General features: G+C 37.6%; 1 protein-coding gene across 1 annotated transcript; it reads left to right on the forward strand.

The window, feature by feature from the left end:
- The first annotated feature begins 26,462 nt into the window (after positions 1-26,462).
- Positions 26,463-58,356, forward strand: LOC134805720 (uncharacterized). Its single transcript, XM_063778966.1, has 2 exons — positions 26,463-26,678; positions 57,904-58,356. Exons 1-2 carry the CDS (start codon positions 26,463-26,465, stop codon positions 58,354-58,356), a joined length of 669 nt encoding a protein of 222 aa, XP_063635036.1.
- The last annotated feature ends 13,733 nt before the right edge of the window (positions 58,357-72,089 follow it).

The raw sequence follows: 72,089 nt of genomic DNA on the forward strand, positions 1-72,089 counted from the left end.
TGTCAAAATGATTATTTTTTGCGGGATTAAGTAATACCCTGCTAGTGTTCAATAAGGCCCACAATAGGACTTTTATAAAAGGTATATTTTCCAAGAGTATCGTAATATTTTTATAACTATTTTGGTATAATGAAGAAACTTCAAAAATAAGATACCTATTTGAGTGAGTTTTTCATACTTCATATCCTGTTTATTAAAAAAAAAACATTTTAATTTAACGTGGGCCGTATATAGGCATATACGGCCGACACGGAATATACAATAAGGTGAGGTCACTTACCTTATTGTATATTCAATATGTATACGTGTAATATTGAGCAGTTGGTTTATAATATACATAATATATTATGATATTGACGTTGAATAGGACAGGACATGACAATAGGAACCAGAAATAGGTATAGTCGGTCAAACCAATTTGTCAGTAAATAAAAACAAAAAACTATATTCATCCTGTTCTTTTGGGTGCTAGTACTAGTGTAAGTCAAAGATAGTATGATGATTCTCTCTATGTTTGAAATGAGACAGTCCTTTGACAAACTATGGTAAAAAATAGTTGTGAATATCATGTACATTTTTATTACAATTTCGAAATTCAAATGTTCTTCCTAATCAACTCGGCCACTAAACTAACTGATAACTTGGTATCCGATCCGCTAACTCGGCGAATGAATCGCCAATTCGCCAACTCTCCGAGCCGAGTCAACGCTATCACACTGCTACTAAGGCCATTCAAAAATAAACCTTAATTCGAGAGCCCGAAGTTTCTTATATGACAAACAATACATTATGACTTAAAACTTTATGGGAAACAAAGGGACCCCTTTAATTTCACGTAATGTCCGCATCTAATTTATATATGTCCACAGTAAACAAACAAATGAATGATAAGAAAAGACAGACAGTGCTGTGAGCGGCAGGTGGGGCGAGGCGAGGGGCGAGGTATAGGTAGGCTATGATAGGGTCTCGGGCGCCGCGCCGGCGACACTGACGGACCAGCGCGGCGTATGTATGAATTTCGCGCCTTTTTAAATATATTTTACTATTACAATGCAAGCTACACACCGAAATTTCTTATTTTCCATAATATGGCTGCGTATATTATTTTATAGTAATAGACTTATTTTTACAGACTCTAATTCAATATTAGATATTATAGGACAAAAAACGCATATTAATTCTAAAGCATATATCTTATTCTTCTAATTTTTTAGCTTGCCTATTAACTTAAGAATTTAGATATGTTGTTGTGGATTTATTAAACTTTAATTCAATATCGACAAAATAATAAGCTAATTTGTAGTTTGACTAAGAAGCACGTTAAAGAAATTTCTAATAATTTTACATTATAAAGCGTCATACATATTATAAACGATGGAACTTAAACATTGCACTTTAATTCAATATTAAAAAATCATTACTAAAAATATATAAATACCTAATTTATATCTAACGCTCGTTCTAACTTTTCGTCATATTTTACAAATATGCTTAAAAATATGTCCCATGTCAGATAAGTATCACTTTTTCATCTTTAGAATTATCAAAACTTTTAGTGCAAAAATCCGGTCCCACTATTGGTCTAATATGTGAAAAATAAAAACTTTTATGACAAAAAAAATCTGGACACAATTTAAGAATCACCCAATTGCGTCGAGGAATCATCTGTATTTTTGCTTGTTTCATTACCTCCTCGCTTCTTTTTTGTCCTTTGTATTCTGTAGCAATTTGTTAGATCTGAAAATAAAGATAACTTGCGTCGTCACGGATGTCGATTTATAGGTTTTAGGGAGTGCAGAATTCAAAAACGATGATCATTTTATAATCCAAGATGGCGGCTACGTATTTTGTCATAAAAGTCGTCATGAATATCGTTTTCTAGGTTTTAGGAAGTGCCGATTTCGAAAATGATGACCAGTTTGGAATCCAAGATAACTGCCGTGCACTTTGTCATAAAAGTCGTCATGGATATCGTTTTATAGGTTTTAGGGAGTGCAGAATTCGAAAATGATGACCATTTTGGATTCCAAGATGTCTGCCGTGCACTTTGCCATATAAGCCGTCATGGATGTTGATTTATAGGTGTTAGGAAGAGTAGAATTCGAAAATGATGACGTGCACGGCAGACATCTTAGATTCTAAAACGGTCATAATTTTCGAATTCTCCACTCCCTAATACCTATAAATCGAGATCCATGACGACTTTTATGACAAAGTGTACGGTAGACATCTTGGTTTCCAAAATGGTCATCATTTTCGAATTCTGCACACCCAAAAACCTATACATATAGTAGTTCGCCCCGAACTGTGAACTCGCGGTTCGCCAAACAGATCAATTGAATGCAGTGCTACTTAGTCTGAGATGGGCATTTCGTAATTGATTCCTGATTCCACGACTACTTGAAATTACTTTGTAATCTGATTACCGATTCCTAGATTACTTTGTAATCTAACAATACCGAATTACTAAGTACAATTCCATTTGAGGAATCAGGAATCAATTTTTCGAATACTACAATTACTAGTAATAGAAATCAATGTCGATTCTTCATTAGGTACAGGAATATATATTACTTGATTCCTTTCAGATTACATTGCGTACTACTACATAAGTACTATCAAAAGTACATTTCGATAGTAGATATAGATGTTGTTGACTTACTAGGATGCATCTACCGATACCTTATTTGAAACAGGTGTGCAGATTTCGAAATTGATGACCATGACCAATAAAACGACATCCATGACGACTTTTAACATAGTGCATGGCAGCCATCTTGGATTCCAAAATAGTTATTATTTTCGAAATCTGCGCTCCCTAAAACCTATAAAACGACAGCCATGACGACTTTTATGACATACTGCATGGCCGCCATTTTGGATTCCAAAATGGTCATCATTTTCGAAATCAGGGCCCCCTAAAACCTATAAAACGACACCCATGACGACTTTTATGACATAGTGCATGGCCGCCATCTTGGAATCCAAAATGGTCATCATTTTCGAAATCTGCGCCCCCTAAAACCTATAAAACGACACGCACGACGACTTTTATGACATAATGCATGGTCGCCATTTTGGAATCCAAAATGGTCATCATTTTCTAAATCTGCGCCCCCCAAAACCTATAAAACGACACCCGTGACGACTTTTATGACATAGTGCATGGCCGCCATTTTGGATTTCAAAATGGTTATCATTTTCTAAATCGGGGCCCCCTAAAACCTATAAAACGACATCCATGACGACTTTTATAACATAGTGCATGGCCGCCATCTTGGAATCCAAAATTGTCATCATTTTCTAAATCGGAGCCCCCTAAAACCTATAAAACGACATCAATGACGACTTGACATAGTGCATGGCCGCCATCTTGGAATCTAAAATGGTCATCATTTTCGAAATCTGCGCCCCCTAAAACCTATAAAACGACACCCATGACGACTTTTATGACATAGTGCATGGCCGCCATTTTGGAATCCAGAATGGTCATCATTTTCTAAATCTGCGCCCCCCAAAACCTATAAAACGACACCCATGACGACTTTTATGACATAGTGCATGGCCGCCATTTTGGATTTCACAATGGTCATCATTTTCTAAATCGGGGCCCCCTAAAACCTATAAAACGACATCCATGACGACTTTTATGACATAGTGCATGGCCGCCATCTTGGAATCCAAAATGGTCATCATTTTCGAAATCTGCGCCCCCTAAAACCTATAAAACGACACCCATGATGACTTTAATGACATAGTGCATGGCCGCCATTTTGGAATCCAAAATGGTCATCATTTTCTAAATCTGCGCCCCCCAAAACCTATAAAACGACACCCATGACGACGTTTATGACATAGTGCTTGGCCGCCATTTTGGATTTCAAAATGGTCATCATTTTCTAAATCGGGGCCCCCTATAACGTATAAAACGACACCCATGACGACTTTTATGACATAGTGCATGGCCGCCATTTTGGAATCCAAAATGGTTATCATTTTCTAAATCTGCGCCCCCCAAAACCTATAAAACGACACCCATGACGACTTTTATGACATAGTGCATGGCCGCCATTTTGGATTTCAAAATGGTCATCATTTTCTAAATCGGGGCCCCCTAAAACCTATAAAACGACATCCATGACGACTTTTATGACATAGTGCATGGCCGCCATCTTGGAATCCAAAATGGTCATCATTTTCGAAATCTGCGCCCCCTAAAACCTATAAAACGACACCCATGACGACTTTTATGGCATAGTGCATGGCCGCCATTTTGGATTGCAAAATGATCATCATTTTCAAAATTGGGGCCCCCTAAAACGTATAAAACGACATCCATGACGACTTTTATGACACAGTGCATGGCCGCCATTTCGGATTCCAAAATGGTCATTATTTTCGAAATCGGCACTCCCTAAAACCTATAAATCGACACCCATCTCGACTTTTATGACAAAGTGTTTTGCTACCATCTGCATGCAAGACATTTCTATTATTTTAACGTACAAAAATGGCCCCCTGTCAATGTTCAATCGAGATTTAATCCATAATTTATTCGATTAATATTGAGATTAATTCAATTTCAATCTATGTTAGGTCGACTAAACTAATCGCGATTAAAATTTGAGAATTAACTTTTTTTATTCCATTAATTAGTCGAATAAACAGTTAATCGATTAATGCCCATCTCTGACCACGGCATTTTTACACTTTGAGAATATCTGAAAACAAATCAACACAAGGAGCCATTTTGTAAATCCAGTAACATACCAGTAACTTTGTTATTACTTTTGACAGCGCGTGTCATGTGTCAACACAGAGTCGACACAAAGTCGAAACATTGCGACTACTTTGTGACTGCAATATTTCTCAGCCTTAAACCATATTTATACATCATAATTAACAAGTTTCGTAGTATGTAAAGCGTTATTTCTGTTATTTAAGTATAGTATACGCATCGAAGTACTAAAAATGCTTCAAATAATATAGTTATGAACACAGGCACTGAGAAGTAAACAATTTCATTTCCGGCTAAACTAAAACAATGTGGTGGCGCGTTGATTATATTACACTTTGTTTATCAAATCACTCGAGCATTTTCAAAATCAAAAATCAAAAATCAAAATATTTTATTGATACAGTGAAACTTATGATTAAACAAGGTCAGGTAAACTTATTCTAGTTAAACACTGCTAAAGTTCTTGCAAGATATGAAAATTGCCCGTGACACCTGCACTAGGCTATGCCTGTCTCGCAGGATGGCACTTTTCCTAGTTTGCCAGTTTTTATTGATTACATTAGGCGCTAAAGAATTCACTACTATCAGCTAAATTAACAAAATGCATGCTACCTTACAGTCTACTACTAAGAGTACTAATTATATTATACTACAATTTTTGTGTCTACTATGACACCAACTTTAATAAAATTAAAATTAAAAACTTAAAGCTAATAAACTACAAGAACTAGGCAAGGAAGGAGGAGATACTTATGAGTCGTGTGTGTGTGTGTGTGTTTGTGTGTAAGTGTGTGTGTGTGTGTCAGAGTGTGTGTGAGTCTATTAGTATGTTAATATTTTTTCTGTTTCACTATAATTCAAAGTACTTAACCATATTTTGACTTTATATTGAGCCTCTTTTACCGAACAGGTTTTAATGTCGCAATTTTTGTTCACAACCTTGTATACAGCTAAATGCTTGTATAAATCAAATGTTTTAGCAAAGTGTGACTTAAGTGTAGGTAAGGGAAAGACAAAGTTGCGCTTTTTCAGTGATTGTTCATAATTTGGCATACAAAGTATATGTTTGTGTGCTATAATGGAACTACGCAATTAAAAATGAGATAAAAAAATATGGTTTTATGAATTATAACTCCTATAAGTACCTACCTAGCAATAAAAATAAAAGTACCTAATCTTCGTTTTAACGTTATCAACATACTTCAATAATGTCATGTAAAAAACACGTAGGTACGACTAAAAATAAGTACATACGTTTATGATCAATGCAACTACACCATTGCTGGTTGATAAGAAAATATTGGTACTCTCACCAGAAACCAAGTTCATAACATAAATAAAATGTGTGTATCTCATTGTACCTATATAAAAATACAAAGTTTCGTACGTTTGAGAAGTCTGCTGGAGACGCTTGCGTCCTGGCGACAATTAGGTAATTTAACTAGCCATGGCTAACTCAATCAACGTTAAAAACTGCAGTACAATTTTTTTTAGGCGTCTTTTTTGCTAAAAAGTATGTATTTACGTGAATTTTCTTTAATTAAATTTTGGGGTTGCTGGGGAGATGCTCTACAGCAAGTCCGAATTGAGTTAATTGTACTCTCGATCTATTGAGGTACAATTTTTTTTAAGTATGTACTAATTCAGTACATATTGTGTACATCAGCATTACGTTTCAATAAATCACAAAACAGACAGTGGGGTTTCCAGGGAGCATGACGTTGGGAATCATGATGTTTTGACTTTTCGCAGTAAATCAACGTAGAAATTTCTGTAGCGAGTATAAATGGTTCTTGCAGTGAGATCATTAGGATTGCACCTTGATTTAACATGCAGAAGGTCTCGGTGTCTAGAGCAGCGTAAAAGGCCTGGAGTCATCCAAGGCTGGATTGTGAATTTAGACCGACTAACAGTGATACTCTGCGAGTGAACTTCTATAATTTTAGTTAATATTCCATTAAACTCATCGACAGCTTCATTTACCAGCTTTTTGGAAGTAACGGTTGACCAGTCAATCTTCTTCAGATCACTTTCGATTGCATGGTAGTTAAATGTTTTCATAATACGTGATTTTTTGATGGGTTTCGGTTGATTTAAATGAATACCGGCAAGAACAAGATCATGGTCTGTAATATCTGATTTAAATCCTTAGATTCAGAATAATATTTAGAGGTGATATTAATGTGATCAAGACACGTATCTTTTCTCGTTGGCTTGGTTACTGTGGGGGACAAGTTAAGTTCTGCCAGTAAGCAAAGGTAACGAGCACTATTATCCTGTTTACTATCAGGGCATATATTAATGTTAATATCTCCCGCGACTATCTTACACTGATTATTGCCGGTGCGTTTGAGGTTATTTTCGAGAGAATCGATGAATGGATCAATATTAGTGAAAGAGGGAGACCGGTATATAGCGTACAGAACAACCTGTTTATTCAGGTTTACACAAAGACAGTTGGCGTCAGTGAAGTCAGGCTCTTTTACCTCGCACTCCCATCGATCGTTGACATACACCACGACGCCACCAGCTTGGTTGATAAACTTAGTTGTTCTATAAGAAGTGTAACTGTCTATTTGTGGGATTACAGAATCATCGTGTATCCAACACTCAGTAAGAACGATTACGTCTAAATTAATATTTAACCTAGCTAAAAGTACGAGGAAAGCGTTAAAATTTTTGTTTAGACTTCGTATATTTAAAGTAAGCACTTTGAAGGAGAATTTGTCAATTATGTTCAGACAGTTTTCAGGTAAGTCAGTTGAGTGGCATGGAATTTCAGCCTGATCAATTTCATTCAGAATGTGTACAGATGTTCCCGTTATAATATGTTAGAACTGCAAGCATGAGTATATTCAGTATGATTTTTGAAAATCCTGCCACGCAACATGCATCGTTGTAAATAGACATAGTGTACAATAGTGTATTAGTGTGAGATTTTGTATAAGTGAGCGGTGAATGTACCTCATCAGACCAAGACATACAGCATAATATAGATATGAAGCAAAAAATACTAAGCGTCAGGTGCAGAAGCTTCTCCGAGTGCAAGTGTTGATTCTGGCTGCTCCGGATCTCTGACAGCGTCCACTCCCAATAACTGATCAAGGTCGTCTGAAGTTTTAATGGGGATTGTTTCGCATCCTGGTCCTCTGCCTTCACGCTTCCGTATGTAGATTGTCCCTCCGTGGGTCCAGCAGTGTTTAAAATTAGCTTCGGACGCCCGGGCTCTACTTTCGCGAAACAAGGCTCTATTCTCTCGAGTGAGACGTTCGTTGAAGTAGATTTTGGCAGCAGGGCCGTTAATGTCGACATCATTGGTGTTGAGGCGTCTTGATCTTGCCTCTTTATAAAATTTGTCTCTCGTCCGCCTCGTGGTGAAGCGAACGACGAGGGGTCTTGAACTAGTACCTTCTCTACGCCGGCCAGCTCGGGAGGCATATTCAACGTCCGTTTCAGTAATGCTAAGGCCGATTTTTGCAGCTGTGACCATAACAATGTGCTGCGGGTTCTCGTTCTGGTTCTCCGGGATGCCAACAATTTCGACCTCGTTCCTTAGAAATTGTTGAGCCTGGTGGTTGAGCTGGTGCTCCAGTTCAAATACTTTGTTCTTGAGAATCAAAACTTCCGCAGCTTTTTCTTCGGCCGCCTCTAGCCGCCCCTCGAAATCGGTAAGTTTTGACGTTACCTGCTGTAATTGATTTTCGCACCGACTAATCGCTAGGATCGCGTTATCTAGCTTCGTCTTCATACAGGTGACGTCTTGCCGCAGTAGCTGAATTTCGGTGGTAAGTGCGGTGAGCGGGTCACTCACGGGCGCAGGCTCCTCCACTGCCGCTGGAACGCTGGTGTCCTTCTTTCTTCGAGTCACGTTATCCACCGTCAGGTTACTTCGTACGGGCGTAGCGGTGTTGTCCCCTCCCTTCTTCTCACTGTTGCGGCACTCAGGGCAAATCCATTTGTCTCTGGCGTCTTTGCTTAAGGAAGCAAGATTAATACACTGGTTACAATAGAGTTTCTTACAAGTAACTGAGCTACAGATGATGGAAAGTTTATCAGTAACTTTGACGTTACACCCGGCACAAGTTTTTCCGCTTTTTCCGCTCATTTCAATGTCCTCTGTACCACGAGATTTTACTTAAAGTTGAAACTGTCGTTATTCTATCGTTAAGCTATCGCTGGTATCGAGGTACGGGGGCGCGCGGCAACCGAGTCGTGTGAGCGGCGGGGATGACTCACCGCACGAGTAACTTGCGCGCACGGTAAACGATTGGATTTTTAACAAAAAGAATATCGATATAGTCGTTTAACAAATCCACTTAGAGACGCACTGTTTACAACACTTTGGTCTTTGGATGTTTAAATATCACAATGAGTGTTTTTTATGTCGATAATATCGGTTACATATCAGAATACCGAAAGTTGATTTACCTAATGTCGAATCACCTATGCTCGATTCACCTATTTTTTTAAACACCTAATGTTTTATTAACCTAAGCTCATAACACCTAATGAACGAATTACCTAATGCACGTTTCACCTATATTTTTTTTACCTAAGCTCAGAATGCCTATGGTCGATCTACCTAAACTTGATACATCTAATGCTTGAAATACCTAAAACCGATTTACCTAATACATGAAACACCTAAAGCTGACATACCTAATGGACGATCCACCTAAAGCTGATATACCTAATGAACGATATACCTAAAGTTGATTTACCTAATGGATAAAATACCTAAAACTGTTATACCTAACGAACGAAATACCTAAAGTCGATATACCTAAAGGACGGAATACCTAAAGTCGATATACCTAATCCACGTAATACCGAAAGTCGATATACCTAATGTCCGATATCCCTAAAGTTGATTTACCTATTGAACGAAATACCTAAAGTTAAAATACCTAATGCACGTAACACATAAAGTTGATATACCTATTAGGTACTGTTAACTGTAAAAATATGGGTGCACAAATCATCTCAAAAATATGTCCCATAGCTCTTATGTCAGCGAATTAAGAACTATGGGACATATTTTTGAATAAGTTGGCTACACCCATTGACGTATAATACAGTAGCGTAGCGCGCGTAATGCGAACTCATCAACCAATCGCGCGCGTGATGCGAACTCATCAACCAATCGCGTTGTAGCGGTTTCACACCGCTATACTGGCCCCTGTCATGCCTCATTATTATTGCCCGTAAAGCCAGTCCCTAGATATCTATGTCAATGGCTACACCGATATTTTTACTGTTGACTGTATGTAATGAACGAAATACCTAAATTCGTTATAAAAAATCATTTACTGCAGATAATGTAAGTAAGTACCTAAATATAACATTAATAATAAAAAAAAAAAAAAAATGACGCTGTCAACGTCAGTCGTGTTTTTATAAATTTTCTCAAATTATTTTCTAGATTTTGTATTTACATGTTGCTTTCTACATTATTTTTATGAAAAATATAACCCAAGACTGCTGCGTACTATTACATATATATAAGGGTTATAATTGGCCATAGAATATGATGTCCTAACATGTACGACAAAACTTCCTAAGTAAAAGAAAATGCAAACGAGAAGCAAAACACGAGCTCAACTAGCGTCTCCACGAAACGCACGCCCACCACCCCCGTCCGCATCATCCGTCTCCTCGCAATCGTCGTCGGGCGATGAATTCGCCACCGCGCCCGACACCAGCGAGTCGAGCGATGAGTGCGGGCCGCCGCCACCGCCGTCACGACCACCTGCGCGGCGCGGGCGGCCACCGCTGTCGGCACGCTTGGGGCCTGCGGGACATCCTGCCCCGCCCACGGCTCCCGCTGCCGGTGGTGTAGTGCGTCGCATGCGATGGTCTCAAACCATTAATGAGAACGTCATGCGCGCCTACTATGGGGCTACAGAGGGGGGAACCAACTTATGCGCGTACCGTGTCCGAATGCTTCCACTGTTTCAGGCCCTCGAACCGACCATCGACGTGACTGCGCAACGACTATCGGATCAGGTGCGAGTCATCCAGCGGCAAAAGCGGTTGGATGACTCGACACTTGATCGGCTTCGCCTGGAGGCTCTCTCTGCTCGCGCAGCTTCTACCTCGGCGCGGGATCCGCCCGCCACGTCGCCGGATCCGGTGCCGGCACCCGACCAGGCACCGGGGGCGCCGCGGGTAGATCTCAGTGCCGACGAGGAGGAGTTCGCGCAGAGTGTGGGTAGTACAGCCAATGAGCAACTGAGGAGGACTCTGGACGAGGCGATTACGCGGTACCGCTCCACACCCGATACTAGGCCACGATTACCACGTTTGCCTATGAATAGACACAATCTAGCGCTAATGGGAGCCCTAAACGCTTTACTAGAGCCATATTTGCGGACTTGTAAAGATTTAGGTGATACGCACGCGATCATGTATTGCGGAGCCATCGCGGCGTGCCATGTTGCACTAGTCAAAAGCCACCGAAGTCTTCAGTAGTGCCATCAACATGGAGTTTGGTGTCGATAAATGTGCGGTTATGCATGTACAGCGGGGGAAGGTTGTAAATTCAACAAATTTACAACTTTCTGAGACAATGTCTTTCAGGTCTATCTCTGAATCAGAGACCTATAAATACCTTGGTATGTCACAGTCGTTGGGTATTGAGGACGAGGGTATTGGACGGTCGGTGAAGGAGCGCTTTTTCAGTCGGCTCACAAAAGTCCTTAACAGTCATTTGTCAGGAAGGAACAAAGTGCGCGCCTTCAACGCCTGGGTAATGCCTCTTCTCACATACTCCTTTGGCATACTAAGGTGGACTCAGACCGAGCTGGACGCCCTGGATCGGAGGGTCCGGTCACTGCTCACCACACATCGCATGCTACACCCACGCTCGTCAGGGTTACATATCAGAATACCGAAAATCGATTTACCTAATGTTGAATCACCTATGCTCGTTTCACCTATTTTTTTAAATACCTAATGACCAATTAACCTAAGCTCATAACACCTAATGAACGAATTACCTATTGCACGTTTCACCTACAATTGGTTTACCTAAGCTCAGAATACCTATGCTCGATTTACCTAAAGTTGAAACACCTAATACTCGAAATATCTAAAGCTAATATACCTAATACATGAAACACCTAATGTTGATATACCTAATGCACGAAATACCTAAACTCGGTATTCCTAATGATCGAATTGCCTAAAGTTAACATACCTACTGCACGAATTACCTAAAGTCGGTATACCTAATGATCAAATGACCTAAAGTTAACATACCTAATGAACGAAATACCTAAATTCGATACACCTAATGCACGAAATACCTGAACTCGATGCACTTAGTGAACAAAATATGTACCTAAAATCAAAAATATAATTATTGTTTAGTAGAATATTATTAGGACATACTTACAACATTTGGTATATTTTTTTTAGCCAAATCATTCAATTGACTTACTATTTTTTATTATAATATAAGGTCTAGTCATTTGCCAGAGTCGAGATAGGTGCGACGACGAGCAAAGCGAGGAGGAGCGTGTTAGGTTAACTGCGACCAAACAGTACCAAAACCGACTTTTATTTCATCGTCATGATGCTAACTTACAAAAATTAAGATTTTGATAAGATAAGATAACTAATTTTGTATTAGACTTCAGAAATCATTCTACTACCTAAAAAGAAGCGTTTCAAAAATTGTATTTTTAAGTTGTTATCCAAACAAACAGTTTCTACTGTAAGGTTGGGAAATCATACGATTTATTGGGTGGAGTTGCGACTTGATCATTCGGCAAAATGATATGAATTTTGTACTAGGTATATAGACTTTAGGTATTCCGTGCATTAGGCATATCGACATTAGGTAATGCGTGCAGGAAGTATATCAACTTTAGGTATTTCGTGCGATAGGTTTAACAGTTTTTGGTATTTCGTCCATTAGATAAATCAAATTTAGGTACATCGTTCATTAGGTATATCAGCTTTAGGTGTATCGTCCATTAGGTACATCAGCTATAGGTGATTCGTGCATTAGGTACAATAGCTTTAGGTGAAACGTGCAGTAGGTAAAACGTGCATTAGGTATATCGTGCATTAGGTATTTCGTCCATTAGGTTATTTAAGCTTAGGTATTATAAACTTAGGTCAGTCAATGTTTAGGTAAAATGATTGATAGGTAATTTAAAAATAGGTGAATCAAGCATAGGTGATTCAACATTAGGTAAATCAGTTTTCGGTATTCTGATATGTAACCCTCGTCAGTTATGAGATTGTACATCCCACGGAAGTGTGGAGGCCGAGGCTTCCTAAACGCCAAGGATCTCCACAACCGCGAGGTGTACAATCTCAGGAATTATTTCCTTAACAACGAGTGTGGGATGCATCGTGATGTGGTGGCAGTAGACAGGAACCTCACACCGCTCTCCTTGGCAAACGAGAACTGGCGCAAACCTGTGGTACTAAGTACTGCGGATCGCAAGGCGGCATGGGAGAGTAAGGCGCTACACGGGCGGTTCTACAAGGCCCTCACGGGACCCGATGTGGACCTGCTCGCGTCGGTGAACTGGTTACGATTCGGGGACCTCTTCGGAGAAACCGAGGGTTTTGCCTGTGCAATTGCGGACGAAGTGATGATGACGAACAACTATCGGAAATATATCCTGAAGGACGGTACGGTCGACATTTGTCGGGCATGCCGCCGTCCCGGAGAGTCACTCAGGCATATCATTTCCGGTTGTTCTCATCTTGCTAACGGTGAGTACTTGCACAGACATAATCTCGTAGCCAGGATTATTCACCAGCAACTTGCTCTTCTATACGGCCTTGTGGACCGCGAAGTACCGTACTACAAATACTTACCTGCGCACGGTGGTCTGGCCCTAGGCCATAATTCAAAATATGTTATGTGTTATTTTTAAGTGTCAAATGCATTAGTATTATTCACTAATAAATGTACTTTAAGGAGGTATAAATAGATCCTGGATAACTCATTATTTTCATTCTCTAATTAACGTCGAAAGTGAACTGAACTCCCGGTTGTACGCGCTCTCTTATCGGCAACTAATTAAGTGATCGGTCATTAGTGGTGAATTTCTGCTGAATTTGTGTATTTACTGATTATTATGAATATGGAGCTTCAAGAATCAGGTATGTAGTTTTGTTTATCACCCTAACTTTCACTCTTTTTAGAAAAACATAATAATAATAAAGGGTCTACGCCATGACAAATTGTAATGAGATTTGTTTTAAATGTTATTTCTTTACTTGGAGTTTTAGTTATTTTATTAATCCAACGTAATGACAAGATTTATACCAGTTTAAAGCTTATTTTTTCTAGATTTATAATCATGAAAGTCTTGCTGCGTAAACTTGCGTATTTAGTTTTTAAAAGCCTGCTACGCCTGCGTAGCCGGCTTCGTAGCAGTGCTACAAAAATAATACGTAACGAAATTCACTATTATTTTTTTATTTTCAGATGATAAGTACGTGGGATCCTTTACAAGAGGCTTCATATTTGAACTCTGGCTATCTTTCAGTGGTTCGGACAAAGATAAACGTCTTCAAATTATACAACATGTGATAGAAATGATACCAGATGCTGAAAACGTGGACACCAACAATTTGGATAACATCATAAAGTATATTTGTGAACGAATTACAGTTATTTGGAAATCCGCTTCGCGAAATAAGTCTGCGGTTCTCAAGAAACATTCTGAGTGGCTTAATAAAAAGCAAAGTGTTAATATGCCAAAAATAAAATTGGGGGCCGATAAGTCCTCAACTGTTCAATTCGTTCAAGAATCATCATCGCCGGGAACCTCATCTGCAGTTGGACGACCTAAAAAAGAGTTTACTGCTTGTAGCAAGCGGTCAAAACGCAGAAGATTAGCAGCACTAGCTGATCTTGATGGATCAGCGGTCAGCGATTTAACGAAGGCATCAGACAACGAGACCAAAGAAATAAACCCTGACGACGTGCTTTCCCTTCTGACAGGCGCTAAGCTCACCAAGCATCAATATTTGTTACTGCGTGAGTTTATCAACTCGCGAAAAAATCCTGTTTTACCTTCATATGAAAAAGTTCTTAAAGCAAAGAAGAAATGTTATCCAGAAATCATCAGAGTTACGGAATCAGCAGGCGAAGTGGAATTGCAGAGTTTATTGAATCATACTGCATCTCGCGTAGAACTACAAAACGAAGTTTTAAGTACTATACCAGAGGAATCGATGGGTGATGTTACGTTAATAGGAAAGTGGGGTTTTGATGGAAGCACTGGCCATAGTGAATATAAGCAAAACTTCGCCAGTTCAGATATGACCGGAGACGGAAGCCTATTCGTAACATCGTATGTACCTCTTCGATTGATTTCAACCACTTCATCATCGGATGACGCCGTGCTGCTTTGGAAAAACCCGCGCCCATCGTCGACTAGATACTGCCGGCCAATTCGATTTCAGTTTATTAAAGAAACTAAAGATTAGACTGTTAACGAACAAACATACTTTCAAGAAAAAATTGAGCAGCTTGTGCCTACGATAGTGAAGTACGGAGACGGCAAAGAAATAAACATAAATCACTGTTTGCAACTCACCATGCTTGATGGGAAAATATGTGCCGCACTCAGTGGCACTTCCAATGCAACGTGCACCCTTTGTAAAGCTGTGCCAACTCAAATGAGAGACGTTCCTTCTAGCATAGAAAGGCCTATTGATTTTAGTAAATTGGAATTTGGACTCTCGCCGTTGCATGCGTGGATTCGGTTTTATGAATATTTTATTCATTTATCGTACAAACTTGAAACAAAAAGATGGTACGCTACATCAGAGGAGGATAAAAAGCACATAGCTTTGAGAAAGAAAAAAATCCAGGATGAGTTTCGGCAGAAGTTGGGTCTAATTGTAGACAAAGCACGAAGTGGAGGGAGTGGCACATCCAACGATGGAAATACTGCGAGGAAATTTTTTAAGCACTCTGATGTGTCTGCTGAAATCACAGGTATCCAGCAAAGCCTTATTGAACATTGTGGAACTATTTTGGAGTGCATATCGTCTGGTTATACAATCAATGTAAGAAAATTTGAAGAATATGCCACAAAAACGGCTGGCCAACTCATGGATGCATATGGCTGGTATCCTTTGCCTTCATCAGTACACAAAGTGCTTATACATGGTGCCATCATTATAGAAAACGCTCTAGTTCCTATTGGAGAGCTGTCCGAAGAGGCAGCTGAGTCAACAAATAAAAATATAAAGATGTTCAGGCGAGACCATACCAGAAAAATGTCACGAACCCACACCAACGAAGACCTTATTCACAGGCTTCTTTTAAACTCGGATCCATTAATAACCTCCAAGAGGAAATTGCCGCGTAAAAAAAAAACTACACTTTCTTGTAACGTATTAAGCTTATTAACTAGTACTGAATAGAATTTAATGCTTCACTTATTGTTTTCGTTTGCTTTACTGTTATCTTTTCTATAGAAGTATACTCTATCTTTATGATTGATTTTTCCATTTAGTATTTAATTTTTTTTGCCCGCGGACAGCGAATCGGGGCAATTTTTAGGTTAGGTATTTATTTGTATTAGTTTAGTTATTTTGTTTTAGTGTTTCTTATGCATTTTTAGTATGTATTAATAGTTAAAACTAACAAAGACTTCAGGTTTTTTATGATGTGATTTTTAATGGAGAAAAGTTTAATATACTTATCATGTTATATACTGAAACAAGTGTTTTATTTTATTAAAAACAATATTCGTTACATCATATACTCATTCCCGAAAAAAAACTACGATAATTAACATTTTTTTTAATTATGGCCGCCTTTACAAGGCGCGCCGACCACCGTGCTGCGCCTGTTCTCGAGAATGGTCGTGCCACGCTCTATTGGGATCGATCTATCATCACTGACAGGACTATTGTCGCCAATAAGCCTGACATCGTGCTGATAGACCGATCGCAGCGCCGGGCCGTGCTCGCTGACGTCACCATCCCCCATGATGAGAATCTCGTGAAGGCCGAGAAGGACAAGTCCAGCAAGTACCTAGACTTAGCTCACGAGATTACCGCCATGTGGGATGTTGACTCGACGATCATTGTTCCGATAGTTGTGTCAGCGAACGGTCTCATAGCGAAGAGTCTCGACCATCACCTAGAGAGACTCTCGCTGGGTGGTTGGATCAAGGGTCAGATGCAGAAGGCGGTAATATTGGACACGGCGCGTATAGTACGTCGGTTCCTCACTCTGCGGCCCTGACCACCGGCAGCTTGGGCCAAGCCCCGCTGCCGGCGGCACCCTAGGTTAGGTTTTTTATAATGTGTTTATATGTATTTTTTATTGTTTTGTAAGTGTTTTTATATTTTACTTTTATATTCATATTATAACAAACCTAACTTAAGACGAAAAATAAATAAAGAGAATAATAAAAATAATATTATATCTAATTAATAGATACCTATAATAAAATTATTAAATTAAAAATGATAAAATTCATACATTTATTGATTAAATTCAGATTAAAATTAAAAACTCTAAAACAAAAAGCAAAAAATAGTTTAAATCATATAATGTTTATGCGCAGTCAAAAATAAATTAGAATGTGAAACTTAAAACAGGCAGTAAGAAAAAACGCCTCTTCTTTGACAGGCGTTTCGACAGCTATTCCGTTCCATTCAGACAACTTATTAAGAACGGTTTTTCAATATTCAATATTAAAGAAATAAACGTGTTATAATGATGAAGAGGTAAGTAATAAAATATGAAATATGTATATTTTATTACATTAACAGTAGGTTTTTATGTTGATTACGACGTTTAAAGGAAACTAATATTAACACTCATCAATAAGTAGTCATGAATTGGACAAGTATAAATTAAAAAAAAATGGAAATGTGAAAAGCACTAGTTCGCGAAAACCAACTTTCCGCACGCTTAACAGCTACGTAAAGTAGCACTTTTTGAGCTGTATATAACTGTATTAAAAATATTTATTTTAATTACATGTAAACTTATTTTTTTATCGGGTTCTAAAAAAACTATGGCCTACTACCCTGGAATTACCCTAACTACAACATTTATGGCCACAAGTTCAAACCCTTAATAAAGCAATAAACTATTAATACCAATTTTCTTTTTGCTGATTTTTTCATCACTTTATGAAAACATTTTCCTTAAAACTCCGGCATTCAATAATAGTCACACCTGATTGAAGATATTCGAGTTTATTATGGCCCAAATTTTGGAATGTAGGTACCTACATTTATGGTACCTACAATAATGTAGGTACCCTACCTGTTTGAAGGTAGTTAGGCATAATCTTAGATAAAATTAGCTATAGGTATTTCGTTCATTAAAACATATACCAGCCATATAGGTATTTCGTGCATTAGGTATATCGACTTTAGGTGTTACGTGCGTTAGGTATATTAGCTCTAGGTATTTCGTTCAATAAGTAAATCAACTTTAGGCATATCGTCCATTAGGTATATCGACTTTCGGTATAACATGCATTAGGTATATCGATTTTAGGTATTCCGTCCTTTAGGTATATCGACTTTAGGTATTTCGTTCGTTAGGTATAACAGTTTTAGGTATTTTATCCATTAGGTAAATCAACTTTAAGTATATCGTTCATTAGGTATATCAGCTTTAGGTGGATCGTCCATTAGGTATGTCAGCTTTAGGTGTTTCATGCATTAGGTATAATAGCTTTATGTAAAGCGTGCGTTAGGTAAAATGTGCATTAGGTAAAACGTTCATTAGGTGTTTCATCCATTAGGTTAATTGAGTTTAGGTATTATAAACTTAGGTCATTCAATGTTTAGTTAAAATGATCGTTAGGTAATTAAAAAATAGGTGAATCGAGCATAGGTGATTCGACATTAGGTAAATGAATTTTCGGTATTCTGATATGTAACCATAATATCACTATTACTAGACTTTTTGATTTAAAACGGGGAGCGACAGTAAAACGATGTTGATTCTTTAGCGCGCGCCGCCTACCCTCCTAATAATTTTTTAATTCCCCATAATAATTTAAGTCCTATCGTCGCAAACTCGTAACAATGTGTGCACACGGCGACCACACTTTATGTCACTTTGTGTCATGTGTCGACCCTTCCCCATTTCTGGTAACTGTGTCGACACGGCGACGACTCTGCGACTGGAATTGTGACCGAAACAGACGGTGTCGACACAAGATGTGTCTACACCGCGTCGTAACGGCGACTGGAAATGGTTGTATGGGATCCTTCCACGATAATATGAAAGTCACAGTAGTCTCTTATATCAAAGTCAACATTTTAAAATCATTTAATTGTAATGCTGCTACATTAACTCAATAATAAACTCAATGATTCAACAATTCAATAAGTCAATGATTAAAATAATGCAATAATTCAATGACTCAACAATTTGAACACTCAATAATTCGATAACTCAATAACTCGATAACTCAATAATTCGATAAATCAATAAGGGAATAACTCAACAAGTGAATAACTCACCAATTAAATAACTCACCAATTGAATAACTCACCAATTGAATAACTCACCCATCCAACAATCCGATAATTCAACGGCCCGATAATTCAATAGCTTGATACTCGATATTCGATACTTCAAGTCTTCAATCAATAAATAAATCAATAAATCTTTAAATCAACAAATCAATTAATTCACAGGAAATGTATCGTTAATGAGCTAAGTATTGGATACTTTCCTACTAGTCAAATCAGCTTCTTTTTTTAGAACTGTCAAAACGATTTGCTAATATGGAATTTATATGAACACGTGTGTAGTGACGTCACAGTCAACTCACCTACTTTTTATACTTCCATCCGATATTAAATATAAATTGTGTTTAAAAATAACTGATATCTATGTTTTTCTAATAATGATCTGGTGCTTTAGTTATTCCGTTCACGGTGTGAAATAATTTATTTTAAGTAGAGGAAAGTACCCAATTGTCCATTTTGTTTTTTATCGCCAACAATCGACTTCATCGTCCTATCTATTATTCCGTAAGATACATAAGATGAAATCTATACGCGTTACTCTATTTTATCGTACTGATTCATTTACGAAAATTTTCTCATGATTGGTACATACCTATGACCTATAGTCTGTCAAGCTGGATATGTTAGTAGCAATGTAACGCAACTAAAGTATGGTATCCCTAGGAACCGAACAAAAAGCAGTAATGTACATCGAACAACGATGAAATGTAACCATAGATATAATATACTTAAAGACGAAGTCTAAGCGAGCTGTCACTGTTACCACTTTTGTTTAGTGTACTATTAACAATGTGAATCCACCTTGCTGTAGCTATGTCGATAAAGTCATATCGATAAACTATCGACATTTCTTGCAATTTTAATTTTACTTCAAAGGTTTAACGATTACCAAAAAACAACAAAAACGCTTTTATTCTTTATTGTGGTAATCAGATCACAATTTTATCGTCACGCCGCAGCAGGAACGAAGGGAAAGTTCAGATATTTAATTAAAATACATAAATACCTACTAACATATGTTCCGCAATAATTGAATTATTTTATTATATTACGATATATTCATTATCCATTAGCATTTCAATTATGTTTATGTTTAACGAAAATATTGAAACTTCAATTATGTAATCGCTATTTCGTTCCGCTGTGTAGCGTTTATCGATATATAACATGATTAAAATCGGTTTTTCACATCCCTAAAAGAGCACACATACGTTTTTACGCACATATACACAACTTGACACCACCTAAAACGGTAACACCTTGATTTGAAGTCCATCTTGTCAACAGTATGGTTGTTCCTTTTTTGACAAACGGCATTTTTAAAAGAGCGAGGAGAGAGAAATGATACCTACTAGTTGCTGCGCCGTCAAAGAGATCAGACAACGTTGGGGCCTTGAATAACAAAACAGTTCCACAGATAAGATATAAATGACACGCGATTTTCGAACAATTCAAACGTAGTGTTGCTAACCCGCGATTTTTCAAATTTACCGCCCTTTTTTTTTCTGATAATATTTGCTCGACCAACTATAGGTAATAGTTTTCTATCAGTTCAACAGATTTACTTTTTCTCTTTAACTCATCTTCAACTTAAAAAAAAATATTCTTATACTTATGGTATATGTGCTAGATGTCGATGATTGAGATGAAGTCTCAGTTTTAAAGCAATTTACGGCAACCATCACCTATTAACATATCAAATCATTCATCACTTTTTTTTTCATAAAGTAAAAATAGGTGTACATGACCTGATGTCCAGTGGTGCGTGACCATTACAACAGAACTCTGCTTCGCTCTAGATTCCTTTTCACTGCCGCGGCAATTCCAGCTACATTCCCTTTCGCGAAGGCGGAGACTTCTGGTGTTCGCAAGCGCCGTTGATCATCATGAGACATCGTCAGCCATATTTTCCAACAACTCGGCATGAAACGTAAAAATATTCGGTGTTATATACACTATATAATATACCTTATAAGCTCAATAATAAATTATATAAGTTAAGTATGTACCTAATTATGTTTAATAGTAGTTCAAATTATAAACATTCATTTATCTCAAAAACGGTGTGTCGTAGCGAAAAACGAATGAAAATCCAAGCCCCCTTTAATACCTTGTATGCATAGTAAGCATCAATTTACATTACACAATTTTGACAATAACGATCAAAATTAAAACTCAAAATCATCAAATCATTTCCGATACCTAGTTACAAAATGTAAATATCCATTTATCTCGGTAGCTATGCGCCGTGGTGAAAAAATTATGAAATTTTTTTAGGCCCCCCTTAATACTCCATAAACAACTCATTTATCAAGACCCGCGTGTTGACATATTCTGCATAATTTCCACATAACGTTACCAGTACCAGATTTCTTTCGTATTTCATTAGTGTTTTGTATATTTAATTATCTCATATTACAAAATAAGGGTCATGTTGTTTATCAGTTATCTCACTAAATCAATAAGTAATAGCAGTAGACGTGTACTTACGTATCATCCCGCTTCTGAAGATGATTTTATACCTGATTCTGTCAATGTTGCAGTACCCGCAAAATTTAATAAAAATGAAATCAATCAGAAATTATTACTTAAGATGTGGGTAGTCTGCCGTGGTTGTTACAATATTTAATTGGGAAGCGATCAGTTATTTGGTCTAAAACTAGAAAGTCTAGATTGGCATTGAAATCGCTTATTTTAGATTTAATATGAGCTGCACAACGTACAGGCTTATAGGTCAGGGGCGTGTTTCCTATTCCTGTAACATTTGAGGCAGTTAGAGGCTGAAGATCAAGTTGCAAACGTTGTCTTAATGCTTCAGTAAGATAATTCGACTGTGAGCAGCTATCTAGGAGACACTTCACAATTTCCTTTTTATTGTAGAAAGGGTTAACTATTTCAATTAGAGCTGTTGAGAGCAATGCTTCACTATTGCTAAGCAAAGTATTAGCAGTGAAGGTATGAGGCACCTCTGCACTGTCAGAAGTTAGCATAGTGGAGGAGCATGCGACATTAACCCGAGTACTATCGGTTGACTGGGCTGTCTGTTCCATGTTAGCTCCACTAGAAGAAGTGTTAGTTGGTGTGGTCTGTAGGTATGTGTTGTGACGTCTTTTACATACACGGCAGCCATTTAATTTGCATGCTCGGGTCTCGTGGTCCGGTCGGAGGCAGACATGGCACAGCTTCAGGGTGGACGCCCGCGACCAGCGCTCGTCGACTGACATTTTTCTAAAAGCTGGGAAGTCGTACACCCTGTGATCGCCTTGGCACACGACGCACGGCCGACCCTTGTTGTCACTTTGTTTCTCTGAAGTCATGAAGGTTTTTATGTTTTTATCATGTTTAAATGAAGTTTTATTAGCCACAGGCTCTGGCTTGTGGTTAGTTTGTTTATCCCGCTTTGAGCGGTAGAGGTTTCCCAAAATATCTGCACGATTCTTTAAAAATTCCCTAAAATCTTCGAGTGTTGGCCACTCCTTAAGTGTGTTTCTATGTTCTTTCCATTTTGAATTAGTATTAGTGTCCAATTTTGCAGCTAACAAATGTACTAACATTGTATCCCAGTGCTCTGTTGGTTGACCCAATGTTTTAAGGGCCCGCCCGGAGGTTTTTAGTGACATGGTCGCTTAAAAATCTTAATGATTTATCAGATTCTCGCTGTATGGGCTCTAAATTGAATAACGCATTTAAGTGGTTAGTAATTAGTTGCCTTTTGTTACTGAACCTGTCGCACAAAAGTTTCCAGGCTTCAGTGTAGTTGGCAGCGGAAACTTCTAAATTTGCTATGACTCTCGAAGCCTCTCCTTCAAGATAGGAACTCAGATAATGAAACTTATGGATAGGCTTAATGTGTTCATTATTATGAATTAATGATTCATAAAGGTCTTTGAATTCCATCCATTTATAATAAGATCCATCAAATTTAGAGATTTTAATTTGAGACAGCTTGAAGCCGAGATGCTCCGAGTGACAGCCGCCTGATGAACAGGTTTTGACAGAAGTCTCCGGTGATACTTTTTGGGCCTGAGAGCGCTCCAGTATACTCTGGGCTGTAGCTATGGCAATGTTAATATGGGCCTCATTAGTATCTCGTTCTGAAAGTTCACTGTCGAGATTGTCAGAATTAGCTACTTCTATCGAAGTTTGCAGCTCGTCAAGGCGCGTGGACAACTCTATAACTTTGTTTAATCTTAAGGTCAGCTCATTAAATTTAACACCGGTTAGAATTTCATCATCTGTAATTGTTTTTAAGTAGCCACGGAATTTAGAAACCTGGCCTTTTATGGAGCCATGTTTAACACGTAGTTCTGCCAAAAGAGCTTCCCTTTTTGCAGCTTCAGTCATGTTGAATTATGTTTTTAAATGAGCTAGCAAGTTCAACAATAAAATTTTAAATAAAATGCAAGTTTAAAGTTATCCATGTCAGAAAATAAAAATTGGCAAAACAGCTTACGCCCCTTATTGACTTCAACAGCTACGCAGAGGTCCCTTGATGTGTCGCGGCAGCTTGCGTCTTTACTCTGGACAACTTGCCACGTGATGACAGAAGTGGGCGTGGCACGGTTCCGTGGCACGCACTTCGACAGGCTGTCCACTGAAATCGTGCAAAAGAATATGTGCATATGCGAACACAAAGCAAGATTCAAGCAGGGGTGAAGTTAAAAAGAATCTGAAAGATCAGCGTACGGGAAAAACTATTTATGTCAAACTTAAAAGAACACAAGTTTGGGCCTTTCAATGCGAAGAATTAAGCGTGAATGAGTGATCAAATGGTTTCGTCACGAAATGAAAAGGCACATGCAATTTCACTGGTTTTTTTAGAAAAGTACGTCTTTAAATTTAAAATTGAATTAATAATAGCACTTCACTATAGTTTATGTAATTAAGAAAGCCCTGATAGGCGTTTAAGCAGAATTAATAAAGTTAACAGTAGGCATATGCCAACGTGGTTTGAGGTTAGGAAGCGAGCTCACACACGATATCACACTTTGAAGAACTATTCTGAAAGTAAAGCACAAATGAAGGCAATAATTACACAATAAGTACTCTTTTAAGGTTAGGTTGTAAGGGAATTCAATGATATTTAAGTTTAGATTTTAGAGCAAGTTGTCAAGTGAGGTTAAGTAAAGGTCAGAGATGTCAGAGTCAAAGTACTAAGGTATCTATGGGAATGTTGAATTTACGTTACAATTTAGGCAAAGGAATTTAAGTTGAGTTTTATTAAAGGAGTTTAAGTTGGATTTAGATTTTAAGCTGAATTTAATTAGAGGATTTTAAGTTGAAAGTTAAGTTAATGCAAAAGGTATTTAAGGTAAGAATGGCAAAGGTAAGTATAGTGTTTGTTAAATTAGTAGTTATGTAACTATGTAACACCTAAACATAAACACCGGCTCGGCAATGCCCTCGCAAACACAATATAACTTCACTTCCACAACAGCAATCGTACAGCCCGCGGCCATCGTGCCATAGACAGTGACAGTTACTATTTTATGGCATTGCAGCCAACACAAGGACACACGAGACGGCGTATGTATGCTATTTAAGCTACTCGCATAATCGCATACACTACATCCCTCCCTTGAAGTTAAATTAGATAATTAACAACAAGAGTTTTATGACCACAACAAATATATTTCTAGGTACAATACTAGAATCAGTCTTCCAAATTAAACAGTAATGAAACATATTATATGTACTTTTGAAACAGATAAATCAGGTACATATTATATTTATAAAGTATGAAAGTACATACTAATTAACAACATTACAACCACAACCAAGAAACAAAATAACCAAATCATGGCACATTAAATCACAGCTACATTCGCTCATTGTCACTATCATTGTGTTCTCTATCAGTTCCTTCTTCCTGATCCTTCCTCTGAACATCTTCCCACTTTTCAGATGAACCATGTTCCTTCTGAGTATTTGCCCTGTTACATAATTCTCCACAGATACATCACCTCTATTAAAACTCTGTACAGTATGAGGTGTTGGGTTGTAGTTCGATCTGAATTTATTTCCTTTATCCATATTCTTAACATATATACTCTATCTCTTTCAGCTAGACTCATACTCTCCCCCCTTTTCTTTATGTATCTTCGCTCACGCACATCCAGGTCAACATCAGTGCTTTTAAGTCTATCAATCGATGGAAGTTTGTTCCTGTTCTGCCATCTAATGAACAGTTTTTTTTTTCTGTGGATGAATGAGGCTGTACCTACATACATTAATACGCTAATATAATATAATTTTCACCACACCAGCTCGGAAAGGCTTACTTTGCACTTCAAAAACTGATAGCAAAGTTGCATTTTATTCACATTGTGAGGCAAAGTAATCAAATGCAAATTTTGAGTTGTTTTCTTATGTTTGCTGGTAGAATTGACTTTTAAATGATGATTTTGGATGATAAATATTTAAAAACATTCATTTGGATTTGATTTGGTTTTGCGTGCTTTGAAACCCTCGCAACGCTCAAGATTCCATTTCCGAACCACTCGCTACGCTCGTGGTTCAACTTTGGGATCTTTCGCTTGCTCGGGTATCAATATTAGAACGAGCGGTTAAACAACATTGGATCCTTATGTTGTGAGGTCTGGAGTAAGTCAAGGAAGCAACCTTGGTCCTTTAGAATTTATTATAATGGTAAATGACTTGCCCCAGATTATCAGACATGCAGGATGCTTACTGTTTGCGGATGATGAAGTTATTTTTACCCATAAATAGTGCTGCAGATTGCGTTAAATTCCAGAGCGATATAGACAGGGTCGTTTTATGGAGTGAAAGTAACAAGTTATATTTTAACTCATCCAAGTGCGTGACTATTACTTTTTCTCGTGCGCACACCCCTATCTATCACGACTACTATATCCAAGCCGAAAATTTAAAAAAAGTGACAGAGGTTAAAGATTTAGGTTTAAAATTTACATCTGATTTGAGATTTCGGGATCATATTAAAAATATTTGTAAAAAAGCTTACAGGATGCTTGGTTTTGTACTGCGTCGGTCTCACAGCTTTACGAACATTGGAGCAGTTGCGGCTTTATATAATGCTCTCGTCCGCAGCAATCTCGAATGTAATGCAGTAATCTGGGCTCCGCATGAGGCGAAATACCAGTTAATGATCGAACGTATACAAAATAAATTTATTCGTTTTCTGTATTTACGACAATATGGAGTATATCCTTTTTACCCTCTTATGTATCCCACGTTGTTTATCCTGGGCATGGTGGGATACAACGAGTTGCAGGTGCGCAGAGAGCTGTGTCTGGCGACATACTTGTTCCGATTGCTGCGGAGGAAAGCCTACAACAGTGTTGTGTTGAGCTGTGTGAGCCTGTACGTGCCCGACAGGTACGTGTGGCGGCGGCTCCGGCCGCGGCTGCTGGCCGAGCAGCGCGGGCGCACCAACCTGCTCGGGAAGGCGCCGCTGACGCGCGCGGTGCGGACCCTTAACCTAGTCGCCGAGAACATTGATTTGTTTTGGTGTTCTCTAAAACTAGCATACATATTATATAAAAATATATTTTATAACTAAACTTTAAAAAACTAAACACTACATATCACATTAGGTACTCCATCAGACTTTCTTGAAAGTCCTTTGTCTCCATCCTAAATTACTAAATTTGAAACATTTCACTCATTCATATAGGGCCAATATAAGTACTAAACAATGATATTACACTCTACACAGAACGATCAAAACTCCTCCCTTACAACCTGCTAGAGCTGTCTGAATTCAAACTTCAACATTTATTCAGCAAATAGGCCACAAGGGCACTTTTACACGTGAACATTGAATTTACATACAAGCAAAAATAATAACAATACATCAACAATTTTATAAAATACAACTAACTGCAACTACCAATTCAAACGAACGTAGGAAATTAACATAAGCTAGCAGTTGTAAGCTTAGGAAATGGTTGTGACGTGACATATTCATATGAAATTTGATTGGGATGGACATTTGGTTAATTGCTCTAGCTTCTAAACTATTCAAGGCATTCAAGGTTTCCAATTTTTCTACAGTAATAAGGTTCGGTTTACAACCAGAATTAACCAGCAATATTTGTCAATCAATACATATTAAAAAATGTAACCTACTTCATCTCTAGCTTTTTTGTTTCCTCCTTCCATATTTGAGTGCCTTTTCATACCACAGAATTGGCGAAAATGTCCCATTTTTCCACATATAAAACAAGTTTTTTCTAGTGCAGGGCAATCTTTGCAATGCATTTGATGATTTTTATTTCCACAACGTCCACAAGAGTTTATATTATTATTGATGTGTGTCCCTTCCCTTTTAGTTCTGTAAGTACCATATATTTTATTATTTCTATTGACTTTATTGTAAATAGCATTACCTTCTTCGTCTTCTTGTTTCTAATCTAGGTTTCCTTGTTTTTATCCTCGTATATGTATTTCTAATTTATCAGTGACATCCGCCGCATTCAGATATATGAACAATGACCTCTTCCATCTCTTCCATTTGCTGCCGATGGAACTTCGGTCGCCTTCCAAATCTAACCCCTCCAGGGTCAGCGATGGTTGTTGATCATGATATGTATGTAATCACTTTAATGCAACCTGAAATATCAAATTTGTTGGTAACCAATAGGTGACCCATCAGACTGTTCTCAATTTAATGAAGGTTGTCAACCCGTTCCAATTTAATGGAGGTATTCATTTGAACTACCAGACATTTTCCAATTTAATGGGGGCTGTCAACCAATTCCAATTTAATGGAGGCATTCATTTGAACCACCAGACATTTTCCAATTTAATGGAGGCTGTCAACCAATTCCAATTTAATGGAGGCATTCATTTGAACTACCAGACATTTTCCAATTTGATGGAGGCTGTCAACCAATTCCAATTTAATGGAGGCATTCATTTGAACTACCAGACATTTTCCAATTGAATGGAGGCTGTCAACCAATTCCAATTTAATGGAGGCATTAATTTGAACTACCAGACATTTTCCAATTTAATGGAGGCTGTCAACCAATTCCAATTTAATGGAGGCATTCATTTGAACTACCAGACATTTTCCAATTTAATGGCGGCTGTCAACCCATTCCAATTTAATGGAGGCATTCATTTGAACTACCAGACATTTTCCAATTTAATGGAGGCTGCCAACCAATTCCAATTTAATGGAGGCATTCAATGAACTACCAGACATTTTCCAATTTAATGGCGGCTGTCAACCCATTCCAATTTAATGGAGGCATTCATTTGAACTACCAGACATTTCCCAATTTAATGGAGGCTGTCAACCAATTCCAATTTAATGGAGATATTCATTTGAACTACCAAACATTTCCTAAGTTAATGGGGGTTATGTTAACCAATTCCAATTTAATGGAGGCATTCATTTGAACTACCAGATATTTCCTAATTTAATGGGGGTTATGTTAATCAATTCCAATTTAATGGAGGCATTCATTTGAAGTACCAGACATTTCCTAATTTAATGGAGGTTATGTTAACCAATTCTAATTTAATGGAGGCATTCATTTGAACTACCAGATATTTCCTAATTTAATGGGGGTTATGTTAACCAATCCAATTTAATGGAGGCATTCATTTGAACTACCAGATATTTCCTAATTTAATGGGGGTTATGTTAATCGATTCCAATTTAATGGAGGCATTCATTTGAACTACCAGATATTCCTTAATTTAATGGGGGTTATGTTTATTAATTCCAATTTAATGGAGGCATTCATTTGAACTACCAGTTATTTCCTAATTTAATGGAGGTTATGTTAATCAATTCCAATTTAATGGAGGCATTCATTTGAACTACCAGATATTTCCTAATTGAATGGGGGTTATGTTGGGGGGGGGTTATTTCTTTATTTCAAGACGAGGTAACAAAATATAAATTGGATACATGCGTATATATGTGTATACCTTACCTTGCAAGTTAAATAAAACTGAAATAAATGTTTACTTATTATTTGAGACAAACTCATTCCAACCAAAATAGAACATTTGAACCTTGATTCCTATTTCACCATCATTATCATCATCATCATCATCATAGGCCTTTTCACTTTATGGTGTCACCAGTGAAACACCGTTTTATTTTGGTGGCTGAATAGACCGATGCGAGACCAACATGGTCTACCACATGTCCGACAAGAAAAGTTTGCAGAAACCGGTACTGAGACACCTTGTCGTCGTTTTTACCTCTTGTCAGCGAGTGCGGCGAACCAGCGGGCTCAGCACGGTTCCATTTTTATCGACTATCACTATGCGCGTCCCTTTCGCACTTACATACTTGTTAGAACGTGACAGGCATGGTGACAAGGGATAAAAACGCGACCGTGCTAAGCCGCCAGGTTTCATTACAAAACTAGCGACCCTCCACAACACGTTTGCGCCATTCCATCCGCTGTTCACCGTCAGTTAAGTTGAAATTTAATAAAGTATGCAATACATGTTTCTTATGGTGTGATTATTTAGAGGCTCACTGTGTAATTATAATTTATCAGATAATAGATATGTGTGCAACTCACAGAAAGTATTGTTTCTTACACCCATATGGTATGACCCATATACAGTCAATGAAATGATTTGCCTTAATTAAACTAGTGTTTTAAATACTATATTCTTATAATATAATTACCATTAAAATAAATGTGTTTATAACAACCCAGGAATCATTTTGTATCTGTAGGTACTACCAGTACTTGTCATTATGAGTGAATATGGACAACTTATTTTTTAAGTACTTAATAGCAGGAGGAAAGTAAAAACCACAAGTTAAATGCAATGTTAACATATAAATGTAATAAGATTGTAGAAATCCCAGAATGAAACACTGTCTGGTATTTGTAAATACTAAATAAACTAAGTAAACGCTGTCTAGGTTCCTTACTTTGTTTATATACGAGCCGGGTAAACAAACCTCGCATTTGCATTAAAAACCCCAATTACATCATAATGTATGGAATTTAATGTTAGAAACGATCGAATATATTGTAAAAACAGTGTTTTGTATACGATGCTACGCAAAATAACGAAAAAATCTTGATTTTGGAATGCAATTATAACCTTAAGAGCCAACAGGAGTGGTCATTTCTCCATACAAACGTACTCCTCGTTTTCCTCCGTGGTTTTTGAAGCTAGAGCAATGATTTTTTCAACACAGATTAATATTGTCAATATCTGTGTCGGACCGTTTTGCTTTTTTTGATATTTTTGTTTTTTAAGGCGCTAGAGACCTTCAAAAATGGCCAAAATGGCCTAATTGACTATGCCGCAATGAAAGGCGTGGCATTCAAAACTGATATCAATTAGCCAAAAAAGCAAAACGGTCCGACACAGATAATTTCATAGTCATTTAGATTTCCAAATTTGGTTACGATTGGTTAAGTTTTGGAGGAGGAAACAGAGGAGTACGAAACCTCGATTTTTGAGATTTTTACGCAGGATTTTTCGCCTTGTCCTTATCGCACTACTTTTAGGTGCCGCTTCCGTTAGCGAGACGGGTATATTGACCTAAAGTATTTAAAACTCAGCTCCTGTTTCGTCTTAATTTTGTATCGAGACCGGTCATCCCCTTCCTTGAAATTTTAGCCTTAAAGCTTACCTTTTTCTCGTCGCCACTTATAGTGTTTGTTAAATTAGTAGTTATGTAACTATGTAACACCTAAACATAAACACCGGCTCGGCAATGCCCTCGCAAACACAATATAACTTCACTTCCACAACAGCAATCGTACAGCCCGCGGCCATCGTGCCATAGACAGTGACAGTTACTATTTTATGGCATTGCAGCCAACACAAGGACACACGAGACGGCGTATGTATGCTATTTAAGCTACTCGCATAATCGCATACACTACAGTAAGGTAAGTGGTTAGGTGGTAAGGGGGTAAGGTAAGAAACGGGTTATGTTGGGCACCCCTCACGGCACTTTCCTCGTTTCGCCAGCCGCCACGCGCTGCCGCCTTGTTGCTATGCGCCTACGCTCCTCTTGATTTTGACCCGGACCCAGTCGCCGCTGCCTTCCCTCGTTGATCTTCGGTTTCTTGGGCTGACGGCGATAGTTGGCAGTGTTGGTCGTTGGTGGTTTGCGTCGGCGCCGGCTCCAGGCCCACGGCGTCCCAAGATGGCGGCCTTTGCTCAGGCACTGTAAAAATTCTTAAGGTATTCCGCGCGTGTCCTGTCACGGGTCGCCAGTTTATGTCTGCGCCTTTTGGGCTATTTAAATAAAACAATTAACTAAATAAAAAATATACCATTCTTTTAATGGTGAAAATGTACAATTCAAGGTTCGTAATTATTGTCTAGGACACGCACGATAGGTTCGGTGGTTAGATTGCAAGAGAGAGATGACAGTGGTCCGCTGCCTGGGGATGAGTCTTATAGGCGAAACATTGGCGCTAGCATCGCACTTTCTGATTGGCCGCTGATCTCGCCGTACATGTTGGCATCTTGGGCTGCATCTCCACACATCATTGGTTGGTTCGAAGCTGGCTGGGTTGCCAGAGCGCTAACACATGTCTTTTAAGAAAGATCATCGCTCTCTTAAACTTAAGTCGCTTGTAAATTCCCTTAATCTTAATATTCTGCCCCTTGGGCCAACTCACTTTCCACACAACGCTCCTCCTTCATTTAGTTTAGATTTAGTTCTAACTTCTTCCCCTGATTTAGTTACTTCGCATGGGCAATTTAACGCTGCACGGTGGCTCGGCTCCTTGTATGGAGAAAGTGTCACAAATCGATTTCTCCGAAAGTATCAAAGATATTCAAAATAAAAATATGTTCATGTTTGTTGTTTAAAGATCTAATAAAAAAACAATAATAAATAGCTGTACTTTGTATATTTTATTATTAAATTTTTTTTACTGATAACAAAAAAACATGCAAAATACGTACAATTTTAAAGCCTTATAAAAATACAATTAAAAATAAATTACAATGTATTCTTCAACAATATAATAAAACAAATAGTTTTTATCAATTATATTGTAAAAAATCTATATTTAAAATCAAAACTTGTGTATTTACAGAGATGCTAATATCGTACAAATTATGCAATGCAAAATATTACACGTCACGTGTCAGTCACCTTAAAAAACTAACTTAGATCAACTAATACTTTAGATGTGAGAGTCAGGATGGCGGGTGTACCTAGATAAAAATAAACAAAAAGCATACCATATTTTAGTACCTAATTTGTACTATTTGGTACCTCCTTTAAAAAAATTAGTACCTCACGGTATTAAAAGTTATCACCAAAAAACATTACACCCGCCATTGTGACAGTCAGAATGGCGGGTGTATTTTATTACGCAATGATCCCGCGATTATTGATAAATTCTATAAAAGACAAATTTTAGTACCTTTTTAGTACTTTCATATTCATTTATAAATTGAGCCACATTATTTGTGGTTTCCGAGTTTTACTAATTTTACACTTTACATTGCTATTACAATTTTACAGGCGCTTCGATTTTTCACCATATCGATTTCGTTTTTAAGAAAAAACGCTACGCTACAACTATTGTTATTACGCCAGGATTTAGTACCTTTTACGTTTAATTTGTTACCTTTTCACGTTTAATCTGTTAAGTTCAATTAACTATGAAAATTACCTCTTACAAATGGCCAGGCGCGATGTCAAAGAATTCTTCCTATGAAAAAATTCCGCGTACCGTGTACCTATACCTACTCTTAAGTATATCGTGATTACTGATTAATCAAATAAAACCCGCAAATTATGTCTGTTTGTCAGTATATTAGTGTGATGAATATACTTCTTTGTGGGATCCCGTTGATTTTGCTAAGAAGACATACGATTGAAATACATACCTTTTAGAAATACAAGCAATTATTTCATTTAACTATTACATGATGTTTTTCTATCGTCTTGGTACAGTTTTTCTTCTGACAAGGTCGCTGTGTCTGAGTATGAATATGGCACGGAAAGCGACCCCACAGGGAATATTACGCAAAACTCTGCGTAGAGGGCGTCACTAGCACCAACACAGGGCCTACCGCGAAACACGAAAATCAAAAGTTCGGTTTCTGCCTCTCTATCACTCTTGCATATTCGATCGATAGAGAGGCAGATAACGAAGTTTCGATTTTTGCGTTTCGCGGTTAAGCCACTTGTACACAAACCGCCTTGAGTATCAATGTCTAGCCTAGTTCGGACTACATAGTCGAGTGGCGAGTTGCGAGTATTACGTGTCTGAACACCAACAATTTAGTCGAGTAGATTAGTCAGTAAATTAGTCGAATGGATCCATTTTGTTCTATTTTTTCTGGCGAGTGAGCCTCCCCGTGGCCTCACTCCACCACTCTTACTAGTCTTCTCGACTAAATTTTTGGTGTTCAGACACGTTTAGTAACTAAAATACTCACTGTATGTATGTTGGTTTGGGGGGGGGGGGGGGATTTAAGGTCAATGAGGGCATTCCCGTCATAGTTTAAGTTCACTTTGGCCGGTCATAACTATGATGAATTGATGATATTAACTTTTTAATAAACCTTATCACTGTAATAGATTAAGCATTTATTTAACCTATGAGATATAGACGACCAGTCTGGCCTAGTGGGTAGTGACCCTGCCTGCGAAGCCGATGGTCCTGGGTTCGAATCCCAGTAAGGGCATTTATTTGTGTGATGAACACTAATATTTGTTCCTGAGTCATGGGTGTTTTCTATGTATATAAGTATGTATTTATCTATATAAGTATGTATATCGTCGCCTAGCACCCATAGTACAAGCTTTGCTTAGTTTGGGGCTAGGTTGATCTGTGTAAGATGTCCCCAATATTAATTATTTATATATTTTATTTATTTATATAAAGGTACTCATATTAAACTCCTAGTACTGCTGGTTATTTAAATATGATTTTTTTTAAAGACATGTCAGTTGACGGATTTTCCCTAGGGTTTGGGGCATTTCTGTCAACCAACGATTTTTCTTGTATCGTGACGTATTACAAACATGTAGGTACTTACGCCAAGTGAACATAAATACCACTATACCCTTAATCGAAACTAAACCTTAGTGAACTCAATTTAAGGTTAAATTTAGATTTTATTCCCAAATATATTCATGGGGCAAATCCGTCCTATTTTTAAATTAAACCTTTAAAAAAAGTTTAAAAATAAAATCTACTTTTTAATTTTAAATAATACAGCACAGATATCTTAGATTGATGTACGAAAGCTACCACGAATTTATATGAGGAATTTGACAATTCAGTAAAAATCTCGCATCACTGCATCAGAGTATGATATGAGTTATACTTACCTAAGTGAGTCAAATCAAAAAAGGTTGGCAATATATGAAATAGGGAAATTCCGGCACATGACGATTTTTCCCGTTTCGTAATTGACGGATTTGTCCGCTCGATAGTTTTGTAAACACAAATTTTAACCACCCATGGTTTCTCACCAAGAGATTATAATGTAAAATGGATAAAAAGACCGATAAACATGCATATCGAACAATAATAAACATACTAAGGGCTGATTTAGACTGCGCGCGAACTCGCATGCATTTTAGTTACATTGCGGACTGTTGGTTACGTCCAATTCAACCGACCGATCAAAAACCGCAGTGTAATGAAACTCGCATGCGAGTTCTCGCATCGTCTAAAATTCTAAATAAGCCATTATTAAGGCCTAACTTACATCGTCTCATCCCAACTTCACAAAACAGAGCAGCACACTTAGCTCGATATCAAGTTCGGAGCGCACCTGAACTTTAATATCGTTATTTTTTTTAATTTACTGGCGACTGAGCGCTGTTTCTGACTACTGTTGTGATCTGTTTTTGACTACTGGTATTAAATATGCTCTCTGCTTTAGCAATCGAGTCAGCAAGTGTATACTGTTGTTAGAATAGTCGCAAATGTTGTTGGACGGATTTACTCCTCTGACGGATTTGGCCACATTGACCTTAATAGTTTTGTTTTTCACATTTTTCCTTCAAATATAAATTTATTTTTCAGTGTGAAAAAGAAATGTTTTGTAATGTTCAATTCGAGCGCTTTCATATCCTACTCGACCTAGTAACTATAGACTTGTAAATTTTGCCCCCTCTTTATATTGGGCATTTTCCATAATTATTAAAAATTCATAAACAAATAATCATTCCAAATTTTAAATCGATAGCTTCCGTAGTTCTCGATATATTTAGCGATGTGACATACGGACGGACAGACGGACAGAGTCGCACCATGAGGGTTCCTTTTGTACTTTTTTGGTACGGAACCCTAAAAAGGACATCAACGGGACGAGAAGTCATATACCGACAAACAGACATAATTTGCGGGTTTTATTTCATTAATCACCATATACTTAAAAGTAGGTATTAGGTACACAATTACAAGCACAATGAAGAGCAGAATTTTTTCATATGAAGAATTCTATGACATGGCGCCTGGCCATTTGTAAGACGTAATTTTCATAGTTAATTGAACTTAACAGATTAATCGTGAAAAGGTAACAAATTAAACGTAAAAGGTACTAAATCCTGGCGTAATAACAATAGTTGTAGCGTAGCGTTTTTTCTTAAAAACGAAATCGATACGGTGGAAAATTACAGCGCCTGCAAAATTGTAATAGCAATGTAAAGTGTAAAATGAGTAAAACTCGGAAACCACAAATAAAATGGCTCAATTTATAATTGAATATGAAAGTACTAAAAAGGTACTAAAATTTGGCTTTTATAGAATTTATCAATAATCGCGGGATCATTGCGTAATAAAATACACCCGCCATTCTGACTGTCAGAATGGCGGGTGTAATGTTTTTTGGTAATAACTTTTAATACCGTGAGGTACTAATTTTTTTAAAGGAGGTACCAAATAGTACAAATTAGGTACTAAAATATGGTATGCTTTTTGTTTATTTTTATTTAGGTACACCCGCGATCCTGTCCTGACTCTCACCTTTAGATTAATCTAAAATGTATTTTGAATATCTAGTTAAATAAGTACACATTGTGACAACTATTGATTTTTCGTTTTTGGTAGTTTGTACGGCCCGTAATCATAGGTTCCGAATTTACTAGAAAATGATTTAAGAGATTCGTATTAGACTTGGTGCGCGCACTCAATTACTTTACCATACGAAGGTAAAACAGGATTAACCCGAAAATTTATAAAAGCACGTAGTAACAAATATTGGTGTTTTGTTAGTTTAGCTTCTGTGAGAAGAGATAGCACATCGTAAGGATTGATTTCATTGGTCTCTAAATTAGCTATATTCGTCAGGTTGTTGACTGCTGATGCATCCAAGGATGCTAGTGCTGCTAACCTTTTGCGTTTTGACCGCTTACTACAAGCCGAAAAGTCCTTTTTTGGACGTCCGGCTGAAGTAGAGGGTTCCGATTCGAATTGCCCGATGATGACGGTTGTCCCAATCAATCGATCAATATTTTTTATTGCGAGAACATAGTTGAATTATGTACATAAGGTGATAACATTTTTAAGAGCGTGTCTTATGTTCTACCAAAGAAGGCATGCAATAATATTTACAATAAGTTATCTACAAGTACAAAAACAAACTAACAAATCAATATATACACTAATGTCAAAATATTACAGAAAATTCAATGTCTAAATATTACACAAAAATAAATTACTTGGTCAAATCAAAACAATAGGTACCTAACAATTTTATAGTATTAAGTAATGATGTCAGATTGTATGGTTATTAGGATCTTGGCAACTAGATATTATTTACTAAATAGTCCTTTACGGAGTAAAAACATTTGTCTAGCAGCCATTCCGTAAGTGTTTTCTTGAAGCGATTTGTAGGACATTCTATGATACATTTAGGCAGCTGGTTATAAATTTGGATAGCCATACAGAACGAGTTGTTTTTGTGAAGCTTAACTCTAGAACTCGGCAAGAATAATTTGCCTTTGTTTCTAGTGGATCATGGATAGAAAGTACTCTGCTTTTCAAAAAATTCAGGATGTTCTCTTACAAACAAGCACATCTGTTTGATGTACAAGCATGGAACTGGTAATACTTTTATTTCTTTAAATAAGGGTCTACATGGTTCTAAGTAGTGTGTGTTACACACGGCTCGTACACATTTTTTTGTACCAAGAATGCATCATTAATATCTACCGAATTTCCCCAGATAATCAAGCCATAGCTTTATTGGTGGGTGAATTTCAACAGGTCCAAAATTTACCTAATTTTGGTGGGATTTTTTATTTTTGAAGTTTATGTCTAAATTATGTATCGATAATACGTAACTAGTCACAATCGATGTTGTGTAGTAATGACCTTTCATTTGTAAGCTTCTGATTATTAATAGTCATATTTTGACTAAACGAAACTCGAGTGGAACCCCTAGTGTGAGAATATGGAACTAAAATATTGTCCTGTGTTTAAATATATTGTTTAAACATACTAAATAACGCATACAGTTAATTAAAAATAATAGTTATTCTAAGTTACAAATATTCAATGTATAAATAGAACCGTTTTTCCCCCGAAGGGTAAAAAACGGATATTTAGGTTCCTGCCGAAGCTTGAACCACATTATGAGATAACACCCTTGTAACTCAGCCCTAATCAAGCGAATTCATCAACTAGTAGCGCCATCTATCGCGCTACCCAAGTACTAATGTCGCCCGGTTGCCAGCGCTCGGCTGCTTTCTCTTCAGTACCACATAAGCCGGCAAGGCCCTTAGGTGTGGTTCAAGCTTCGGCAGGAACCTAAATATCCGTTTTTTACCCTTCGGGGGAAAAACGGTTCTATTTAGGTGTCCATGCCTTCGCTTGAACCACATTATGAGACGTGTTTAAACCTCTGCCGGCGCTGGCCCGGGCGTACTGTGACTGATAATATTTAAATTTATGCAAAAATCACATGATAAGAATATGGGCTTGAAATTTATTCCATATCGATATACTAAAGGATTGTTTACGTCAAACCTTACTAGATTTTCCTTATTTGTAATTACCGATAGATGAGACAATTGTTAGCACGGACTGGCAACATAAGTTATCCATTGTGACTATAAAACTTTTTATATAAAACAAAACTGTGTGACTATTAGTTGAAAGACTGTCCCTAATATCATAATTAAAGACATATAAGTAGGTACTTGTAGGTCGTACAAATTTAAGTGTAACCACTATCTGAAGTAGTAGCTCTGATGCGTGTAACGTGAACCTCATCGAGTGAGTTTTACATTTAACCCGTCCAAACTACCTGATGCTTTCCTTACAATAGCCACTAGGTGATAAAAAGGTTTTGTTGTATGATGTAATGATATTACTACTACTTATCTACTGCTTAACACAAATATAGCACTGCCGGCCCATCCACTGTTTAAAATTTTGTAACTAATTGGAAAAGCTTGGGTCCTCTCTGATTTATTGTATTTTCCAACAATTTAATGTAAATTGGTAAGTTGCATCATAGACCAGATGTAATGTAATATGACTTTTAATGTGGACAAATAACCAAATGTTTGTACATATATGTACCCACTAGAATACGATATTAACATTATTTAGATATTAATATGTACATAGTTATTGACTACTAGGTATACCAGGTTTATTTGTTAATGGGCTATCCTTACATAAGGACAACATATTCCGTAAATGTGTTAGAAATTATAAACATGATGTTCCTATTTCTTATTTGTGGAAGTAATTGAGATTTATTTCGAATCAAGTACTCCTCTGCCTGAAAGTAGCGTCAGAAAGTGAAGAAGAAAATACAACACTTCATGATTTAATGTATGCGTTACTAGTAACAACTCTCAACAACCTAGCAGTAGTTTCAACTGAGGCGATAATACATTCTTCCTTACTGATTAGTTTTAGGTGAGGGTTGCTTTAAAAACTACCATATTAATAGTAAGCCATGAAAAGATATTAATTCTTATATGAAATGGTAGGCTCCTACTTATTTTAAGTGTCATTTATGCTGCTAAATTTACTACTCCCCACAGATAACTGAAAACTTGCCAATTAGGCTGGTGCCGGGTCAACCAATCTTTAAATGATGTGCTTGTCAGTCATGCAAGCGAATAAACGAATGAACAGAATCACTGACACGCAGGTGACAACCGTATGGAGGCGATGATTATGAATTTAAAGTGATGCTGACAACTCTAGTTGTTGTGGATGGCATCTCACCATGATGTTGTGCGTAGACTGAAGATCCGTCTACCAGGTAGGATATTTTAGAAGATTTTTTAATCTTTGAATAATTCCAATGCCTTCACCTATAATTTTTAGGCTAATTATAATAAAGGCTTGTAATTGTAGGTTGTTTAATGTTCACTCTTTCTGGTGGCAAGCTGATTCCCAAACTGAAGATTATATGGTTCGCGCGCTGGTAATGGATTGTGCTTTATTGTTAGACTTAGCACGATTTGTGAGTTTTTAATGCTTTCGTATACATACGATCTTCTAATAAGAGTGTAAAAACCTCTTGACTGACGATGAAAGACTCTTTGAGTAAGAGTAGGGGAGGTGGACTTATCCACTTTAAATTGTAGTGCAACCTTTTCAAACCAATTGCGGAACTTTCTTAACACCCAGACAAATTAAAACATTATTATTATTTATATATGGTCCGAACCAGTAAGTTCTTGGCATTATACCATTGCAGTGGCATAAACCACGGGTGTCTCATGATGTCATGATGTCATCTAATCTCAAGTGCTGCCAGCACCGGCGCGCGCGGGCGATGCTGTGGCACAATTCCTGTCAAACCTTAACACGTGTAGACGCGTTCATTACCAAATATTAATTTGATTACTTAATTTGTACTTTGAAGCCCCAATCCGCATTAGGCCAGCGTGGGGGCTATAGCCCAAGCCCTCTCGCGAGTGAGAAGAGGCCTGTGCCCAGTAGTGGGACGTATATAGGCTGAATTATTATTATTATTAATTTGTAGGTACTTTTGATTAGAAATTTAGCAATACAAGGACGTTGTATGTTGTTTATTGGCTTTCGTGCAATTAAGTTGTGTATCATTTGATTATCTTGAGGGAACCCTAGGGTTAATTAGGCATCATGATGCCCACAAATAAACAATTATTTGATGATCTAGGCCTTTCTGCGACATATTATATTTATGTCACTACCTTGACGTAATCATAGTATAAATAATAGTATGTACTATTACGACAGATTTTGACCACAAGGTGGTGCAAGCGCGAGCAGGCGTCCATTCTATAGCGGTGCGCGGCAACTACTAGTGCTAGACACCAAAATTAGCGACGCGACGAAATCGCGGAGTGAGCTACGCCTGACGTAACGTTGATATATGTCTACTGACATCTCATATATACTGTATTTAATGATATAAGCATATTATCATGAATATATAAATATATGAATTGTAGTTGTCTTCACAACTAATGCTGTAATTCGATTAGCGGCGCATCTGCCCTATAACCAAGACACGATGATTTTGTAGGGTACTACACCTGGAATTGATTGCATTGAAGATGACGTTTCCAATTACATGCTCTACGAGACCTGTTACAACAGTATGCTGTAAACCCTGGACTACAACCTTTCAGCTAAGCTTATAATACTTAGATCTGGCAATGACTGCAGAACTAGTGTTGATTTTCAGAGTAAATTGCAGGGTCTATTTAACCGGCGAACATATTTGTAGTCATATTTCGCTTAGATCGTGCATTTTGCCTGAACCACCGTATGTTGTTATTCTTCTATAAAATCACGCGAGTACTTCCTTATCTGCAAAGGGAACCTCTCATCTGGAAATCGAAAGAAGGATATTTCTGATCCGTGTTCTTTCAGAATCCGGTATCTGCTATCGGTGACTGCCTGCAAATTTTTTCTACATATTACGCATGTGTGTACGTTTACGTACGTTATACGTTTTTCTGTACGTTGGCTTGCCCCGCAGTCCACATGGTTTCAAAGTTTCTGAAGTGACTTCATTTTAATTTGTCTATTTGGAAAAATTATACAATCATCGTTTAGATTTAAAGCCGTGGACCGTGGCTGTTGGTTCGACAGCTTAGTTCCCTTAGTCGGCTTCACCTCTAATTCAATTCGCGATTTTTCGAAACAGAATCAGTAACACCACTCTAACTACCGAAAAATCTTTTCATAAATTCTTTATTTATTTACATAACTTGAAGGAGCGCTTCATCTTCTACATAGGCATAACATTTACCACTAAAGAAACCGATGTTTCACCTATTGAACAATCATGGGTAACTATGCGGATTGCCATACTAAATTAATATTTTACTAGTTGGTCCTTTTAGACATATACCGCCTGTTTCCGATAGTTATATTACCAGTAAGAGTTCATTCATTTCCTTTGAAATTTAACTATGTAACGTTTATGGTCAACGTTTTATGATGCATGATTGTTATACCAACGGCAGGTCGATAACACAACCGGCTGCTTAGATAATCTTCCGAAGTGGAGCTTGTTACTTACAGCATTTGAACCTAATTTCACAAGTTTCTACCTGACTGATGTGAATGGAGCACTAATTACATTATAAATGCCTTTGTCAGTTCGGTCTATTGGACGGAATGCGATGGAAGGTACTTGCTGTTTTCTACGTGTTTCTCTTAGTTCAGTGGTCTCTGTTTCACAGCTACATAGTAGACGATTTAAAGTAAGTAAAAGATTTCTCTTTGTAACAGGCCGCAATTTTTTAGCTAATGGTCAATATTTAGAGAGTATACAGGAGATGCTTCAGTATTCCCAAAGACACTATCAACCTGACTAGTCATTCATCATTCAAAAGAGGGATTTAGTGCGATGATTTTTCACTAATATATACGAGTATCATAAACTCTATTCTTTTCAGGTTTAGAGCCGCAATAAAGAGATATCTCTTGTTAGCCTATGACAGAGCCGTAAATGAATTGGCATTATACTTGTATTGGTATTCCTATTCAGAAGAGGGAGTTTTAGTTTTCTTTCCTTCTTTAAGGCTAACGTCAATTTTCTTGCCTCCCCCTCTCTCTTTATGGTATAGGATCTAGTTGGGCAAAGTATAACACAAGGTTTTTCACTTTGTACTTTTCCCTTTTCACAGTTTCTTAACTGCTATTTTTCATGGCCAGTTAGTCATACAGTTTAGGATCCTCAGAATGTATATTTTTGGTTTGTTTGGTATCTCACGGCAACTGTTTGTTATCGACCTAGACCAACATTTGTACACGACCAAGACGGAAACCTTCCTTTTTCCTGGCAGGTTGAGACAATTACTGTAACTGCATTTCATTATCAATATCGCGCCAAACCCGCTAATAGCAATTCTGCTGCTCGTCGTTCTAAAATAAGGTGACACACCATTTGGTCGGCTACAATGATGATAACGCCCACTAAGTCGTGCATGGTTCATGACCATGCAGATTTTAAATGCGAGGCCGACTGTGCAGACATCGAACGATAAAGCGACCAATAAGACGTCCGCTACCGTATTAATGGTAGACCATGAGACAACGGTTTTTGTTTAACAAGACAACATCATTTCAATGTCATTTCAGAGGACGATGCGATATCATCTCATAGGACGACGTATTAATGTCTCACGATACGACAAAATGTAGTCTTATGGAACAATGCAATGTAGTCCTATGGGACGCAATATCCTCTCACGGGACGATACCACAGGATGGCGCAATGTCTTCTCACATGATGACGTAACTCATCGCGATGCCTGTCGTATCACAGGATGACGCCTTATTGTTTTACAGGACGACGCTTGATGTCCCACAGGACGATGTCATGTCATCTCACGGGACTGAGTGAGACGCGCAACGATGCTTGTCGTCCAACGGGACGACGCTGTGTGCCATTTATACCCGTAGGTATTCTTTTTATGATGATGGCTATAAGAGCTCACTTAGTCTCATCGCTGGGCCACGGGCACTGAGCGGAATGTCACAAGGTCTTTTAACGAGACGATGCTCGTCGTCTTACAAGACGCTGCCATGTCGTCTGTCAGGACAATACCATGTCGTGTGTCAGGACGATACCACGGGACGACGCCTTGTCGTCTCACAGGACGACGTCTTGTCGTCTCACAGGACGACGTCTTGTCGTCTCACGGGACGACGCCTTGTCGTCTCACGGGACGACGCCTTGTCGTCTCACGGGACGACGCCTTGTCGTCTCACGGGACGACGCCTTGTCGTCTCACGGGACGACGCCTTGTCGTCTCACGGGACGACGCCTTGTCGTCTCACGGGTTGACGCCATGTCGTCTCACGGGACGACGCTTTGTCGTCTCACGGGACGACGCCTTGTCGTCTCACGGGACGACGCTTGTCGTCTCATGGGACGACGCCATGTCGTCTCACGGGACGACGCTTGTTGTCCCACAGGACGAGGCCATGAGGCGTAAGTACCCGTGTACTTTTTATGACGGTGCCTGTAGGAAGGTCACTGCGTCTCGTCGCTGGGCCATGGGCACCGAGCGGAATGTCACGAAGTTGGAGGTTTTCAAAATATTTTTACGATTTAAATTTCTTGATCTTTTTAAACTTGCTTTGTAAACGTGTTGCTCGGCTGAGTTACAAAAGCGTACTGAAGAGAAAGCAGCCGAGCGCTGGCAACCGGGCGACATTAGTACTTGGGTAGCGCGATAGATGGCGCTACTAGTTGATGAATTCGCTTGATTAGGGCTGAGTTACAAGGGTGTTATCTCATAATGTGGTTCAAGCGAAGGCATGGACACCTAAATGGCCATAAAAATTTATAACCGTCTACCTAACGACATAAAAGAATTAACTTATGCAAGGTTTGTGTCAAAATTGCATAAGTGGTTACTGGAAAAAGCTTTTTATTCAGTACAGGAGTTATTTTTAGACATTTAGAACTATTTTTATATTTATTTCTTATTTTATTATGTTTTGCTTAATTTGAAATATTTTTATCAAGAGCTGTAGATTTAAATTAATGATTTATATTTGCCAGTCTAATGCGATGGTGAGTAATATGATATGTCACGTCTTGGCACGGCCGTGCCCCCAGATTATGTAAATAGTTTGTAAATAATGTATAGTATAATATAGGTTAAAACAATACATAATTTGCATGCCTAGATTATTGGCGAAATGTGCTGAACTCGCAAAATTGCATGTTAACACCAAATTTCTGTACCTACCACATTTCTAGCAAATAAATTTCTATTTCTATTTCTATCTAGATCCGAATTGTCAAATGTGACAGCGCTATCCTGTGTTGCCAGTAATGTAAACAGAATTACCCGAACGTCTGAAATTTCTTACGTGAATCGGAAGATATTGCTAACGAATAATTAAAAATGACGTGTTATTGTAAAATTTAAGATAAAATACATATAAATGAAAATTATAAAATTATAAAGAAATATTTTAACTTATTAACCATAGCTATAATGTACCCATGTAACATGTTATGTTGAAATTAAGTGGCAATGTTATTGTGACGTAGGCCCGTGTCACTCTGGGAATAGAAGACCATGCTTTAGACAAGTCGCTCACAGCTTCTAAATGAACACATTTATATCTTAAGCATATAAATAGACACAGATAACATTTAGTGATTTTACATCCACGTCCACGGCGATCTGTTATTAAATAAGGACCGGCTAAGTCTAGTAGTTGACGTGAATGGAAAATCAGCCTTTATGCGCTGCGCTGGTAAATTGCCCATTATATTTTTTAAAGTTTGGCCATCGATTCTTTTAAAAGTGACACAATTGTGGGCCGTGCTCCTTGCGAGGTTTCTGCCCCCGACCGGCCATATCAAGTCCCGTACTGAGCATAGCAATAGCTGTGGTCCTGGATGTAAGAGACGTATGTGTTCATGTGTAAAAATGAGTTTAGTTAGTGTGTGTTTAGCACGTAATAACATAGGATGCTTCTGTTCGTAACTACAATCTGAAGCATCTAGCCTTCCCCCGACTCGCAAGAGACCTTGCGAGTCCAAAAATGGATTCAGAGTAATAGATAATGTGTGACTTAGGACTCAACCTGTGACCTTTGCGCATCGTTTCAAGCTCAGAAGCAAATGACTGCTGTTGTGCAATTTTAACTAAAGTATGTAAAGAGTCTGTAAGCTCTTGCGGCGATAGTGAGCCGGTTAGTTTAGGCAAGCCAGGCTTACAGTTATTGATGAACCGACGCACATAAGCCACAGTATGTTGTAGCCTTTTATATTTTGAAAATCTATTAAAGTCAATGACAGATGGTGCATCGTCTGTGCTTGTAAGCATAGACGTTACCTTGATTTCAGGCAGGACCTCCGGCTCTACAGAATTTAGCTCTGGCCATTCATTTTCAGGCTTTAATAGAAACTCGGGGCCCCTCCACCACAGAGCGTTTCCAGAGACATGCTGTGGATCCACACCACGTGTTGCAAGATCACTTGGATTTTCTTTTGTAGGTACATGTCTCCAGGTGGCTCCGGGACTGAGACTGGTTATAGCGGCTACTCTGTTTGCTACAAATGTTTTAAGTTTGGATATGTCTGTCTTTAGCCAAGCCAGGTAACAGCTAGAGTCAGTCCAGAATATAGTGCGAGAGACAGGACGCCTCCAGGCTCTTACTACGGCTGCATATGTTTGTGCTTCTAACAAGCACCCGGCCAATTCTAATCTTGGTATACTTGTACGACGGATTGGAGCTATTCTGTCCCTCGCACACAGCAGGTGGACTTGTTGTTCACCCGAGTTGAAAATGGTTTTTACATAAATGCAGGTTGCATATGCAGTCTCTGCAGCGTCAGAAAAGCAATGTAGCTCTATTGTAGAGGGCGCCTCGCACAATACATATCTAGGTATACTGAGTGCTTTAATGTGATGCAAATTTTTAATAAATCGCGACCAGATTCGCTGTATTTCAGGCGAAACTGGCTCGTCCCAAGATTTGCCTTCTTTCCACAAAGTTTGAATTAATATTTTAGGTTTGACTGTGCACAAGCTTAAAAGACCTAAGGGATCAAATACTTGGAACGTTTTAGACAAAATTGTTCTTTTTGTAAGTGTTTCATCAGAGTGATCATTTTTAATTGAAAAATTTAATATATCTTGGCTGGGTTGCCACCCTAGTCCAAGTGTTTGACAAGCTTGACTCAAAGCTAGATGATCATTTGATTAATGAAATCAGACTTTAATAATAACGCGTTTGAATTTGAACGGTATTTACGCAATTTGAAGCAACCAGAGGCTAAAGCCTGTGAGACGCCGGCCTGTATATGAAGCAGCTCTGATTCAGAGTCTGCACCTGTTAGTAACTCATCACAGTAAAAATCATTTTGTATTATGGTCCTAACCAAAGGATCCTTGCTTTCAGCCCCTAACTGCCACAAACAGCGAGCCGCTAGCCAGCTCGCTGACGCAAAGCCATACGTAACAGTATTTAAAGTGAGAGAGCGTATAGGTAGGTGCTCGTCTTCGCGCCATAGAATCACTTGTAGGTTTCTGTCCATTTCATTCATTAAAATTTGCCTGTACTGTTTTTCTATGTCACCAGAGAGCACGTACCTGTACTGACGGAATCTAAGCAATATGTCAAACAGGGAGTTTTATATATTTGGACCTACCAACTGGATATCATTGATAGAGTAACCAGAGGTAGTTGGACAACTAGCGTTGAAAACAGTTCTTAATCGAGTAGATTCACTTTCCTTCAACACAGGGTGATGAGGTAGGTGGTTCGCTGTGTAACATTGCCTAGACTCCGACAGGTGCCCTAAGTCTCTATATTCATTTATAAAATCAACGTACATTGATTTAAGTTCAGGTTGTTTACTAAAGCGCTTTTATAAATTAAATAAGCGCTTCTTAGCTATGTTAAATGTGTTGCCTAGGCAGTCTGGTGTGTCTTTTAAAGGTAAACGCACTACAAACCTGCCGTCAGATTGGCGATAGGTATTTTCAACAAAGTGTTTTTCTATAGGGTGAGACTCGAACTCACTCCCATTTTTGATGGAGTCCGCGTCTGACGGCAGCTCCTCTGTCTCCCAAAACTTTGTCATTTGGGCCGACAGATCAGTTAAACAAAGATGGCTACGTGTGGTTACCGAATTTACATGTGTAGTGGCTCCCTCTACCGGGCCAGCTACTAGCCACCCAAGTTTAGATGGGATTAGGAAGGTGCGCTGGCTCGTTGGCATTGATTTTGCAGCACCTGTTACGATTGACCAAAACATTTCCACTCCCAATAGCATATCAATTTGGGATGGGACATTAAAAGTTGGATCTGCAAGTTGCATAGAAGCAGGTAATTTAAAGTGACTAACGTCAACATATTGAAACCTCCACAGGGATAAACACAAAAACAACTTCATAATATAGCACTTGACTTTATTCTCACTTCGAATAAAGTCAAGTTCATTTATTCTAACTTCAACTTCACTTTAAGTGTTTACAGTTTCAATCGATGGCGACGACTGACTGCTCCGGGTAGGAGGGTCGCGTTTTATACCTGATTCTGTCAATGTTGCAGTACCCGCAAAATTTCATAAAAATGAAATCAATCAGAAATTATTACTTAAGATGTGGGTAGTCTGCCGTGGTTGTTACAGTCGGCCGTCCTTTCCGAAACGAGTCCCTTCGTTTTCGTATTTATTAACAATATAAATTAGCAATAATCTCATTACGTAGGTATTTAATCTCTTGACTTAATATTTTACAACATAATATATACTAAATATATGAGTCGTCATCTCGAATGGCTGGAAACGTTACATTAATAGTCATCTCTAATGTACAAGATATTATTCAGCTTGAACACAAATAGTCATCACCAGCTACAATTTAATCATTAAGGTGACAGTCCATTTCCAACGCCAGCAGCACTACCATTCATTTTACTATGAAAATTGACAATAACGCCGACACGGTGACCGGCCGACCGCACCGGCGTTCGCACTAGTAGTGCAGCTGCGGTCAGAAATGGAATGTTACCCTTAGTAGTCATCTCTAATTGCTAATCATATTTAAATAGCAACAGTCATCTCTAATGCCACTGATATTCTTAAATTTAGTCATCAATAATCATATTCAGATATCAATAGTCATCTCTAATGCTACTGATATTCTTCAATTTAGTCATCTCTAATGCTAAATCAGATTCAAATATCAATAGTCATCTCTAATGCTACTGATATTAGACATCAATCTCTGCTGCTAATGAAATCCCATCGTACATACACGCATAATTTGGTTGACTCAGCATCATACTTCTTGATCTTTTGTACCAGTCGCCATTCCTCTAGCAGTTGTCCTACGGCATTCTGATTCCAATTGGCCCATCAATTCTCCTCGATCTCGGTTTATTGTGGTGATCCTGTTTTAGTAGTTTACAACCAATCCAGTTCTCGTAAGTACAAACACGTTCAACCCTGCCGTTAATTCGATATAGAGTGCTCGTAAAATGTCAATCTGAAACTAAAACAGCAATCTTCATTATCTCTTATATCACACACATAGGCCGTTTCGTCTATAGCAGACGATTTATGGTGTAACACCGGAGAAACACCGTTTTTGGTCCGACATGGTCTACCACAGGTCTGACAAGAGAAGTTTGCGGAAACCGGTACTGAGACACCTTGTCGTCGTCTTTGCCTCTTGTCAGCGAGTGTGGCGAACCAGGTCTCATCACAAAACTTGCGACCCTCCACAACACGTTTGCGCCATTCCGTCCGCTGCTCTGCGAGCCTCTCCCAGTCTCGGTGGTCGATATGGAAGGCAATCATGTCCCTCTTTGCGCAATCTTTAGAGCGAAGCAATGGCCTCCCAACGTTACGTTTTGCATTCGCAACCGCACCAAGAAGAACACGACGAGGTAGTCGAGAGGGTTCCATCCTGTGCACATGCCCTAGCCAACGCAAACGTCTCTGCTTGAGAAACGCTGTTAAGCTAGGCAGCTGTGCAATTTCTAGAACCCTTTCGTTTGTCACCCTGTCTTGCCATGTTATTCCTAGGATCTTACGAAGGCAACGCATGTAGAAAGAGTTAATACGACGTTCTATTTTTGCATACGTCGTCCAGGTTTCAGCTCCGTACAAGATGGTATCTTATCTCCGTATGCTTAATATAGAAGCCTGAAAAACCAACATTTTGGTCTTTGTTGTGAGATGCTTGTTTTGCCATACTCGAGTACTAAGCCTCCCAAACGTGGTCGCCGCTTTGCCGATACGTATGTCGACCTCCGCATCAAGCGAGAGGTTGTTCGTTACGGTCGACCCTAGGTAGCAAAATCTGTCAACTACCTCTAACAGCGTGCCATTCAGTGAGATAGCTGGTGCCACAGAAGTACCTTGTGCTAGCACAACGGTCTTCCTCGTGTTAATGGACATAGCAAACAGGGAACACGCCTGTGAGAATTGACTCACCATAGACTGAAGCTCGCGTTCAGAGTTAGCAACGAAGGCTGCGTCGTCGGCATATAGGAGGCTGTCAACGAAAAGATCCTCGCGGTTTCTTTTGGACTTGAGGAGAGAGATGTTAAATATCTTTCCGTCGGCCCTCGTGTGCAGATGGATACTCTGTTGGTTATCGCCGAAAGCGGTACGTAAAATAAGCGAGAAGTATATACCAAACAGGGTAGGAGCCAAGACGCAGCCCTGCCGCACTCCTCTGGAAACAGCAAACGGCTCTGATGACTTGCCATTAAAAGCCATTGCCATTAAGGCAAAGAGTTTCGAAAAGTCTCCTGGAAACACCCGCGATCTGGTCGCTGGCATCAGTTGGACGTGATTCTCTCTAGAAGTAAGGATCTCCGCGACTTCCTTCACACACGCACATACCATAGCGCTGACTGTGACACCGACCACTCTTTAGTAGCAGCAAATGTAGCCATCGCTCAAAAAAGGATACATTCGTCCAAAACGCCAGGTAGGAGAAAGTTTATTCTTTCTAATACTAGGGATGACGAAAAATGCCGTCAGTTTGGGTGTTTGGCAAATAACGAGTTGACTGCTTGGGACGCCAATACGCCCATAGGCGTTGAGTGGGAGAGTGTCAAAAAGCTACTGACTTCAAGCGCCGCTGAGGTTTTCGGATTTGCTGAGTCAAAGTCCCAGGACTGGTTCTCGGCTAATATAGAACATTTGCAACCTCTGTTGGATACTAAGCGTGACGCCGCCCTTAAGCACCGCATGAATCCCTGTTCGGACACTATGGAAATACTTCGTAGTGCTAAAGCTACACTTCAAGTACACGGTACTTTGCACATTCTGAATCCCTAACAACGTTTGTCCTAAAGTCACTTGCCCTAACTGGTTTGTCCTAATGGGCACATGCCCTAACGATCAATTGTCATAACGATTATTTTCCATAATGTAATGGTTAGCCTAAGACTCATTTGCCCTAAGCATTTGTACCATAACTATCAAGATCCCTAATGTTTTTTACCATATTCTTCGAAATCCCTAACAATGTTTGGCATAAAATAACATGTTCTAACTGTTTTGACCTAATGGCTATTACCCTAATGATCAATCGTCATAACAGTTACTTTTCCTATTGATCAATTATCATAACAATTACTTTCCATAATGAATGGTAACGAACTGTTGCCACAAAAGTGGGTTAGGTTAGGTTAGAACCGTGACCCTCGCAAAAACGAACTGCTGCCACAAAAGTGGGTTAGGTTAGGTTAGAACTGCGACCATTGTAAAAACGAAATGTTGCCACAAAAGTGGGTTAGGTTAGGTTAGAACTGTGATCCTCGCAAAAACGAACTGCTGCCACAAAAGTGGGTTAGGTTAGGTTAGAACTGCGACCATTGTAAAAACGAAACGCAATAGGGAAATTAAAATTAGGGCATACGAGTGTTAGGTCAAGCAACGATAGGCTAAGTGAAATTAGGTAACATGATGTTTAGGATATATAATTTTTAGGCCTAACAATAATTAGGCAAAAAAAGAATTATGCTACATAACATTAGGATAAATACTCAATATGGAAAGTGTCATTAGGGAAAAAGATATTAGGACAAAAAAAAATCGCCCATTCGATAATAGGGAAACCAAAACTAGGGAATACGCGCGTTAGGACATCTGATCATTATGACAAACAATATTAGGGAATGCAAAGATAGGAGAAAAGATTTTAGGGATTCAGATATAGATCCTTTGCAAACTTGTACTGGTCAGATCCATTGCCATTGATTGCCATTTTGCCATTTGTCTGATGATTTTCACACTTCGCCAGATACAGGAGAAGTGTCGTGAACAAAAGACCCCCTTGGTTATGGCTTTCGTTGACCTTAACAAGGCCTTCGACACGGTCAGTCGGGAGGGCTTGTACACAGCACTCGAGAGCATTGGGTGTCCACCTAAGCTTCTGAGGCTAGTGGCATCCCATATAACCATTCCAGTCGCAGAATCATCAAAGTGGTAACTAAATGTCAGATGTGTCGTAACAGAGTCCACACAATGTGTCTAGAATTGTTTCGAAACAAAGTGTCGTCGCCGTGTCTACACTTTTCCGTAACAAGGTGTCGACACATTTGTGTGCACTTTGCGTGCGGTTTGCGACTAAATCTGACAGCAAATTTGTGACAGCAAATGTCAATATAAAATACCTCTTGAAAACCAAGGTTTGTCAAACTACTATTAGTGTCTCGTGTGCTCGTAATTCTAGTAAGTCATCATGGGCAATGCAAATGATAATAATCGACCGAAACCAAATAAACACCCAACACCCGTCAACCTTTTACAGAAAAGTTTTTAAAGAAATGCAATAAGCTACTTAGGTCAGGCAACGAATGCTCCAAAAGTTGTAGAGGGAAATGCTCGGAACACAATTTTTGACTCCGTAACTCGGTTTGACAAGTTAGGAGGTGAACATATCAAAAGTCCCCGGCCGTAGCCCTTGAGCGGGGGGGAGAGAGGGGACTTTGAAGGTCCCATTTTCCGGTTTTTCGATTATATCTCGGAAACTATGCATCTCAGCGACATGACCACTTATACAAAATGAAAGTTAATTTAATTTGTTACAAGTTTATTCAGTCAATTTTTTCGATATGTTGAATAGTTTTTGAGATATCCGCTCTTGAAAGTTTATTTAGGGCTCTCAATTTTATCTTGATATATCTATATCAGTGAAGGTGCTAGGCCGTGTTTGGTATCGTTTTCGTATAAATCTGGGGTGCTGAATCCATTTAAGATATCACATTGACACCATTCCACAAAATAAAAAAAATCTTTTTAGGGTTCCGTACCTCAAAAGGAAAAAACGGAACCCTTATAGGATCACTCGTGCCTCTGTATGTATGTCCGTCTGAATACACAAAATAGTTCTTTACCTATAGATGACAGGAAAACCTATTAGAAATGTGCAGTCAAGCGCGAGTCGGTCTTAATGTACGGAATTTGACATTTATATTTTAACTCTGATTATGTGTTCTCTTTTGTATTTCTTCTGTTTTAACTTATTTTCTTATTTTCTTAATTTTATTGGTAATCACGAATTAACTGACATTTAATATATGTATAATTTATTTCTTACTATGGTTTTAATTGTAATGGATTTTTATTCTTTTGATTTTTGTAATTAATTTTGACATTACCGGTGGTGTAATGTTAATATAATTGTATTTGCATGCATTGTACCTACTATGTTTTATCTGCAAATAAAAAAATAAAATAAAAAAAAACCCTCAATACGCGAGTCCGACTCGCACTTGGCCGGTTTTTTTGAAACTCCTCTTGACGCTTAACCGCTGAACCGATTTCGTTGAAATTTGGTATAGAAATAGTTTGCGTCCCGGAACAGGACATAGGATAGATCTTATAACCAAAATCATCTTTTGAAGGTGTGAAAAGTGGCGTGGAAATTTGTACGGGAAATCAATAACCGCTGAACCGATTTATATGAAATTTGGGATGGTCTACATCTTTGATTTAGTTAAAAATGATAAAAAAACATGACTTCAAACCTAAACTTAAACAGTATTAACTTCAAGAAGTCAATTCTGAATTCCCCCCTGCACCTCATTTCACACTTTTAAAGGATGATTTTTGAGATAACTTATTATATCCTGTCTCGGGACTCAAAATATATGTGTACCAAATTTAAATTAAAACTGTTCAGCAGTTTAAGCGTGAAGAGGAGTTTAAAAGAAAGTATTTTAATAAGTTTATATGTTTTTACTTCGGAATGGTGTCAATGTGATACCTTAACTAAATTTGGTACTGCGAATTTATACGAAAAGGATACCAAACATGGCCTCGTAGCTTTACTGTTGTAGAAGTCAAAATAAAATTGAGAGCCCTAAATTCTTATTACTTGGCCAAACTTGCGTAAAAGGAAAAGGTAAAATAAAAGTCTTCGGCAGGAATATAAGACACAAATATAATTTTTTTTTGCGTTACTATTTCAATCATCAAATATAAACATACCTTGATTATACTATTCTAGTGAGATCCTCATAGATAAACAAAAACGTTTACTTAAAAAATTACAAGGTCGAAATGTCACGGAACTTGTGAGAGTAATATTAGACCAGCGGTGGAACAAAAATGGGTTTTGATAACATTAAAGTTTTTTCTTTTTTGATATGTTATTGCATGCATGTTAAATAACATTTATGTAAAATATTAGAAAATTATAGGTGGAGCGTTCGGCCATATTTAAATATTTCAATTTTGCTAAATAACTATGTAAATATAAAATTAAAGTTACAAAAAACTGCAACATGTTCAATAACACTTTAATTTATTCACAGTATTCGGTTTTTAGAAATCTGGAACAGCTGCTTTCTGGTGAACGTAAAAACACGAATTACTTTGTCAATAAAGAATTAAAGTAGCTGATATTGTAAAATTACGATATTATCTATCAACTTAGTATACTTGTAAAAAGTTAGAAATGTAGACAATGTGCTTGTCTAGATATTGATTTCTGGTTAAGCAGTATAGCCAATATTTAATTAAAGTTTGTAGAGTTAATATTACACGGTCATAATAAAGATCTTAGTTCCCACACAAAATATTAGAAATATAAAATCACGGCGACACTAAATACTGATACGTAAGTATGCATTCCGCGCTTATATTGAGTTACATTTCAAACGCGCGGCGTTTTCGCGCGCCGCGCTGTGCGCCATGGCAGGAGGCAGCGATCGACGGTGGCGGGCTAGCGATTAGCGCCCGTAAAAAATACGCAAAACGTTTATAAAATTATTATCAATGGTAAATAGTTATATTGTTAATAGTAGGTACACTAATGGAAACTTACCTACACTTATTTATTTCTATATGTACTAGGGATTGCCCGCGGTTTGGTTTACGTAGAATTCGTTATCGTGTTAAGTATAGAAATAATAGATACATTTGAAAATTATTTTAGGTGCATTGTCATACAGATAACCACCCTTGTTAAAGTAAGTATTCTTCAAATTCAATAGACAGGTGTCATTTCAATATAATTTTGCGTAATTTGGCGCTTTTAGGTTATAAATGACTAGCGACATATATTTTTTGTTTAAGAGCGATATCCGATATATATATCTCCGATAATATTTACTTTATCATTTAAATCAATTTCAAACTAACGTTATTCAATATTTATCATTTTAAAGTCAATTTTACCAACCAACTGAGCTTTACGAGTATACCTACGGAAACAACTCAAAATTTGCATCAAATTAAATGCCACTCTTCTTATCCGTTTCGAACAATCAAGAGGGCCTTTACGAGCTGATGCAGTGAAAATTTTATTTAACCCTCGTCCCTTGAAACCTTCACTACGCTCGAGGTTCAACTTTACGAACCACTCGCTACGCTTGTGGTTCAATTTTAGAATGTTTCGCTTGTTTGGGTATCAATATTAGCACGATTAATCAACAAATTTTCCCCTTGTAAAACAAATAAATAAGGTAGGTGAGGTGCAGGCATATGAGGCCCGGCGGGTAACAAGGCCCAGCATTCAAAAATAGCAGTTGCTCCCTATTATTTTGAATTTGTACTTGTTGCTAAGAAGATCCACTTTCAGTGCAGGTAAAAAGGTCCAGTCCCGGGCCTTATTGAACGTATGAGATGAAATAATAGATTAAAATATTTTAAGATAATTTTGAATATTTTTAATCTCTCATTAATAAGGCCGATTTGAAGAAACTTCTATGAAATTATGACTTATAAATAACACCTTCACTGCGTGGGTTGTCCAAATCGCTGCAGACTTTTCTTGGTCTAACTCTAATAATTTTTCACTTGCTTTATTGACCTAAAGACGTTTTAAAGAATCAAAAAGTCTAATAACATTTAGACACTTATACTTTTTAAAGGCAGTAACTACTTACTTATATAGGTAACTTTTTTTATTAATACATAGGTAGTTATTTACGATAGAAGTGCGAAAAATAGAAATTTTTGCAACGAATGACGAATTTTAAAACACGGCCAAAGGGAGTGTTTTAATGTGCTTATTATAGCACCGGTGTCGTAATGTAGCACCAGGGCCCTATTTCACCAACGTGACATTGTTGCTGACGTCACAGGCATCCATGGGCTACGGTTATAGCTTACCATCGGACGGGCCTTATTCCTGTTTGTCACTATCATTGTATTATTAAAAAAAAACTTTATTATATCGGCAAAAAACAGGTATCTTTCTTGTGATGTTTATGATGATAATGATGACAATTGACACAAGATTTCAAAGAACTTTCGGTAATTCTTGACAGTAAATGAGTTCTGTGTCGGAATTTCGTGAAAACTGTCGTATTTCTTGTGACAATTGTCCAAGTCCCAGCCCCCCCTTTGCTACAGTCCAACCCGAAAGGCACCTTAGGTCGGCGCTTACGTCATTATTACCGGCGCCCCAATACTAATGCGGTGCTACGCGACGTAAGCGCCAACCGCCATATTCAACGTGGTTTGTCACATAGTACCCTGTAAAGGTATGATTCCAGGGATAAAAAATATGTTATAACGTTATCCAGCGTATAATGGAATTCATAAAAGTTTTTATAATTACTACAAGTAAATTTGTTCTTATTTGCATATTATTAAAAAGGTAAATGAAAAGTAATTGAGTAATTTAATTACTAATTAATGTAATCACAATTGCAAATTACACAGAAAAATTAATTACATGTAATTAAATTACAAACATTTTAATTACATGTAATTAAATTACACGAGTAATTAATTACGCCCAACACTGGTTGGTGGCAAACAACCACACCGCTCGTCTGATGGTAAGCGGTTACCGTAGCCTATAAAGGCCTGTGACGTCAGTAACAGTGATGTCGACAAATGTCGCACCTGTCACGTTGGTGAAATAGGGCCCAGATGTACAGTAAAAATCATGTTAAAAGATAATACTAACTGTTACGAATAAATATTTATACTGTAAAAAATTATTCCACCAAAAACATTTTCATGTAAAATGTTGCTAAGAAGAAACCATAAGCCTAAGACTGGCACTGTTAAAAAGTTATCAGATCTCTTGTCGAGCCAAGCTTCAAACTCTACAAGCCCCTTCACTAACTCTACACCTTAGTCAAAATATGTGGCTTGGCTGTTTTGCTACCGCCACATGGGCATAAGGTGAAAAACTTATTATAATCATTATTTTTAGGGTTCCGTACCTCAAAAGGAATAAAACTGAACCCTTATAGGATCACTCGTGTGTCTGGCTGTCCGTCTGTCACAGCCTATTTGCTCCGAAACTACTGGACTAATAAGTTGAAATTTGTCTATAACCCAAAGACATACATGTAAAGTAAATATCTAATATAAATTTAAATAAAGGGGTCACTTTTGAGATGAATGATAAATAGAAGAAAAAAAACTATATCTTTGTTATATATCAAATGAAGGGGCTCATTTTAGAATTAGAATCTCAAATATATTTTTTTCATAATTTTAAAATAAATAGTTTAGAAGTTATTTAAGAAAACAGGCAAAAAATTAACATTACCCTTATCTCCGAAACTACTGGGTCTTTTTATTATGAAAAAAATACACATATTAGCTCTTTACCTATAGATGACAGGAAAACCTATTAGAAATGTGGAGCTAAGCGTGAGCAGGCCTATGGAACTCTCTGCGCGAGCTCGGATTAATACCTACGAATCTGCTCCCGTTCACGGTAGAAAAGCAAGCCAGTTGGTTGCCACACGCGCTCACGTACGCACGTCACCGCGCGCCGCACTGTATTGACAGTGCGGCGTAAAAATTGTTTTACGATAGTTACACGTATGGCGGGATTCGGGAAATGAATTAGAGATGCACTAGATAAGAAATAGTAAAGATATGTGACGTTCCACGGCAAAAGGTACCGTAGCCCCGACTGAATATTGGAGTGGCGATAATAATAAGCGTAAGCGCCAGCCGCCATAAGCTACCTTTTGCCGTGGAACGTCACATATCTTTACTATTTCTTATCTAGTGAATGTCTAACGGCGCGATATCTTAAAGTTCGAATCGCGCGGGTAGTAGGTACCTATCTACTATTGAATTTCTTTAATTAAACATGTAATGTTTAATATGTGTGACAAATGTATAGATTTAGATATCTATCTATTTGAAATAGGTAGTAAATTTTTAATTTATTTTGGTAAATGTTTATTTTAACGACAGTAAGTTTACACCGGAAAGTGCCTACTCATTTTTGCTCTGGTTAACTTATAATTAATTACATTTATTCATGGGGTTTCTATTATTTTTCTTTACTATGTAACATTAATTAACAGAAACTGGAGCATAAAGTGAACCAATGGAAGGGTGCGCTAGAGAACGGCGGTCTGAAACTAAATGTTGCGAAGACCGAGTACATGGCATGTGGCGGCACGGACCCCGACCCCATAAAGGTAGGAGACGATTGTGTCGTGAAAACGAATAAATTCAAATACCTTGGGTCCGTGCTGCACGAATCGGGTGAAATCGATCACGACGTCCAAGCCCGAATTAGCGCTGCTTGGGCAAAATGGCGAGAAGTAACCGGTGTCCTCTGCGACCCCAGGATACCGGTGAAGCTAAAGGGCCTTGTGTACAAGAGCATCATCCGACCAGTCCTACTATATGGTAGCGAGACCTGGCCTGTCCTCGGAAGGCATGTCCAGCAGCTTCACGTCACGGAGATGAAGATGTCCCTGGCGCCAGGCCGGGAAAACGCTAGGTCGAAGAAGAAGAAGAAGACTATGTAACATTAATCTCTATCTGGTTTTAAATTACACGAAGTTTTAAAACTAATTCTTGCTGGGATTATTGCGCGGTTTATAAAACGGCGTAAACACTGCGGTTACTGCAGGGACATATGACCTTTTAAAATGACTATTTCGCAAACACTAAAGCATAATCGGAATATTAGGTATAATTTAAGATTTAGCTTTCCTTTTATTTCACTCCTCTGTTTAAGTGGGTATTTATTTATCATTTCCAAGCGTCAGCAACCCTAGCGTTGTGCCGGTGCGCGCGGTGCGGGGAGCGGCGCGTTGAAGGTCACTCCATTGTATTTTTGTGTAGGTATCAAAACGGTAGGTATTTGCGTTTTGTTTGAGAGATAAGTATCTGTTCGTAAGAACTATTGTATAATCTGTGGCGTGAGTCGGACTTAAGTACTTAGTTTTTGATCCGATCCCTACGGACATTTTACTCACTTTTCACTAAAAAAACATATTGTTAAAAATTGTGTAATGTACGGAACCCTTGGAACGCGAGTCCGACTTGCACTTGGGCGGTTTTTTTTATTATACATACAATAGTTCTTGTAGAAACGAAACGGCCGAGCCACATACTTTGACTAAGGTGTAGAGCTAGTGAAGTTAGGGCTTGTAGAGTTAGAAGCTTGGCAAGAGATCTGATAACTTTTTGACAGTGCGAGCCTTATGGTTTCATCTGGGCAACATTTTACATCAAAATGTTTTTGGTGGGATTTCACTTCTTTTTGTAAGTTGCTTATGACAATCTTCCATCCCCTAATTTAAAGGGTTGGGGGTGATTTACTATTAAAAATCCTGAAATAAGTATCTGGGGGCAACTGTTACACAATGTACTTCTTACTGATTCCCCATATAAACCCTTCACCCCGTAAGGGTAAACTTTGGGGTTGAAATCTGCCTTCACCCCGTAAGGGTAAACTTTGAGGTTGAAATCTATTCTATATCCTTCCCCATAACAATACCTATCTACATACCAAATTTCAACTAAATCTGTTCAGCGATTATTGATTCCCCATACAAGATTAAACCCCCTCATCATCCCCTTAGGGATTAAAAAATTCAAGTTTTTGAATTTATTTGTTGTTTGTGTACTAAAACTATCTTACATATCAAATTTCAGCTTCTTAGAGGACTTCAGGAAGTACCCTAAAGGTATTGATAATCATCAAGTGAGTGAGTCAGTGACGAAATCGAAGTTTTTAGATATGAATAAAATCTAAAGTATAAGAGCTATGCAATTGATATGCTTAATAAGTCCGAGAACTTTGTTTATCTAGTATAATCCAACCCCAAGTTATGAGGGTTCCAAAAAACGACGAAGCGCTTCGAGAAAAGGTAGATACTGTAGATAGTGCCCTTGCGCTTTGCTCGTCTTGGCGGGGGCACTGCCGTGCCCCCAGATGTTAAAACATAATAATAATAAAGATTTATGTTTAGTGACTTTAGTTACCTACTATTTTCGCGTAAACTAGACAATTTTTATATCTTTAGTTAATAAGGCCCAAAAGAATTATTTTTAACTTATTATAAATATCCTCTTGTTGTGAAGTACCAAATATTGTTATTTGTATATGTATAACTCTTAAGTTAAAAACAATAAAATCTGTTATTGTCTACTGTCAAAATGATTATTTTTTGCGGGATTAAGTAATACCCTGCTAGTGTTCAATAAGGCCCACAATAGGACTTTTATAAAAGGTATATTTTCCAAGAGTATCGTAATATTTTTATAACTATTTTGGTATAATGAAGAAACTTCAAAAATAAGATACCTATTTGAGTGAGTTTTTCATACTTCATATCCTGTTTATTAAAAAAAAAACATTTTAATTTAACGTGGGCCGTATATAGGCATATACGGCCGACACGGAATATACAATAAGGTGAGGTCACTTACCTTATTGTATATTCAATATGTATACGTGTAATATTGAGCAGTTGGTTTATAATATACATAATATATTATGATATTGACGTTGAATAGGACAGGACATGACAATAGGAACCAGAAATAGGTATAGTCGGTCAAACCAATTTGTCAGTAAATAAAAACAAAAAACTATATTCATCCTGTTCTTTTGGGTGCTAGTACTAGTGTAAGTCAAAGATAGTATGATGATTCTCTCTATGTTTGAAATGAGACAGTCCTTTGACAAACTATGGTAAAAAATAGTTGTGAATATCATGTACATTTTTATTACAATTTCGAAATTCAAATGTTCTTCCTAATCAACTCGGCCACTAAACTAACTGATAACTTGGTATCCGATCCGCTAACTCGGCGAATGAATCGCCAATTCGCCAACTCTCCGAGCCGAGTCAACGCTATCACACTGCTACTAAGGCCATTCAAAAATAAACCTTAATTCGAGAGCCCGAAGTTTCTTATATGACAAACAATACATTATGACTTAAAACTTTATGGGAAACAAAGGGACCCCTTTAATTTCACGTAATGTCCGCATCTAATTTATATATGTCCACAGTAAACAAACAAATGAATGATAAGAAAAGACAGACAGTGCTGTGAGCGGCAGGTGGGGCGAGGCGAGGGGCGAGGTATAGGTAGGCTATGATAGGGTCTCGGGCGCCGCGCCGGCGACACTGACGGACCAGCGCGGCGTATGTATGAATTTCGCGCCTTTTTAAATATATTTTACTATTACAATGCAAGCTACACACCGAAATTTCTTATTTTCCATAATATGGCTGCGTATATTATTTTATAGTAATAGACTTATTTTTACAGACTCTAATTCAATATTAGATATTATAGGACAAAAAACGCATATTAATTCTAAAGCATATATCTTATTCTTCTAATTTTTTAGCTTGCCTATTAACTTAAGAATTTAGATATGTTGTTGTGGATTTATTAAACTTTAATTCAATATCGACAAAATAATAAGCTAATTTGTAGTTTGACTAAGAAGCACGTTAAAGAAATTTCTAATAATTTTACATTATAAAGCGTCATACATATTATAAACGATGGAACTTAAACATTGCACTTTAATTCAATATTAAAAAATCATTACTAAAAATATATAAATACCTAATTTATATCTAACGCTCGTTCTAACTTTTCGTCATATTTTACAAATATGCTTAAAAATATGTCCCATGTCAGATAAGTATCACTTTTTCATCTTTAGAATTATCAAAACTTTTAGTGCAAAAATCCGGTCCCACTATTGGTCTAATTCTTTATATCACAATAATGTGTTTGCTCAACTCATTGAATAAAACCAAATTTACGATGTGTCCCGGGCTAGTGCCTGATTTCGGTGTAATTTGCAAAACATGTCGGTACTCCTTCAAAGTTGTAAACCAGGAACTCAGTGTCTCAAACATAGTATGCTTTAGTTGTGCCTTAACCGTTGAATAGAGCAGAGGTACAGTCACAGTATAATAAAGTGATTTTTAAAGGTTTCACCGTCCTTCGGTGGGTTTGGTTCTATGTTTTTTTGAGATCGGTGGTGCAATTTACTCCGAAAGTTTTAGTGCATTAATCGTTATGCAAGTGATTAAGAAATCCTCGAAAGTACGTAAATCCATCATTATTACATCTCCTCTGTATCACTCATGCTATTTCTGTAATTGCTAAAAAGCGATTAATTTTGACATCGCTGGTGTTGATTTCCTTGGATTCGGTGGATTTTTTGACCACCGATATCAAAAAAGTGATCACTGAATTCAAATCCTGCTTTGTAACCTAGTTTGTTGTACTAATTTATCACACTTAAAAAGTGCAAGATACGTAGTATAAACGTAAAATTATGTTTGTAAATAAATTAAGTCATAATAGGTAGGTAGGTATCACTAGTTTACTATGAGTAGTTTTTTAAACCAGACGTGTGTTGAAACTTGAAGACCCAATGTTTCTTTCTCTGTCTTGATATTCTCTTCAAACCAATGAAGTAAATTATGTTAATTGTCCTCTGTATCACCTGAGGCCCTACACCTCGATACCTTTAAACGTGTCAGGCATGTTAAATGAATGCAGTCAATTAGATCCCACTTCTTTTACAATAACTTGTGTATGTAAGTACTATGCACACCCAAGGGACAGGATGTTCAGAACAAGGGATTAAAAATAAAGTGGCCTTCTAATGTCGAGATCGCTTCAAAGGCAATGAGACCTAGACATAGACCCAAATTGAACATAGCAAATGTTTTAACAATCCTCAATGTCTTATGTCTTAATGTCTAAATATAGGAGTTACAAATTAGCTCAAGTGTTTGAGGGTGCTGGAGATCTCCAGCACCCTCAAATAATTAACGGGTAATTAGATCTTCAGGCATTAGTCGACCACTTCAAATAGTTTTAAATTGATGGAGTTCACGCTTTAAAACTCTGTTATTCAAAAATACTTGTTTTCCGTATTGCATCACATTGCTTTATATATTTTTTGAGCATTGATCAAAAGTTTCTTGTTTATCGGGTGTAGGTAACATAAGTTTCTTTTTGATGCGTGTGCGGTCGGATTGTGTGAAACAAACACCTTCTCCTTTATGGCACTAATGTGCGAATTTGTGGTCGACATGTCTGAAACTCGTTCCAGGACCATACATCGCCCATCACCCTATTATATGACGACAGTCAAATAGTGTGGGATATCTTCTAGAGATGTTGTTTTACAAGCCGTAATTAGATTACTTTAAAATCTTGGGTCTATATCTGTAAGCACATTTATGTAAGCTTTCGACATCATTAGCCTTGTTACATCGCTTATAATCAAATAAGAATGAAAAATATGATTAAAATGTAATATGGTTGAGATATAAAATTGAAATGTGATTTTTGTGTATGCATTATTGAATTCGGTGACGCCAATTGATTTCAGTGCCTGCACATGATTTCGGTGTTTTTTAAATCTCAAATATCTTAAAAACTATAAGGTTCTAATGGAGGCCTCCACTACCAATATTTTTTATATTAAGGCTAGATTTTAGGAAATAAAGTCGCATATCAAATAAGGTAAAAAAAAAATTTGGCACCGAAGTCAGGCACCGAAGGTCATCTCTGAGAAACGCCCCTTCCGGAACGTAGCGGAGCATGCGCATTCAGGTTGGTAGATTCCGACTCCAACCCCAGACTTGGTCCCCTATTTGGGGAAATACTGGAACTTAACACATTTAATATTAGAATAAATTTTACACCATACTAAAAATTTGTCACATCATGACTTGAAAATTGTATCTGAGTATTTAGTCGATTTGACCTCTCGCTGTTAAATCCGTGGTAGGAATGTCGCGGACGCGTATGTGGTATGTGTCTCATTAGCTGGCCGGAGCACATCGCTTATCGCGAGCGGGTGACGTAGTCCTTTGTATTCGCATCTAGTTTTATCTAATAGCAAATGCAGTCGTCAATTCTGTTTGTTCGTAGGTTTATTTTATGTTATTTATTAGTTTTTAAGGTTTTTGTATATTTTTTTAGATAATATGTATGAAATGTGTATTATAGTAATTTATAGCTATATTTAGGTTTTAGTTTATTTCTTATTTTACAGAATTTTAATTAGAAATAACGGTAAACCGTTACAACTATAGGTCATCGTTTTGTGAATCTGAAAAAGCTGAAAAAGAATCTAAAGAGGGAGGTGGTGTTAAAGGTTTCAAAAATTGTACATGGACTATCTTCTTCTTTGTGGGTTGTCTGACATTCTGTATCTCATAGCATACTGATCCTACTTTTTTTACTATTTTGTATGGTCCCTTGTATTTTGGCGTCAACTTGTGATCTTGTGGTTGGGGCCATGCATATAAAACATATTCACCCTCCTTGAAGTTGTGTTCTAATTTTCTAAGGTCAAATCTGATTTTATTTTTACAATGTTGCTCTTCTATTTTCTTGTTTGCTATCTATGGTTCTTGCTTCGGATAATAAATGTAACTGATGTGTCCGGTCCATATTTTCTTGAATAGTGCCTATGTGAATTTCATTGGGTGGTATTCTAGGATGATATCCGTGTAATAAATAAAATGGGGAATATTCTGTTGTCTTCTGTCTTGATGTATTTATTGCTAATAAAGTAGTAGGCAATAACTTGTCCCACTGTGTACTATTTTGCAATGCCATTTTAGTCAGAGTTGCAATAATCGTGGCATTCGCTCTTTCAATTAATTCGTTGCTCTGAGCCGTGTATGGTGTTGTGGGGAGATGTTGTATTCCATATTTTGTGAAGAAACGTTGAGTTGATTGACTCATAAAACATGGGGCTTTGTCTGAAATGTATGTCAATGGTGGTATATACGTAAATAATATCCCTTTCTATAGTGTCTATGACATCACTTGCTGACAACGAGCTTGTGGGCTTAGCCATTATGTACCTAGTAGCATGTAGGGCTTGCAATATCGGATGGTTTCCAATTCCGGAACTGATTTTCGATATTGGAGTCCAATTCCGGAATTCCGGAACTGGTTCCGGAATTAGGGTTTATCATATTTTTATTCGATTTTTTTGTAAAAAACGATCAAAAATGTGAAATTATGATACTTTACGTTTATTAAAGTTAGTAATGTTAAAGAGAAATTTAATTTGAAGTAGGTACATTTTTTTTACCACCCATTATACCACCTTATTAAAATGGTTACAATTATTCACTTCTATGATACGGGGTATTTATTTGGGGAAACTATAGTTGCTATCAAACCATTCGATGCATAATTTTATAAAATAGTTAAATATAATAAAATAACTTCCTACTCTTCCTAAGCTAGTAGGTAGTGATGTTGTTTAAGAAGTTGAAGGTCTAAGTTTGGCTTTTTCCTTCCTAGTTCCTAATTATGATTCAGAATATCATATATTATGTGCTTCTACAGGATTCGAAATCGTTAATAGAGAAAACCTCTTTCTCTCTGAATTCAAGATTATTAAATTTCAAATATTTTTAAATTTCAATTCCACAAATTAGCTTATGTAGGATTCAGACTATTCTGAATATTCTTAGTAAATCGCTCTGCTTTATTATTTTTTTTATTATGAGCCTATATTGTCCCATTGCCAAACGGAAAAGTAAAATATACCTATACTATAGGTAGTTCACTGAATGATTAAGAAGCACTTAAAAACGACAAAAAACACCCGTACAGTGTAGTTTCTTAACAATTTTTAATAATAAATGTATTACAACCTACAAAAAGTACTTAAATCCAATTCCGGAATTTTCGATATTGAGTGGTATCAATTCCGGAATTGTAATATCGGAAAATTTGTCCGAGATTCCGGAATTTCGAAATTCCGGAATTCCGGAATGCAAGCCCTAGTAGCATGGTCTATATGTACTAACATGTATATGTTGCCTGAAGTGGTCTGTGGTAATGCTACTATATGGTCAGCTGATATTACCTCCATGGGTGTGTGTGGTATCGGTCTTGTACCCATTAATCCATAAGCCAATTTTGTTCTTCGATTGGTACTTGCACAAACGATGCAGGCATTTGTGTAAGCTTTAACGTCCTTGTGCATTGATTTCCACCAATATTTTTGCTTAATGCGTGCCAATGTTGATTTCATGTCCATGTGTCCACTGTCATCGTGTGCTAACTTTAATATTGAAGATCTTAAACTTTGTGGTACTACAATGTTCTCTTTATTGTAAAGCTCTTGTTCATTGACATGTATGAGAATACCGTTTTCTATTTTATATTGTTGTCTAATTTGTTGCAAATGGTGTGTTGTTGGGTCTTGATTTAATTTTGTGCATATTAATTTAATGAAATTGTCCTTATTTTGAGCTTGTTTTAATTTTTCTTTATTACTTGTGACTATCATCATACATAACTCTTCTAAGGGATATCTTGACAAGTGATCTGCGATACAATTTTGTTTGCCAGGTCTATGCACTGGTATGAACTCAAATGGGGCTAAATCTACAACATATCTGGCGAATTTTCTGTTCATTTTTGATTTGTTTATAACATATGCTGTCGTGTAACTGTCCGTGACAAGTGTAAACTTTGTGCCAAGCAAGTAAACTCTGAATTGTTGTGTAATAGCCCAATGCACTGTTACCTCGAGTTCATTAATGTGATATCTTGTTTCTGTGTCCTTCAATGATCTGCTTGCATACTCAATCACTTTTTTCTGTCCATTTTGAACTTGAAGCAAACATGATCCTATTCCACTGTATGAGCTGTCAGTTTCTACTATGGTTTCTTCTACGTCTTGGCGAAAATATGCTAATATTGGTGACGACGTTATTAATGTTTTTACTGATTGAAATGCGTTTGGTTGTGTTTCTGTCAGTGTCACTTGTTTTTTTTTTGTAACTCCTGTTTTTTTTCTATGGACAAATTTGCGTTTCGTTTCAACATATCTGTTAGTGGTTTTACAATAGATGCATAATTTTGTATGTATTTTCTAAATGTATTTGTGAAACCTAAAAATGATTGAATTTCAAATATTGATGTCAAAGTTTCGTATTTATTCACTGCAGCTGTTCTGTTGCTAAAAATACACATTTTTCTTTGTTTAATTTAATTTTTTTTTCTGTGTTGCAATAAATACCTGTTCCAAAATTGACAATAATTGTTCAATATTATGGGCACCTCCTGAAATCTCATCATAATACAAACGTACTCCTTGGTCATATGTTAAATTAATTACTTTTGACATAATCGATGGTCCTCCGACCATGCCAAACATGACTCGCATGAATTCTACATGATGATCCTGTGTTATTACCGCTGTCTTATAAATATCTTCTTCTTTAATTTTAATATTGTGATATGCATGGTAAATGTCAAGTTTAAATTTGTATAAAAACTGAGATATTACATTTATTATGTCATCCATTCGGTCTATAGGTTGAACATTGTTTCCTGTAATAGGGTTTATAGTCTTTGAATAATCTACAACTGGTCTGAAAGGCGTTGTACTATGAAATGGCTGTTCTACAACAAACATTAGTGCAGCATATGGGGAATCTGAATGTCTACATATCTTTTGGTCAATCCATTCATCTATTGTTTTTCTTAGAAATTCTAGTTCTGGTTGTGGCAGTCTGTACGGTTTACATTTAATGGGAATGTTATGTTTTAGCTTTATTTCTAGTTCTACATCTTGAAATTCTCCTATATCATTCTTGTCACTTTTAAAAATATCCGAATACTTGTCAACTAAATTTGCAACTTTTTCTTGGTCATCTTGTGTAAATAAAATGTCTTGTTTACTAGTGCTAATGGTTTCTATACAACATGCAGTTAAAGTATTATCCTGTGTCAAATTGTCAAAATACTCTGTATGCGTAGGCGTAATGATACATACTTTGCCATCTGGTTCATGTATAATTCTTGCATATACTGCATTTTCCCAATCTTTTCCTAATATCAAATCTACTGGTAAGTTTTCACTGATTGCTATCTGAGGCATAATGAAATCAATTTTTCCACCTGTAACCTCGCTGTAATCCATCCAACGGGTGTGATCATGCTCCCTGCTACCTTGTATGAGCCTTTTTGCCATGGGTACACTACACTTGCAGGTCACTTGGGAGTAGCTTCTTATCCACCATGGTTACCACTGATCCTGAATCTGGGAGTGCTGACAGTTCTATGTTGCTGTTAAGTATAATTGGTATTAATGTTACACTTGGTTCATCAAACTGTATGCAATTTACTTGTTTTTCTTTATGCTGATTATTTTTAATACCTGTTGATGTGCTTGGATTATTTAATTGACTAGAGTATGGTTTTGTAGCTACTTTTTCTTTGGGTGACTGTACATTGGATTGTTGTGATTGTATTTCACAATTGTATGAAACATGTCCTTTTTTCTTTCATCGGAAACAAGTTACTTCATCAATTTTGTCTACACTGGGGTTGTATTTTGGTATGAAATTGCTTTTTGATCTGTCAAATGTTGGTTTACTTACTGATTCTTGCTGCTCGGTCATCTTACGCTGTACCTTCCTGATGTTGTCAATTGCTGTTGCATGATTGATGAGCTCCTCCACATTCTTACAGCAATGCGTTGCCAAGGGCGTTGGCCACCGCATGTCTTGGATTCCTTCCAGTATCAGAGATACTCGATCGGGCTCTGGAATTAAATTAAACTAAGTGACTTTTCAAGCATTGCATTTTTGACATAAATGTACTCAGTAATGGTTGCGTTTGAGCGAAGTATCCTTTTACTTTGGTATTGTATGAATTCGGCAAATGACATTCTTATTTTAAACCTATCTAAGAGTTGCTTTTTCCATTCTGACCATGATTTGATCTTTTTACCACAAACAGTATTCCAATTATAAGCTGGGCCTCTTAATTGCATGGATGCGTTTACCATTGTCAAATTATCTGACCAACTAGCTAGTGCAGCTATACGTTCTACTTGCCTAACCCATTCAGTTGCATTTTCAGTGCGATTACCTCCGAAAAGGGGTATAGCGTTACTAGTGTCACTGGTTGAAAAGACTTGAAAGGTAGGAGACATTTTTTGTGCAATTATTTCTTGGGTTTGTGCCAATTGAGTTAAAACTTCGGTTAAGGTCGCATTCAGGGACCGTATAACCGGTTTTATTAAATACCTGTATAAAAACTGCCAAACGAATACCGGTTAAAATGTTAAACCTGTATTTGAATTAGAGGTATTGCTGTCATTCCGTTTTTGTCTTTATCGCTATTTGTACACTATTTGACATAATCAAATACCGGTATTCATTAATACCTCAATAATAACAGGTATTCAGAATACCGGTAATGGTCTTTGTATTTAATACCGGTATTCACTGCACGTGATCAAAGAGTAAAGACCAACAACTTAGCGGTTGTAAAACAAATAATTATTACAAGAGGTTAAAGTTGTTGTTAAGTCCTCATGCCAATATTGATCGCTGTGCAAGCGAAAGATTTCATAATTTAACCACGAGCGTAGCAAGTGATCCGAAAACTGTAAAATTGAGCGTTGCGACCGTTTCAAGGCACGAGGTTAAAGGATGACTCACGTTAGACCGGGCCGTGTCCGGGCCGGCGCTCCCGGCGCATCGTTTTCTATGAAAAGCATCACGTGATCGCCTGTCATGTCATAGAAAAGTAAGCTCCGGAAGCTCCGGCCCGGACACGGCTCGGTCTAACGTGAGTCATCCTTTAAACAAACTTTGCTACCGAGTGAAACAACACGCAAGGAAAATACTAACCAAGAAACATTACGAATTAAATCCAAAGGAATGAATGAATTAATGAAAATAATTAATCTTAGAAAACATTTCCATATGAAATATGAGCGCCGCGCCGGCGCGCCGCCGTCGCCGCCAAAATTTTCGTGCCGCCGCCGCCGACGCTGTGCTATCGGCGTGGCATCGGCGTGACCTTGTTAGATATTAGAGTCTGTCTAAGCCAGTGGTTCCTAACCTTTACAGTCCGGTCACCCCTATGACTAACTAGGGAATCTGATTTACCCCTCCTCCCAATGGTAATAAAAAATAAAATGTGTACGTTTGTTGTATTGTTATATTAGGTTAGCTTATTACCCCCGTAAAATACCAGTTTTACCCCCACGGGGGTAATTACCCCCAGGTTAGGTACCAGTCTAAGCTAATTCTGCACCAATTAGAACAGAACAAAGTGAGGGAGTGTTATTAAAATATAAACGTCATATTTTCATAGAAATTTGACATTAACGATGACATTTCCATGACGTTGGCGTTGCAAATGCTGTGCAGATTAGATTGATCGGGAATTTATTGTTTTTATATAAGGTGCTAACAAATTAGCTACCGATATTTTAAGAGATGGTACTTCATATAAAAACAATTAATTTTAAATAGAAATCAAGAAAACTTTTCATATCATATTTTAGTTTTATTTACCGAACAAAAAAATAAATTAAAATTATATCTAAAAATAATCATTATGTGCATTTAACCATAGAGAAAAAAATACATAGAGTGCTTACTCCATACACCAGTTTTGGTACCAAAAATACTATTATTTTCGTAGACAACATCGGCGGCGGCGTCCGATGATTATTTCACCGGCGGCGGCGGCGTGATCGGCGTGAAATCGGCGTAGCAAAATTTTTGATACTGCATGAGAACGTGGCTGTGTAATAGAAACTCTACATTAAAGCTTTCTGAGTATTTACTAGGCTATCCAAAACATATTACGCGTTTTCTAAATTATTGCCGTAATTAAATTACCATCATGTCATTTGGCAACCATTTCTTACCAACCTAACGGTTACCAACGGTATGTTTAAATATTACTTGATATAAAAAAGACACTTTAAAACGCTACATTTTAGGCAGTTTAAAAACTTTGTAATACAAATAAAACACAAAAAGATTTCTTTATAAGTTAGGTCGTACTTAATAAAAAAAAACTATATTGACTTTTCCCAGCCACTGTCGTGTTGTTTGTCCTACCTATGATTTGTTATGAAATAATGATGAAATACTTTACATTTGTCTGAACTGAAGTTCATTAGAAATGAATTCGTGCGAGGCCAACGGCTGAGCTGCAATGCAGCTAAGATCGGACAAGGACCAATGACCAAGCGTTTTAAAAAGCGAGGCCGAAAGTTGAGTTCCAAACAGGGCCAAAGATTGAGCTGCGAGAGAGCAAAGCTTTGAAATTTGAACAGTGGTTTGCATTTATCATTGATATTTTAGGATTATATGGACCTTTTGAATGCCTATAACCTATTCTGAGTAGCGCTGTTAATGATCTAAACTCGGTTAAATATCTATTATCTGATTCTGATAGTAGTAGTATCTAACAAGGTCACGCCGATGCCACGCCAATAGCGCAGCGTCGGCGGCGGCGGCGCGCCAGCGCGGCGCTCATATCTAATAGATATTATCTTTCTCTTTTTTTTTTCTTGATACTTTCTCTTGTCTATGCTGAAGCTAAACAAGTGGCAGTAGTTAACGATTCGGTGGCGAGCCAATAAATAAATAAAAAATGCAATGAAAGCAATGCAATAAATAAGAAATAGGTGATATGGAGCCTAACCTACTACGTCTATTCCAGAACATATCCTCAACAATTGAATGTAAAGGTATGGGCACCGCACACAACAACAAAATCATGTAATGACAGCGAGATTTTGAAATTAATATTCTTTTTAGGGTTCCGTATTTCGTACCGATATCAAGTTGAACCGCCAACTGCAATAAGTTTCTTGAAGGTTTTTTTATAGGCTTTTAATATCGTACGCTTAAGTCACATTCACTCATTCATTAATTCATACTATTTTTGCGATTAGTACTCTGTGCGAGCAGTGTGTGTAATCATTCACCTCGAACCTCGACTCTCCAAGCGATACGTACATATAATAACTATTTTATTTGACTATAGCTACACGCTCCGACTTCGCACGGGTTACACAAAACCTTAACAAATTGTATACCTAAAGCTTCTTCAAAAATCTTTCTATTGATAGCTGAAATCTGCATGAAAATAGGTTTTGAGTTCATAGCAAACATACATTCATATAGTTACAGACAGACGCGGCGGGGGACTTTGTTTTATGAGGTGTAGTGAATTAGTGATAGATTCAATTAACAGTAACCGCCCTTCCACACATCGATTGAAACCCCTTTTTCTACCCTACCTATGTATTATCTAATCCTTTGCCTATGTATTACTTATGATTGCTATAATAAATGCTTGATACTAACAGTAACCTCACAATATAAAGATGTTCATTATGCTGCTTATCTACAGTTCATGCCATGAAAAACTTTTTTCCTACCATAATTCAATAAATAAA

The sequence above is a fragment of the Cydia splendana genome, unplaced genomic scaffold (genome assembly GCF_910591565.1).
Source record: "Cydia splendana unplaced genomic scaffold, ilCydSple1.2 scaffold_50_ctg1, whole genome shotgun sequence".
Classification (NCBI taxonomy): Eukaryota; Metazoa; Arthropoda; class Insecta; order Lepidoptera; family Tortricidae; genus Cydia; species Cydia splendana.

What these genes read in the sequence shown, in the direction of transcription:
- LOC134805720 (XM_063778966.1), top strand. Translation starts at nt 26,463, where the DNA reads ATGGTGGGATACAACGAGTTGCAGGTGCGCAGAGAGCTGTGTCTGGCG. An exon ending in AGGCGCCGCTGACGCGCGCG is followed by an intron (nt 26,679 to 57,903) that starts GTGCGGACCCTT and finishes ATTAATTAACAG; the next exon opens with AAACTGGAGCATAAAGTGAA.